This window comes from Platalea leucorodia (genome assembly GCF_965183815.1).
Source record: "Platalea leucorodia genome assembly, chromosome: 4".
Taxonomy (NCBI): domain Eukaryota; kingdom Metazoa; phylum Chordata; class Aves; order Pelecaniformes; family Threskiornithidae; genus Platalea; species Platalea leucorodia.
This window is the reverse complement of record NC_138826.1, coordinates 119662614-119732609: the sequence shown is the minus strand read 5'-3', so window position 1 is coordinate 119732609 and position 69996 is coordinate 119662614. Positions and strand designations below refer to the sequence as shown.

The following is a 69996-nucleotide window of genomic DNA, read 5'->3' as shown; positions in this document are numbered from 1 at the left end:
TGGGTCAAGTTACTATAGGAGGGTTTCCTCCTGCCATTAAGGGATCTGCTGCCAGTCTCAGGCTTTGGGACCAGCTCAGATCCTGCCCGCCAAGGCTGAAGCTGTTCACTCAGGACTCAGTATGTCACAACCTGTCCTGCTGCAACCCACACCTTTCACAGTATGAGGGTGCCTGGGCAGTAAAACCCAGGATGGGAGACGGCACGTTCCTTTCTGGTGGGGTTGGAAGGGATTCTGCTCACTCCCACAGGGAGACGGGGGCTTTTTGAGGTAGAAACACAATGAACAAGCCCTCTGCTTTCCTTTTATGAGTTGTACCGTGGCCTTCTGCTGATCACCCTGCGCCTTCACTTTCTGTACTTAAAATTAAGCTCACGGGCTCTACCTGTATACATGTCAAATAATTCTTTTAAACGAGCAGAAATGTCCTGGAGTAGTGGGATTTTCTGGTTGTGTTGCCATCAATTGTATAAATCTCTGATTGCAAGGGATTTGAAGAACGCCAAAACAAGAATAAGACAGTTGAGAGCTCAAATTCTATTTAAATCCTCTAAAAACTTCAGTTTAGCAGAGTAAAATGAGATGGCAAAGCCTTTGGATATCTACAGATTTTGGCAAAGTATAATACACCAAGGTGGGAAGAGATGTATTTAGAGTAGGTCTAAAGAGCTTAAGTTTTTATTTATAATAGCTTCAAGTGCACTAAACTGCATATTTGTGGCAAACTGCTACAAAGACAACAAGCAAAGGAAAATGCAGGCTTGTTCAAGAACTATTCCCAAACAGCAAAGATCTATGGATTATGGAATAATCCCCACAAGGGAACATGTACATACATTTATGCCATACTGACTCTCCCATCCATTACAAGATTACAAGCGCAAGATGAAACACTTTTTAATTTGGTTCTTTGTGCCCTACATTCAGATTTTTGAAAAACGCTCTCTCAGACTTTTTTTTCCAGGATTCTGCCTTATTCAGTAACGTGTAATGGACAGGGTTATCCACAGGGACCCTGCCTCCTTCCTTCACTGCTAAGATGAAAGGCTTTCCAGGAAAGCCAAGATGGATTTGTGGCCAAGGAGCTGCCTGTGGAAGTTGCAGCTGGTGCCAAATACCTCTGTATGAGATTATAAGGTGATGTGATTTCTGGCTGCTGCTGATCAGTGTTAGCAGCTGGTGCTTAGACTGCGACTTCTGCTGGCCAGTGGTCTCCTTGCCCTGCCTGGACCAGGATTATGGCACTCCCATACTGCTGATGGCACTGCAGGAAAAGCCCTTTCCTAACCCTGACAGCATAACAACGTGCTTTAAATAAACTCACCTGAAAACACACCAAAAAAAAGCCAAACCCATGATTTTTGCTAAACTTCAGTTTTCTGATAGAACCGCATTGGGAAGCAGTCACACGTCGTGTTTTGTCAGGAGACCTCACGTACCAGCAACCGTCAGCAGACTGGGAATGCATCATTGGAAACCCCCCTCCAACTCCCAGCCTAAATCTTAGCAGAGCTCGGATGCAGCTCATGCAACATGGCCAGAGAGATTTAAAGCTGCCTCACATCAATATATCTTGTGCTTGTAAATTACAAACTCTACCGGTGTCAGGCACACTTAAAATCAATGGAAAACCTAATCTCCGCTCTGGTTGGGTATTGATTTAACTACATTGACTTAAATTCAAATATAGTAAATCAATAGAGCTCCCTAGCATTGACATAAAAACGCAGGTTAAAGGTACTTCCATCAGTGTAGGAAAAATAATTTTAGCAGGATTAATTTTTTTTTTGCCTGGGTTTCCCTCTGGACATGGTTGGACAGTCACAAGCAGGCATGTTAGTTCCTTAAGAGGCAACAGCATCGCTGAAAGGAAGAAACCTCCAGAACAGGCTGGAAAACCAGAAGGCAGTACACACCGCTATGTCCTGCAAAGCTCAGCTGTCCCTGTTTGCATACGCCCATGTGCATAAATGGGCATGTGAATTCTGCCAGTTTTCTGCCAGGCTAAAATAAAGTAACTGAAGCCACTTGCACCAGCAGCCTGAGGTTAAATTAAACCTCGTGGGACCTGGAGAGGACCGGATTCTGTGCCAGCTTGTAGTGGAAATTTCTTACTGGGTCTGAGGCAAAGAATATTAATAAGAAAATCAGAAGAGCGGATGCATACAAATGGTAGCAATGCATAGTAAGAGGCAGATTGTTTCCTAGCAACACAGGCTTCAGGCTGGTTAGTTTTGGTTAGCATTTTCTGACTAATAGCTGCAATTTTTATCTGTACTGCTGCTCACTTCCTACCTGTGCTGAAAGATAGAGAAAAAGCAATAGAGAATCTAAGATAGGATCCATCTGCGCTAGACAATATGTCTGAAAGTGAGATCTCTGCGTGTGAGGGACTCGCCAGTGCCCCGAAAAACGATGGGCTGAAAGTGCCTCTAGGGATGCCCATTTCTGCCATGTGTGAACTAGCTCAGACCTGGACCTTGTGCTTCAGGTAGCTAAGTCAGGGCACACAAGTTTCACCTCCACTATGTTTTGGCACTTCCCACCTTCCCTATCTCCATCCCACAGTACCATGTGCTCCAGGAAGACCCCATGGCTAATTCTGCTCTCAGTATTGTCAGTGAGAGACCCTTGACTTTACTGGTAATAGGGCAGAGCCCTTTTATTTATTTATGGATTTCTGCTGTGGCTTTATATATACCATGCCCTTTGAGAATAATGTAGGAAAACAGCTTCTGTCTGCGTGTGTCCCCCCGTGTGTGTCCGTGTCTGTCCCGGTGCATGTGTACGTACAGGTCTTGACATATTGGGACCTCTGCTCACCTATTGCAAGGTAAATAATTACTGATTGTATGTCTGCTAGAATCCTTTTCTGAAGGTGTCTGAAGAATGCCTTGCACTGCTAAGGTGCTACAAAAGCAATTCCTAATAAACCCCCCAACCATCCCTTCAGACAGTATCTGTCACCAATATGGGCTTGAAATTGGTGTCAGCCCAAGGTGTGATCTGAGGTTTCCGCACGTACACTTCGGGACCAGCTCCTTCATCAGGCTCACAGGTTCTGCTTTCTCCATACAGACCCTGCTCATTCCTCCCCCGCCTGCCAGTACTTCCAGTGCGCAGCCTCTCTCTTCCTCCTGGAGAGCTCCACAGATTTTAAGTCCAGTTTCCTTTCTGCAAGAGGAAAGAATGTGAGAGATGCTTTAGAGAGCATGTAAGTTTTCACGTTGTCCTTAACTCCTCTGTGCTGCCAGAGAGGAAAAAAATCACCCAGTTTGTGCAAATGCTGCAGAGCGATTGCTGTAACACGGGGCGGTGGAGTCAGGGAGAGCAGCTGCTGCACCCCAAATGACATGGGCTTGCAGTCCTGTGCCCTCCAGTGATCTGTCTGCAGCTCCAATTATTTTAAGCCAAGGACCATGGCTTTGCCAGTCCGTGACATCTCTAGAGGTGGTGGCACCAGCTCCTCTGTCTCACTTCCTTCCCCGTAGTTCGGGATCTCCACAGCCTTCCCCTCCCCAAGAGAAAGGCTGTAGAATAAATCTTACTAGACGCCAGAGAAATCACACAGGAGAATGAATCACAAGAAGTTCCCAGCCATGAGAAAAGCTTAAGCCAATCCTTGCACTTTACTAGGACAAAAGCAGCAGATCCACAAGACACGAAGCCACTGGAAATTGAGGCTTCATTCAGTCCATGGGACTGGCTGTTTATGTGCTACATTCAGTTTTTATCTGCCATGAAAAACTGTCTGGGTAAGAGGAGGGCAAGCAGGTTTTTGACGTACAAAGAAAGCGAGGCCTGATTAACTGAAGAGGGAGAAGAGATTTCATTTATTCGAGTTATTTAAAACTCTGTGGTCTTTGTTAACAGCTGCTCAACTTGAACAAGCAACCTCTCTCTGGAGGAGTCGGCACTGCTCCTCCTTCACAGCAGAGCTGGGCAAGCGCCCATCCGCATGCATGAGTCATCCGGACAGGCCTCCAACAAAGACTGCTCTGGCTAGGATGAAAGCGTAAGCTCCAAACTCTTTACTTTTCCTGGCCTAAGCCATAAGTAGATGAGAAGAGGGAGGCAGGGAGTACAGAACCATTTATTTCGCTTTCTGCTTAGGTTTAGAAAGGCTGAAGAGCAGAGTCTGCAGGCAGGGACACAGAGGGATAAACGAAGGCGACTAGACAATGAGACCCCAAAGCAATTTCCTTTAAAACCTCAACCTACCTTATCTGAGCTCACCAAGATGAATATCTGCATCTTAAACTTTTCACAGATCTTTGGCCAGGGCACGTGGGCACCCACCGTGCAAACGACTTCAGCAACGATTTTTGGGGGTATGTTACCGGTGGCTCCACAGTAACAGCACTGAAAAACACAGGACAGGGAGCTAATGCCCAGACAAAAGAGAGGGGATGCTGCAAAGGGGGGAATGCTTTCACACCCCCAGAAGTCCTTGGGAGTAGAAGGCACCCAGGTCAGGGGTGTTGACTGCCGCAAGCCACTTGCTAAGATCATGGCACTCCCTCTTCCACGGCAAAGTGGAGGGCACAGCAGTGCCAGACCTGTTCGTAAAGGATGTTGATAATGTGCAAATAATGGATTTTCACAGTGATACTGAATGATGTTACTACTATTTGGCAACATCTTGTTTGATTTTGTACCTATAATAAATCCTGAAGGTAAGCCTTGGATTGTGTCCGTCTGTCACATAAGTAAACATAATGAATGTGCAATTAAATGAATTAACGAGTAAGGTGATACACCAGTGAAGCACTCCTCTTCATGGCAGAATGCATCCCATTGAAAGCAGCGGGGTTTCCTACTAGCTTTTACAGCGTCGAGAAGGTAAACGGACCACCCGTGGTTTTGAATCAAGGATGAGAGCCTTCCACCTCTGCCCATCTAATCTGTCCCACCAGGACCCACGGTGGATAAGCACTCCTCAGCACAGGAGGAGGAGGCTGATTCGCTGAAACCTCTGCACATCTTCTGGCCAGGCTGATTCGCTGTTTCTCTGCACCCCAGGGAATTCCTGTTGGTTTGGCTCATTTCTTCACTTTTCACTTTTATTATGACTGCAAGTTCTTTGAGCAGATCTTGTCTTTTTGCTCTGTGGTTGAAGAGCACTCAGAGAAATAACCTCTGGGCATGTGAACAGGCCAGGAAAATCCCCAAATGATAACCTGGGAAAATCCAGAGCTGAAAATGCAGCGTATGCCTTTCTTCAAAGGGTAGGCCCATGGAAGAGATTGGTGCTGCAGATGTGTCTGCTGAAGTCGGCCTGAAACTGCTTCTTGGTGGAGCGGGACTTGTCCCTTGTGAGCTACCAGAAAGCAGCGCGTCTTCTGCAGCAGCTCTTCTGCAAAGACCTCAGGGATTCCCCTCCCGCTTCCGAAGAAGTGCGGAGTCCCTGCAGCACCACTGATTAACATCAGAGCGTGGAGAGATTTTACAACACAAACCGCCTGACTGCACAAAGCTCCTGTGGTAGGATCAGTCGATGTAACGTGTCTCAGCTGCCTGGACCCCAGGTCTGCCCTGAACGAGAAGTCTTTGTCTCCATAAATACAGGTAGTTTTCCACAAAAGTGACGGCTGCTCGTTCAGAGGCAGCTATCTGGACCCAGGTCATTAAAATAAGAACATCGCACAGTAAAAAATATTGGGTGCCTGAAACACCTCTGAAGCCCTGAAGTTGTCACTAAGGGAGACCGGTGCGGCTGTCTGTTCGTCGGCACCCAGCCTCCCTCCTCTGCACCCCTGGCCTTTCCCAGTTTCGGTCTGGAAAGGTGGAAGGGGATTTCAGTGTATCTATTCAGTCATCAGCTGATGAGCTGCCAAGGATTATGTTAATTTTCCCCCGTTGTAATAGGCCGTTTAGGGCCCCAGCCAATGACCAGGGAAGCTGCTGGAAAGAGTCCCACTGATTTCAATGGCTGTCCAACAACGTGCAGCCATACACGCCGAAAATTAAACACAGATCCTCCAAATTCGTTTCACGCAGGCCACAGGACTGTCCTCTGTTCCTCATAATTATCATTATTATTGTCATTACTGGATTTGAATTAATGCCCGTGAGTGCAGATGGACAGAGATTTCTATCGAACAGAAATTCTGTCATTTAACTAGGACTTTCTCAGAACTTAAAACAAAGGAGAACGGTTCCAGATGCTGCTCTTTTCCTTTTGCATCCCCACAGCTGCTGACCAGCTATGGTGTCCACAGCAAAATCTGACTTTCTTTTAAGTGAGTTGTAAAGTCTGTCCGAAAATTCTTTACATACTGCAACAAGAAAATAAAAACCTTAAGCTGAACAGCAGAAACTGGTAAAGCTGCCAAAGGAATGTTAACAAGTTAGCTAAAGACAGGGATCATTAACACTTAAAAAAAAAAAAAGACTGCTCTATAGTTTAAAAAAAGAACTCTAATTTCATCTTTTAGCTTTATAGATAACAGTGGGTTTGCGGGAAAGGAAATCTTTCTGTCAGCTCTGCATGGATCCCATTAACACTTTTTTAATAAAAGGAGCTCAGAATCTATCACTACTTTGATCTCAGTTCAATAAAGCTAATCTTAGCTTTGGTTTTAACATGGACATTTAATTGTGTTTAATCACCTTCTGCAAAAATCAATTTAGTTGACATGATACTGACCAGGACTGGTCAGCAGAGATAAGGAAGAGCTATGTTCTAGCTACTCCATCCTATTACACTCACCTCTAAGCAGGCAACTAATTAATGTGGTTATCCTCGTAACACCCTTGGGAGGAAGGGAAAATGCTACTTTTTTTTTTTTTTTTTTTCAGATGAAGAACTGGAGAAACAGTAAAATTAAATGACTTCCTCAAGGTCACATAGTAAATCTCTGACAGGGCACAGAATGAACTTCTTGTTTCACGCCGGCACCCTCACCCCTAAATCAGTTCTTTGCCTAAAATTAAGACATCTGTCACTAACTAACCTGATGCTGATCGTGACCTATTTTGGTAGTCGGCTCTTCTTAAACTGCTAGTTTAAACTCTGCTCCATTTTGTCCTGCCAGTGCTCAATGAACACAAGGTCTTCCACCCAGAGCACAAAAGTGAATTTCAGGCATATTTTACTGTGGAGCTTGCTTGGAAAGCTCTGGGATTGCCTCATGGCACCCTTTGTAATTCATGTCATAACTTAGGTCTGCATTATTAACCACAACATTTTATATTTACAGAGCATCTTCCAGCCAAGGATCTCAGCGCACTTCCCATCTATTATTAAAACCTTTCAACATTCCTGCAAAGTGAATTTGACATCATTTAGGAGATGGAAAAACTGGGACATGGAGAGGAAAAAGGCCAAAAATTTAAAAATAAGTTATTTGAAGATTTTTCTATTATTTTCCTTGGGGAAAAAAAAATCATTGTTATGTATGTTTAAAAGTTCTCGGACTTGATAAAACTAATAAAGTTGTTCAGCCAACCATGACCATCATATATGTGCCTAGAGATGATAGTGCCTAATACTGTCTACAGCAATTCTTAAAACAGCAATGAGAATATTCTGTATTTCTTGTTTTAATAACACCGACTGTACGTGCAATTATCTGTGGCACATGCTTATTCTTTCTCTAAAGAAAATCATACATATTTGATTTTCATAATAGCCAACAAAGCCTAGTCAAAGGTGACTTGTGCTAGTCCTCAGTTCTAGCTATGAAGCACATTTGCTGTGTTTAATTAGCTTTCAGTGCCTCCTTACTCCCGTCAAGAATAATCTGCAGTTGGCTGAATGGTGGCAGAGAAGAACGGTACCGGAGTAACCTGGAAAAGGTTCGTATCTTCAGGACAACGTTGCTTTCAGACAAACTGCGTCAGCTGGAGTCATCGGATGATTCCCTCGGGATACTTCAGCGTGGGTCGGCGGCTCATCCGGTGAACACTGAGCAATGCCCCAGGTACAGGCTGGAGGTTTGGTTGTTTCAGGTTGTAAGAAAAACAGATTTTTTCTGCTTTGTGACTCAAGTTTGTGGTGTGGAGTGCAATAAAGGATGGTTTATTTTGCAGGCACTCAAAGCTTTTTCGAGAAAAGAGAGAAAGAAAACTAACATTTTTGACTTACGAGCAAAAACAAATAGATGTTTAATATGCTTTATGTCATCTAAAATATAAAATAATCTTGGGATATTCTCTAATAAGCACTCTGGTGTAAGTAGAAAAAAAATAAATCTGGCTTCAACTTTACTGCAAACCTACTGAGCTGCCAAACAGACAAAACGTTGCAGATGAGTTGTAGCATTGCAATTACACGCTGCATTTATGCCACCTACAGGCATTAATACCAGCTTTTCAACAGGTTTGCCTGCCAAACTTTCTCTGTAGCTCTTTTTTGGACTGCTGTGAGAAGACTCCATAGCAGCCAGCCCTGACCTTCGACCCATAAAAACATTCTGCTAAGCTTATTAAAAATTAACACAAGTATTTAATTAATCTGATCCACCAATTGAACTTTCCTCTTCCCTATCACTTAGGTACTGTGACTATGAAGCAATGAGGATACTGGAATCGACTTTAGCAAGTGCCTTTTGAAATGACTGGCAAGTGTTACAGCAAACCCAGAAATAGCCTACAGCCTCCACCGAAACCCAGCAACTTTGGGGGCGATATACAGACAGACCTCCCCACAGCATGTATTCCTGTGCCCAAAACAAGCAACGCAATGAATAATGATTTTATTACACCATAATAATGAATAACGATGGTAAAAAAATCTCATGGATGCTTTTATGAAGGCAAGCAATGGGGTCAGAAGTTTTCCATCAGTAGGACGGCGGCACTCCAGCAGGAACGTACAGTCTCGCCCCGCTGTCTTGGGGAAGAGGCTGTTTTCCAAGCCGGGGGGCAGTGCCACCTGGAGGACCACTGTCCAGGGCCCCCGCAGCAGGGCTCTCCCGCAGCTCTCTGGAGAATCGACTCCACTGGCTCTGTTCACATCCCCAGGCCGGAGACGATCACAGGCCATGGTCTTGCAGCTGCCATCTCTAGCCTCCTTGGAGCTTAATTTCCTGAGAATTAAGTCAGAACACACACAAGATAATTAAAAGAAGTTCTCTCATCCTTCTTTCCTCACCCCAAGGGACATTTTAGAGTATATACTATTTACCAGCCGCAAAACAGTCTGTTGTTCAATAGAGACACTTGCTTCCACTTTAAATAACTCAGCAGATGTTACTGCCTTTTTGCCGCAATCTCTGTCATTTTCCTGCAGTCGGCCTGCTGCGGACAGTGCCAGGGGGATCCCTTTTTTGCATTCAAGCCTCTCAGGCTGCCTGTGAGCTCTCGGTACAGAAGCAGCTTGGGCAAGCTCACGTCGTACTGTGCTAACAGCTGGTCTGACGGTGGCTGGTCTGATTTTTGGATGGCTGAGAGATGTGCCACAGGCTGGGAGAAAAGGGGCAGCTCTGATGCTGTGAAGGTTTGTGCCACTGTGTTGTCAGCTGGGAAATAATACTAACTCAGCAGAGTACCTGGCTCAGTCAGAGGTGAGTTTGTTGCAGGTGGAGCATGGTGGGCTTGTTTGTTTGATGTAGGTACCTGGAGACGTGCAGGACTCCAGTCAGACTGGGGCTGGATTTTTCTCCTCTTTCTGACTCAGAGGTGTGAAAGATTAAATGCTCTTGCATCCTGAAACCAGACTGCTGTTCGGACCAGTGTTCGCCTCCTCAACGCCACCTTTACTGAACAACAAGCATATTAAGGCTTTCACTTACAGAACTGCTGTAACAGGCAGGGCAGCCTCTTCCGCTCTTCTTTAGAAGTGGGTTGTTCATCCCATCTCTCAGCTCACTCAAGCTCATTGCAACCTCAGAGCTTCTCATTAGCTGAGGACACCACCTGAAGAAATAGGAAGGGCACACAGAGACGAGGGCTTTTCACTTCTCAACAAACACTACTGGCCACCACAACCCCCTGCCGAGGCATTTCTTGCCTGCTTCTGCGCAGGTTTGCTTGCACCTGGAAAGAGCATTAACTGCTTTAGTTAAGATAAGCAGAACTTCTCTGTGTCCATCCTGATACATCCATGGCATAACAACAACGGGAAAATGGCCGTGGATGTGCTTAGTTGCATAGGAGATGTTAGCAGTGTGGCCACAAGCACTTTCTGAGGCACAGATCACACATACTGGTCTATTGTCATAAATGGTGCAACCCATATTAGGATGTGGGGGAAAGCACAGGAAAATTATTCTCGGATGGTTTTTGTACTAGGGGCTTCTGTTCTCCTTTACCCTCCGATCTTCAGTGTCTCTTCTCAGACTCCCTCCATCTTTACCTTTGGCAAAAGCAGCACTTCTATCATTACTTTTTTCTACAATACCTTTCTCCAGTCCCCACAGGTCTCTCCTGCTCACCTCTACCCTTCTTCTCTTCTCATTCCTCCGTTTACAAGAGGAGGCAGAAAGGAGCTACAATTTGGACACACTTCAAAAGTATTGTTTTCAGATGTGCAAGTTTCACCTTTATCAACACTGTGATCCTCTCCCGAGCATGGACTGCCAGCAATCTGAGCTCCAGCCTTTGGTCAGACTTCAGCAAGCTCGGTTGCTGAAAGGAAGATAGTCCAGTGACTTAGGAAGCCTAGGATCAGTTTTGGGACACAAAACGCCTTTGTGAGTCCGGATAACTCCTTTCATCTCTATATGATCTTGATTCATTCCTTTAACCCTTCAGCATATCTTATATAAAGCAAGGATAAGGACAATCTTTACTTCTGAATGATGCAGCGAGATGGTACTGCATGGCATTTAGACTCCCTACAGAAATGAGAGGCAAATGAGCACCCAAACCTACAGAAGCCATCCCTACAGTGAGAGGCCACATACACGAGGTGACCTGCTCCCCGTTAAGGCACACAGAGGACTTTGCTGCGCCCATTACAAGGCCACGTGAAATCTGAGGAGCCTTCAGCACGACAACGGTGACGTTGAAGGCACGAGGAAATGAATTCTGTGTGAATGATGCTTATTTCCACCAGGACTGATTAGAAATCGCTTCCTTTGTTTTTTTCCCTGTGGTAACGCCAAGATGGATTTCTCCAATAGAAGTGCAATGCAGTGATGAGCTCTGCTTTCAGGCATTGGTTATGCCTGGTTAGATTATGCAAAATCAGCGCTTCAGCATGACTGCTTCGATCGTAACTGCAGCACTCGGATAAAAAACTTTTTACACCGTCTCCACGTGCTTCATTGCCTGCAATTAAACGACGAGAGAAGCCAGTGACACAAAACACACGCCCCAGCACAGGCACGCAGTAGCTTCGTTCGCGTTTCCCCACGTCAATCTCTATTTTCTCAAAGGCTGAGGCCTCCGGGGTCAAACAGCCCGAGCGGGGCAGGCCCGCCGCTCCGCCCGCCCAGCTCCCCTCAGCGCCCGCGTACCGCCGCTCCGCCCGCGCCTCGCGCGCGGACTCTGCCCCGTTGCCATGCGCGATGACGCCCCCTCTCGATTTTTCTCATTGGCTGCTCCGCCGATGACGGCGTTTACCAGTGCGCCTCTCCGTGATTGGTTTGCGAGAGAGCTCTGCGCGGGTTTTGATTGGCGGAAGGGAGAAGAGGGGAGGCGGATTGGTTGGGAGCGGGGGGGAGGGGCGGGGCGCGGTGCATTGTGGGGCGGCGGGCGCGCGTGGCGCGCGGGGAGGTGATGGCGGCCATCGGCGTTCACCTGGGCGCTACCTGCGCCTGCGCCGCCGTCTATAAGGTGCGGGGCTGAGGGGCCGCTCCGCCCGCCCGCCCTGTCCGGGGCGGCCCGGCGGCGTCGTGGCCGCTCGGGAGTCCTTGCCGGGAGGAGGGGGTGGGCCGCGGTTACCCCCGTTCCGCCCCGGCGCTGCGGGGTGCCGCAGGGAGTGGAGCCCTGAGGGGGTGCAGCCCTGAGGGGGTGCGCTGAGGGGCGGCTCACGGGTGGTGCCTCTGTCCGCAGGATGGCCGCGCCGACGTGGTCGCCAACGACGCCGGGGACAGGGTCACGCCTGCGGTGGTCGCTTTCTCGGAAAGCGAGGAGGTGAGGCTTCCCTGCTGCGGCGGTGGTTTGGAGAGGAGGGGAGCTCCGCCCGTCGCTCACTGCTCTTTCTCTTTATTTTTCATTCAGGTTGTTGGCTTAGCTGCAAAGCAAAGCAGAATAAGAAATATTTCAAACACTGTAGTGAAAGTAAAGCAGATCCTTGGGCGAAGGTAAGAGAACAAGTGTGAAAGGGAAGGTGAGAAGTTCAGTTTCCCTCGTTAAAGCTGGTCTGCGAAACGTAGTCTCAGCACTGATATTGAAGATGTTTTAATCTAGTGTGATAGTAGTTAAATTAACCTGGCATTGACAGGAGAGTATGTCAGATCTTAAAAATTCATTATATTATGGACTTCTTACTCTACATTTCATTCCAGGAGGAAAGAGGTGTGTAGTATTTTGTATCTGAATTTGTATGTGGAATCAAATTGTAAAATTTATTAACAAGTTGCATGTATGCTTTTGATATATACTTAAGGTTCTTAACTAAAACATCTTATTGTTACCTGGATGTTTTCCTGTGGCTAAAATCCACTGTGGTTTTAGTTGCACGAAACTTTGTATTGTCTTTCATTGCAGTTGTGAAACACATTGACGTAATGCCTGTTGCAGTTCTTTAGGTAGTGGAGCTGTGATGATTTGTGCTGGCAGTTACAGTGATCCTAAAACTAAACTTGCTGCTTTAGGTCTAACATCAGAGATGTGACAAAACTTTTCAGTGGTAACCTAGCTGTGCGTTACAGCTCTTTCATTGGAAGGAGGTCACAAGATGATGTCAGTGATGATGTATTTCTCAGCACTTTTCAGAGGCATGACTCTACATAGTTAGTAGAGGATTAAGGATAGTCAGCTTATTGCTGCCAAGTTATTTCACTCAGTGCAACAAAACTGCCACTATAAGTCTTTTTATAATGATTATTGGGGTTAGCAGGTTAAAACAATGCGTTGGTTTTTGGTTTTCCTTTTGACTAACTCGTAGGTATTTTTTCTATCATTAGTTTGGGGGAAGGGGATTGAAAGATACCAGCAGTCAGAACTGTTGGTTTTTCTTCTCCTGTATAAATGTATCCGTAGAGTGGAAACAGAAATTTTGGTTGAAGTATAGCTTCATATGCTGTAGAGATGTTATAAGGAATATCAGCAAGATGAATCTGTGCAACTATCCTTGAGCATGTGATTTATTTTGTTGTTATGATTTTGTCTGGACAGCTCTGGTGACCCACAGGCAGAGAAATATATTGCAGAAAGCAAATGTTCAGTGAGTATGATCTAGGTTTTTTTGTTGTTCTCAGAATAACTTGTATCATTTCATACTGTTCTTGTTGGCATTGTTTGTGCCACGCCATGTTTGTGTTCTGTAGTGATCAGCTCTCATTATATGAGGTCCATTTGCTGCTGTATAGAATGTTTCTCTTTTTATAAAGTCAAGAACTTCACCGTGTTCTGAGATCTGCCATCGTAATACAGTCCAACAGAAAAATTATATATATCTCTTGGCCATTCTCAAAAGGGATGATTCTTAATATATTTGGGTAATAGCCTTGTGGTGCTTCTTAGCTCTGGTAGAAGATGCTCAGGTTACAGTATCTTGTGACAAAAATGCTTAACCACTTGATTTAATCTCAGTATTTAATTTAAATAATACCGTGCTTGTTACTAGAAAGCTTTTTGCAAAACAAGAGAAAAATTATCCTGGAAAATACATTCCTAAAGAAGGAATGAGTTTTTCGCTGGTTTTTGACTGTTCGTATTGACAGGCTTATGTAGATAGCTGTTAGTTTTTTCTTAGAGAATGTAGGCAGACAAGTACTTTTGTTCTAAGCATTGCTTTTCTACTGAGGAAAACTTTAAAACTTTTTAATAGAAGAAGAAAGTCTGGAGTCTTTAAGTCCATATGAATGCACTGTCATGTCTGTTAGATAACACAAGGGGTTTTTGTGATCTTTGATAAGCGTCTTGGAAGCATTTATTCTCTTGTAACTAATGCCGAAAGTACTTACACAGTCCAATGGTTTTTACTTGAAGAGAAACTACATTAAACATTACTTTTTCTTAATAACCAAATTATGTATCTAACAAAGGTATGTTGGTTTTGCTTACAGATAATTGAGAAGAATGGAAAGCTTCAATATGAAATAGATAATAAATTTATTAATCCAGAAGATGTGGCAAAACTAATTTTCAGTAAAATGAAAGGTATATAATAAGTAAAAACATAACATATTTTATTTCTTTAAGCTGTCCACGTGTTTTTAAGATGTGGTGTATTGGGTTTTTTTTGCTTTTAATCAACATGTTCTGCCTGTGTTTATGAACAGAAACTGCTCAGTCTGCATTGGGTTCAGATGTAAATGACGTTGTTATCACTGTACCATTTGATTTTGGAGAGAATCAGAAAAATGCCCTTGGGTAAGAGGATTAAGATTTTTCTGTTATTTAACATGCCTAAAGCAGACCGGCTGGCAGATCAGCAATGGGAATTCTGCTGGACTTCAGCTTGCGATTATCAGTCAGGACATTGGGATGCTATTTGAATTGGGAAAATGTGAAAGTCAGAGATAAAAATCCTGACTTCAGAAACTTTTCATGGAATTCACTGTTGTAACCAAAATGAAATTCTGAATCGACTGAAGTGAGAGGGGAATTTTGGTGTCATCAAGGATAGAATGTCATTTCAGATGTGTTATTTCTAGCGGATCTTCAGTGTCCGCTTTGAAATGCAAACAGTTTCTCAGCCCTCTTCTATAATTTCCCATCCCTTCATACAGCAATACTCAACCGAACCAAATGGCACTACATGACTTTACTGAGGGCTGTTTTATCAGAGAGCAGATACGGAATGCACACCAGTATTCTCCTTGGAAGTGTAGCTGTAAAAGTTCTTCCATATGAAAACATAAATAGGATTAAAGCTGTGTGTAACTGGCAGCATCTATTTGTATTTTCTGGTATGTAGAAGCCCTCATGTTGAACTGTCATGGAATACTTAAAGCACGCTTAAAGTTGGTCATAAAACATTAGTGAGCTGGGTATTTGCAGTATGTATAATGGAACATTGTATTGCTTTGGCCTACAAGTTTCAAAATAACTTCAAAGTGGACAAAATGACTTGTAGGGCAGTCCCAGGGTTACTGAAGTTTCAAAACGTGTAAAGAAAATATTAGAAGTGAGGTGCGGTAACTTCATTTAGAAATAAAAGCAATTTTCCTAGCATGATATCTGTTGAAATAATGTACCAAGAACTTTTAATACCATACCTGAAGGTAAATTAGCAAGTTTGATTGAGGGTGGGGTTTTTCATCTTGTAGTTGAGGGGGGTTTTGCTGTTTTTTGTGGCGTATGTAGACTGATACATCAGTGTCGTCTTTGACAATAAGCACACAGCAAATCCAACTAACTGAAGAACACAGTAGCAACTAAACTTCTTGATGCCTTTCTTTTCCAGTCACTTTGCTTTGTTATTACCATGCTGTAACTAAGTTCTGAGTTGGTGACATATGTAGTTCAGATCAAAGCTTAATAGTGTGTGTGACTACAGTGAAATCATTAAAGTAAAATGAAATGCTGTTATGCCTTATCACAGGGAAGCAGCTGCAGCTGCTGGATTTAATGTTATGAGATTAATTCATGAACCGTCTGCAGCTCTCCTGGCTTATGGAATTGGCCAGGATTCACCCACTGGGAAAAGGTAAAATCCTAATATTTTACTTCTTAAATTTAAGCTGCTGTACTTAAATCCTGAGAAATCTTAAATGAGGGAACACTGTGTTGCCTTAGCAGTCAATACAAAATTAATGATTTGAGGCTTGTTCTTTTTTCTCTCAATAAAGCCAATAACAATTTAGAAGTTGTAAATCCATAGTGTTTTGAATCCCTTTGTTCTGGTTTTTATTTTTTTAGAATTGTCTTTAAAGAGTTGTCTCCAGATTCTGCCTTGCTCTTTAATGAGCTGATTGGCTTGAAGAAAAATGCATCCCTTTGTAAACGGATTTTGGCACAGCTGGTTTTTAATTGTGGGAGATGGGGTCATTTTACATATGGTAGAAGAACTAAAGTCAAGTTCCTGGGTTCAGTAGGTGCATTGGGTTTCGCATATGACTATTCAAATAATTCATAAGATTCTCAAAATAGCAAAGACTGCTGTCAGTGCAAACAGATGTCTTGCCTTTTTTCTTCTTGGTGGATAGTTTTTTACCCTTCTCATATAATCCTTGCCTATGATCTTGAATGTAATGTTCAATTCTCGGTTGTGTTGTAGAAAAACCATTGGCTGCTCTCACTGTCAAATAGACTAATTTTCTTCTTTAGGGAAGACTGTCAAGTAGTCAGTGGTACTAAGATGCATTACATACAAACACCCCAAATCAAATTCTCTTGACAAAACTGATTAAAACCCTGCAATACATTATATGATGGTCATATTTTAGAAAATGTGTCAAAGTAAACAGAATTCTGGATGACTTATTAATACTACTTTTTTTTTTAACCATGGCAGCAATGTGTTGGTTTATAAACTTGGTGGAACATCACTTTCTATCACAGTCATAGAAGTAAACAGTGGAATATATCGTGTGCTTGCTACAAACACAGACGATAGCATTGGTGGAGTTTGCTTCACAGAAGCTCTAGCACAACACTTAGCTTCTGAATTTCAGAGGTAGGTTTTGAATTCCAAGCATGTTGCTGTTAGGACAGGAACTTCATTATTTGATGCTTGCTTTCAAAAAAAAAAAAAAATTCATATTAGATTGTCAGATCTAGCAGACTGTCTGCGAGTGAAACGGCTCAAAGATATGAAATGAACAATCAGTTGTTGGGGGCCAAGGAGGAAGACTGAAAAATACTTGGTTTTGGGTAGATGTTACCTGAAGTCGGTGTTGAACTGTAAGGGCTCAGCTATGAACTGTTCTCTGTTTTGAGTGATGTACGTGCCTACAGGCTGTTTGCATCCTTTCAGTCCCAAGCTTTTGGGGTGGCAGGGAATTCACCCGTGTGGGTTTTGTTTGTTTTTCTTGTTGGTGCAGAGGACTGTGGCGGGGCTTGGGTCATCAGACTGAAGGCTGTGTGGCACCTCATCCTGTGATGAACAAAAATGAACAAATGCATTACCATTGGCTCTAGAGATCTTCAGGTGGTCAGTTGCGTACTGTCACAGGAGGAGATGTTTTGGATGAAACATACTATTCTGTTGACATGTCTAGTGTTCAGTGTTCTATTTCTTCTTAATCTGTCATTAAAATTAGTCAACTTGCAGGCCTTTTCTTTCTGTTCCTTGCAGTCACTTACAGGATTTGTTCAGCTGAGAAACTGTTCAGAAAGACTTAAATCTGTATGATAAACCCTGAGTTCAGGGTGCCTCTACAGTGTTCTTCAGCTGAAACTGAAATACACGCTTTTATTCTTTGCAATCTTTCAATAGTGGCACTGTAGATAATACTAAAATGTCTACAGAAAGGAAGTTCAACAGCTTTAACCTGTTCTTACTTTCAGAAAGTTAGTGTTTTCACTCAAATGTCTGCCTTTCTAAACTATTAACTCTTGTTTTTTTAAATGTAGGTCTTGTAAACATGATATCAGAGGAAATCCCAGAGCCATGATGAAGTTAATGAACAGCGCTGATGTTGCAAAGCATTCGTTATCAACCCTGGGAAGTGCAAACTGTTTTGTAGATTCACTGTATGATGGATTGGATTTTGATTGTAATGTGTCCAGGTAAAACAAGTCTTGAAGCTACTGCTTTTATATAAAACTATGCTTGAACTATTTCTAGGTGGTATTTAGGATGTTCAGTAAGCTTTGATTTTTTTTTTTTTGGTGTCATTGATTTTAGAAATGGAAGACAGAAGTCCAACGTGCTTCCTTCCAGCTTTGTTTCATATTGACAGTTCTGTTATGATGCGATCTGTAGTAGATAGGGTAGTAACACTAACAATAACATTCTAACCTAATGGTTAGAAAATAAAGTGCAAGAAGGGACAGGCAGACCCCATCGTTGCAGTCTGCTTGTTGACCAAAAGGGAATAGATACTGTAATTACTCAAGGTGGGAGAGGGTTTCCCCCTATTACTGTTTTTGTTGTTGGTTTTTCCTTAAAGAAGAGACTTTTGGACTCTTCCATGTAAATGAGCTCCAGAATGATAGGCGTTAGTGGAAGTCTTGATGTTGCCTCTGTTTGACAGCTGGAGTAGAAAGATGTTTTCTGTCGTCTTGTTCATACCGCTGTGTCCTACTCTAAGTCTTTCCTCTCTTGGGATGATCTCTTACCGAGATGTTCAGCTAATTCTGCTTGCTCTTCCAGTCAGCAGCAGCTTTAGCGAAGTGAAATAGACTTTTCAATTCCAGAACTACGCATCCACTGCTGCAGCAGTTGGATCTGGTAAAATAAAGCACAGTATGTTTGCAAGTGCGAGAAGCAATGCTGTGTAACTTGTTTGGCTCGGTTTTGGATAAGGATGCTAGTCCTGTGGGCTAGTGTTGCAGAATTTGGCTTGCTGTGTTCGTACAGAGTAAAACTTCCTCTTCAGGTTTGAAGAGCCCGAAGCAAGCACAAGTTTGTCTTTCAATTTGCTTGAGTACCTACTCCCTGCGTGCAAATCAGGGCACAGCTTGATTTGCCTCTGAAAATTGAAGAGGCACATTTGAGTCTCTGTCTCCATTTTAAAGAGGATAAAGCAGTTCCAGGATTTTTGCTTCTTTTTCTTACATATAAGTCAAGACAACAATACTATTTTTTGTCAAGACAATACTGTTTTTTCTTCTAGAGTACACTGAAGAAGAATGAATGTGCATTCCATGTAGGTGTTAATGATGGAATCAATAGCACAGATATTTTCACAACAACAACAAAAAAAATCACTTCTTTGAGATTAATAATTGGGAAATAAGATTTCTTTTTTTTTTTAAATCCCTTAGTGCCAGTGATAGCTAGAGAACGAAAGTATGTTCTAAAAATGGCTGTTCTTCCATTTCAGGTATTTGTCTCTAATGGATGAGATGACACTTCTTAATTTCTTTTTCTTCTAGGGCCAGATTTGAACTTATCTGTTCTTCACTTTTTACTAAATGTGTAGAAGCAATTAAAAAGCTCTTGCAGCAAGTTGGATTTACAGCAGATGATATTAATAAGGTAATAATAGAAATAATTTGTCTGTAATATGCTTTATAACTCCACAAGGAGAATATTTCTAGGGCCTGTTTTCCTTGCAGACTGAGATTACTTCATGATGTGTTTAAGCATTTTTGGCTCAGATCCAACACAGTATGTAGACTCAAGGCCTTTAGAACTCCTATCTTTGCTTTGATTTCAGTTACCTGAAGTTAAGTATAAGGTAGAGTCAGTGATGTGTTTTCCCTGTTGCATATTGAGTAAATGGTAGAGGATTTGTCTCCGTTGGTGTGTTCGTGTAACTCCTGGTAGAGCCGAGGAGTACCTTCTTCAAGTTTAGTACATAGACTTGCCTCTGCCTTCACTGAGCTTGGGATGGGGTTTGCTGACACTTCTGAAAACGCCTGAGGTTCGGCTTTTTTTGTCTTGCGACTTGAACAAATCACTTAATGTCTGCTTGGTGCCTGTGTTCTTCCTCGTTAGCTTAAAAAACTTAAAGAACACATGAAATGCCAAACCATAGTGTTTTAATGCCAAACGTGGTGAGTAAAGTAGGAAACATTACTAGTTTCATTCAGATGTCTTTTTTTTGCTTTGATAGAAGAGAGTAACTTCATCTCAACCCCTGCGCACTTGTGTGTGGCAAATTGTGCTGCATTTATTGCTGGTGGCATTGGCACATAACTTGGGCAGCAAAAGTTAGCTGGTGCTTTTAATGATGCTATTTCAGACTCTCCGTTAGTGTTTGCTGTGTCACATCTGAGTTTCGCTGGTAGGATAGCGAAGTGTCCTAGGCCATTGTTCGCTTTCTAGTGGCCCAGAATTGGGCCCATTTTTTAAGTGGCCCAATGTGCTGTCCGCTCAGGCCTTAATGTTTTTTTTTTTTTGGCGGGGCGGCGGGCACTTTAAATGTAAAAATAAATGAACCTAGTTTACAACTCAAGTTATGTTTTACATGAAGAAAAGTGGGAATTAGCTTTGTTTCCAAATCTAGTTGATCTCAACAAAGTTACTGTAATAAGAGTTTTAAGGGGTTTTTTTTTTCCTTGCACAAGATCAGTAAGTGGCGGGTGATTGTCAATGACATCCCTCAGGATTTGATACTGGGGCTACTACTGTTTAATATCTTTATTAATAACACGGATGATGGGGCAGCATGTGCTCTTAGCAAGTTTGCAGACGGCACCAAAACGAGGGGAGCAATCAATACCACTGTAGGGCAAGGCTGCTATTCAGAGGGGTTGAAAAAGGCGAGAGGAATGGATATAATAGAATATTTCAGTTGGAAGGGACCTACAGTGATCATCTAATCCAATGCAGTAGATCATGAAGATCAACAAAGGCAAACGTAGAGTCTGGGGTGGAATAATCCTGTGCAGCAGGACAGGCCAGCGGTTGCTAGAAAGCAGCTTTGCAGGAAAAGAGGTGGGGGCTCTGCTAGGCAGTAAGCGTAGTAGCAGTCAGCAGCGTGCCTCCGCCGCAAAGGCGGCCAGCCGCCTGCTGGGCTGTACTAGCCAGGGTGTAGCCAGGGTGTAGGAAAGCGTTTGTTTCCCTCTTTGGCACTTGGACGGAGCGTCCGGATACAACCTCATTGTTTGAGGCTTCGGAGGAGATGAAAGGCACTGACCTACCGCAGGCAGGCTGGGTTTGCTCGCCTGTACGGAGAGAAGGCTCAGGGGAGGCTTCGTGCTGCCCGCAGTTACCCGACAGGAGGGCGTGCAGGAGACAACACCTGACTTGCTCCTTCCTGTGGGTGCACAATGGAAGGGTGAGTGGCAAGCAGCACAAGTTACAACGTGGGGAAATTGTAGATACCGAGAAAAGAATTTGTAGTGTGAGGATGATCAAACACTGAAACAAGGGCCACGGAGTCTGTGGAATCCATAGCCATGGAGCGAAGGTCCTGAGCAGCCTCTTGGAACTGGACCTGTTCTGGGCAGGGGCTTGGACTAGGTGGCTTCTGGAGGTCCCTTCCAACCTGACCTTATTTTATGATTAATTCCTCAATTTTTAAAATGTTACATCATCTAGCTGGTGCTTACTGTAAGAAACTTTTTCAAGTTACCATTTCAAACTAGTAAGCTATTTCCTTGAATTTCAAATACAGCAGTAACAGAAGTCGAGCAGGGATGGCACCAATTTTTATTTCAACGACTACAGAGGATAAAATATCCCAGGGCAGTGTGCATTTCTGTACGGCAGGTTGTGACCTCTCCGTTTCATCTGTCAGGATAAAGATTTGAAATCATTAGGGCATGTTTTCCAGGTAGTTCTGTGTGGTGGGTCTGCTCGAATCCCGAAGCTACAGCAGCTGATCAAAGACATTTTCCCAACTGTGGAATTACTGAACTCGATTCCTCCAGATGAAGTTATTCCCATTGGTGCAGCCATAGAGGCAGGAATTCTGCTAGGGAAAGAGAATCCTTTGTTAGAAGAAGAAGCACTCTTTATTGAGTGTTCTGCCAAAGATATTCTTCTTAAGGTAAGGCTAAAATTATTTACCTTAGAAAATTTTACTGCTGCAATGAATATACAGCACTCCTTATGCATGATTGATGTTAGAGAAACAGTATTGTGTTATTATTAGTTCTACAGGTTGGCTATAGATCGGCAGTAAGTAGTAACTTAGGTTTATTGACAAAAAAAAAGACAGGAAAACTGCTTAATTTTAAGGGGAGATGGATGGTGTCTTTGCTGTGTTGTAATAGCTGGACTTTTTCATGTCTTTGTAGGAATTTTTTTTTTTTTTACTTACTGTGGTGGTAAATGTGGCAAAGAGAATAAATCCTGGATTTCTTTTCTCATGGAGCACTGTTGTAACACTTCCAGCTCACTAAAGTACTTAGAGAAAGGCATGAACTTTTTTTTTTTCTTTTTAAAGGGAGTAGACGAGTCAGGGGCTGACAAATTCACAGTGCTGTTTCCATCAGGGACACCATTACCAGCTCGAAGGCAGCACACCCTGCATGCTCCTGGAAACACGTCTTCTGTGTGCCTTGAACTGTACGAGTCATTGGGGAAAAGTCCCATGAATGAAGAAGGTAAATTTGCACAGGTGAGTACATAAGTATTCATAGGCACTTCTAGTATCAACCACTAGGAAATCAAGTGGATCTGGGGAAAAAAAAAAAAATTAAAACCCAGAACCAATCCCATTCCCTACCAAAACTTCTTGTTACAAAATTAGAATGACATGCATCTCTTTAGAAACAGCCTTTAAGGGTTCATCTGTAAATGTGTTATCAAGTATTGAAGCACTTCTTTAAGAAATGGAAGTTTCCCTTTTGAATTTCTAAATGGCTGGCTGGGTTTGACGTTTGCACTCCTGTGGTAAGCTCACCTGGGATGAGAGATCATAACCCGTCCCTCCAGTAGTACGCAGCTCTCCAACACTTCAGAAATAAAACTGCTGGAGGTCATGATGTAGCTAGTGCAGGTATTGTTGATTACTTTTTGATCTTCCTAGATCAGACAGGATCTTGGTATTAAATACCACATTCGATTTTTCATAGTGGTAAGAGGATTTAATCACATCATCACCCGATATAAAGATATTACTCGGGAGTCAGCCTATGGGGAGAACCCAGCTTGCTTGAAACAGCAATGTGCTTACCCTGGCTTCAGTGCACTTAAAGCATCAGGGAGGGGGCAGATGTGGCTGAAATGGATGGAATACTGGAGAAAATTGTTACTCCACCTTGGTCCTGCCCAAAGATCTTTGCGGCGGATCAGTTCTGTAATTATTAGGTAACATCTTTTCCCTGTCCCCTTAAAGGAACATGCTCAGCTCTTACTGTAGTCTGTGGGAGTTGTAGGTACTCCAGCTGTCTTAGTGGTAGACCCTGAAACAAAACCACTGAAACAGTAGTGTAAATAGCTAAAAATACGTGGATTTGCACTACAGATGAATGAGGTCCACTAGGGTGTGCTTTGGTGTTGAATTGTTAGTATGAGGTGCTAAACAGAATGAATTGCACAGCTTAGCTATTGTGTCACTTCCGTTAAACTGCTGTGCAAGTATTTAGATAACTTTATAATTTATCATCTTTTTTTTTAAATAGATTGTACTCCAGGATTTAGATAAAAAGGAGGATGGCCTACACGATATACTAACTGTACTCACTATGAAAAGGTACGCAAAATATTTATTGTTCTGCTGTTTAACTTGCTATGTCACACTTCTGACAAGCAGTCTTTTCTCCTATTGCAGAATGTTTAATTGTGTGTTGAGGAATTTCAGCATTTCATTGCTTACAGGGCTGTATCCTAGCAGCGGTAAATTCTGTAGGAATGTTGTTTTTATGCAGTACATTCTGTGCTTTCATTGTTTGATTCCTAAAGAAATAAAACTTAACACAGTTGCATAGTTGGTTTTTAGCAACTTTTGAACTGTTGATCAGTTTAACCATGCTTGAGAGCAATCAGGATCTCAAATTTCCCGTGGAGGGGCTTGGGGAGTTCTGTTGAACACCCACACTCGTAGGAAAAACTCAAGTAGAATCAGTCTGTCTTGGTTGCTAAGGAGTCCATGAAGGACTTCACATATGCAGCATTTGTGGTGGAAACCTGTGGCGGTGACCTTTCAGAGACAGGGTTGTTAAGCATGAGAAACAATGCCACAGGAAATCAGGCTTCATAAATCTACTTTTTACAGAATTACCTGTTTATTATGGGAAAACATGAAGTATCTTATGGTGGGGTGGGGAATGGGAATGATATGATATTGAAGAAATTTCTCTTTCTTGGGTCTTAATAGGAGTGCTTGGGCTCATTTGAAACAGTCTAAATAGTTTATAAAGATACCAGAAGGTGGAATTCTAAGTAGTCAAAGTATGTTTGTCTTCTGAGGACTGTCCTGAAGTTCATATTGCTTTTCTAAATAATATGAAAGTTGTCTAAACATTGCTGAAAAATTAAATCCCTACTCGCTCTTTGAGTTCACAATACTTGGTTTTCTTATATTAACGGTCAGGTGTACTAATGCTCTATTAATAGGCTTCACCTAAAATACCTCATTAGTCATACAGAGATTTGCACTTAGCATTGATAAGAAAAACATCTTAGGGGTTATATATGCAACTGTGTAGTGCCGAAAACCTGCTTTATTATAAAGAGGTTTTTAGTAATATTTAGATGAAAAAGCTTAGGGAGAGTTCACTAGAACACATCTCTTTCTATCTAAATATTATGTGTGACAGTTGTATGTCTAGATGAAGTAGGATTCAACATTGTATCTGATTCTTGGATATTGAAAATTAAGATTTTCCTCCTAGGAGGAGATCCTTGGTATTTAAAGACTGCCACTTTTTAATAAAAAGTCAAGTTGATGTGCTTATCTGTTGGTTGCTGTTACCCAAGCTCTCAGGATGAATGTTTTGAATAATATTACTGCATATGCTATTTACAAACCTGTACTAAATAAACTTAGTTACAGCATTTAAACATGTTCCTGAATCTGTTCCACCATATATAGAGAGGATACATGCTTTAATGGAGAGCAAGAAGTGCATATCTTAATACTCAATAAACTAAACTTCATTTCATACATCGGTTTCTTCTGTGTTGAAGCATGTTCTTCCCTGGATATTTTGATGCTAATCTTCCTTTCGTCTGCATGAGGACTATTGTTTATCCTCTCTGGAACACGCAGTAGCATACTAAGTGTTGTGTTGAGATAGTCCTAAACACACCTTTCTTTTACCTAGGGATGGGTCCCTGCATGTCACCTGCACAGATCAAGATACCGGGAAGTGCGAAATCATCACTGTCGAAGTGGCGTCATAGTCTCTTTTGAAAGGCAGTGTTTTTCTAAGTTGATTTTTGCCTCTTGTTGGCCTTTCTGCCAAAGTGGTGAGTCTCTGAGATGTCTTTAATGATTCTTAGAGGACTGTAATAAAGCGAAGTAAAACATTAATTTGCCACCAAGTCTGTTTGGAGTGGAAAGCGTGGTGGAAAATGTTAATCAAGACTTGCTGACAGCAGAGCATTGAATTATCAGCACCTGATGTAAAAAATGCAAAGGGCAAATCCTCATGTCTGTGGTTCAGCAGCAAGTGTATTACATAGTCTAAAGATTTTTTTTTTTTTCCGTGGACTAATCGGGTTGTGTACCCATTCAACCAGTGTATCTGTGGCTTCAACAGCATAGCAGTGAACCAGCAAGAGCCACAGTGGTGAAAATCCACTCTCTCATAACTGTACCAAATTGTACTGAAATCCTGCATGGTCTCAATGTTGCCCAAAACTGTGGAGGTGATGCCCACTTGGGCTGGCCTCTTGAGCAGGATATTTTTTTTTTTCTGGTGTTACTTTAAGATGGTTTTGTGGTGTTACCTGAAAAATATGTGTAAGGGTTATATGTGCTTATTTATGTGTTATTAATAAAATACGTTTTTTATGCAGATCCTGGCATCCTTCGTTCTGTGCAGCACTGTTCTAATCTGTATGTCGTCATATATTTGTTTGGATATAAGCTGGCAGCTTTTTTCATTTTAGGTAGGGGAGTAATAAGAAGGAGGCAGAGTAGGCAAGCGTAGTTATGGGATTTAATGTGCAGCTAAGGGGCAGCAGTTCAGCCCTGAGGGCCAGATGTTATCTTGTAAAACATTGAGTGACACAGCAGAGCCTCAAAATCGGAGAAAGAAACTAGAGCAAGGGATGCCCTTCTGGATTTGAGGAGACCTGTGTTCAGGTACCTGTTTTTCTACAGGCTTCCCACCTTGTCTAGTGTTTGCAGAACGTGTATTTTGATACTATTCCTACCTCACAGAAGCAATAGATACTGCGTAGCATAGATATAAATCTTAGTACATTCCAAACAAATGTCTGTATTGTGTGGCTTACCAGCCTGCGCCTGGGGTTTGAACTTGGGAGGCTTCCTTGAGTGGATGAAGTGCTGGCAAAGTTTTGTCTCCCTTATCGCTGGGTCTTTGATCTCTGGAAAGTAAGTAAATTGTTCACCAGTTCCTGTGTGAAAACTTGTAAAAAGGGGTCTTGGAAAACCCGAAGTCTGGTTCTGTCAAGGCAGTGGAGTACAAATACTTGTATAAATACAAGTAAAGAGATGTTTAAGCACTAACCCGTGGCCAGACATCTTTAAGGGATGTCGTCTTGTAATAGTACCAAAGTGTGTGTGTGGGGGGGGGGGGGGGGCGTTATGGGGCTTGGGGGGAACTTTAAAGCTATATTAATAGGAAACACCTCTTCTGAGAAGGGCGCGTGGTTGAGAGCGTAACTTCTTTTTAAAAAGTGTCCGCAACCTTTCCTTGTGGTTCTTCTGGCTCCGCAGCTGGTGCCTCGCACTGCCCCCGCCCCAGGCGCTGCCCACCTTCGCCAGCGCTATAAACGAAGGGAGGGAAATCGCTTTAAATTTGGCCCCGCTCCTTCCCCGCCCCCCTCCCCGCCCTTTCCCTCAGGGGCCGCCGCCGCCGCGGCCCCCTTGCCGCCGAAGCCCCTCTCTCGCGCCGGGCGGGAGGGGCGGGGCCTCGCGCGCGCGCCATGGCCGCGCGCTCCCCTCCGCCCACTTCCGGCAGGGAGCGGGGCCGGGGGGGGGGGGCGGGGGGGGGAGCGCAGCCGCGTGGGCCTCGACCCGCGGCTGGCGCCTGCGGCCGCGCTCGCGGCCCGCTCCAAGATGGAGGGCTGGCGAGGAGGTGAGGGAGCGGCGGCGGCGACTCGGGCCGCGGCAGGGGCCGGGGCCGCCCGGAGCGCCTCGCTCGGGCTTTCCCTCCCTTCTCCTTGCGCCGGGTGGGCCGAGAGGGAGGGCGCGGGGAGGAGGCCTCCCGTCCGCTCCCGGCGGTGGGGCAGCCGCTGCCGGCCCCCCCCGCCCAGCTCCGCTCGGACCGCTGCCGCCCCCCGCCCCGCTCCGCCTCAGCCACCCGGCCGCAGCGGGGCCCGGCGGCGCGGAGGGGAGGGCTGGGGACCCTGCCCGCTGCCTTGGGGGTGCTCTGCCGGCTGCCCGGGGGAGGGCGGGGAGGCGCCTGAGGTAAATATGGAGGCGGGGGGTAGGGAGAGGCGCCGAGGGGCCCCGGGCGGCCGCGGGAGAGGAGCCCGCCGCCCCCTCCCCGCCTTCCCAAACTTGTGGCGCTGCGCCCCGGAGGTGGGCTCCTCCCGGGGCGGCCCCTCCCCGGCCGGGGCCGGCGGGACCCTGCGGGCTGCCGGCGGGCGCTGAGGCAGGAGAGCCCCGGCCGGCGCCGAGGGGCGGGAGGCGCGGCCCCGGCCGCATCGCGACTCGCGGTTCCTCCTCTCAGCTTGGTCCCAGCCCGGCGGTGTCGCCCGGGCCGCGGCAGGGAGCCGGGGCTCTCGCCCTGCCGCTCTGCGGAGTGTCGCGTCCCTTTAAATCCGGCTGGCTGACAAGGCACCCGCGATCCTTCTGGAAGAGCGCTGTGGATCTTTCTTTCCTCGTCCAGTCACCATGGTTGCATCGCAAGTGCTCCATTCCACTTGACTAACTACAGATATTTGGCGGTCTTATTAAAGAACGGAGGTTTCCTCGTCGCCGTGGTTCAGTTATGGGATGCTGTAATTGTAGGAAAATTATTTGGTTCTTAGTGCAGCTTTCACCTGTGGAAGTCTCCGCCCTCCAAAATATTTGTTGTTGTTCATGAACGTACGTACTGTACAGAATACAGGTGCAGGGAGGGAGTCATTGACGTGTTTCACTTTACCCGTTAGAGAAGGGTTGAGTTTGACTCTGTGAGACCCTGTAGCTGCACAAGAGACTCGTGGAATGCTATCGCAAATGATAATGTGGGGAGTCTGGGATAAGGCGTAATGGTTTCGATTTAGCCGAGACATTAAATAGGATTCTTTACCAATTTTCTTATTGTAGCTTGGTATGTGCCATGTCTAGCTTCACTTGAGACCCTCCAAGAATTATGTAGGAAGGAAAATCTCAGATGTAAATCCATTGGAATCACCAACAGGAATCTAAAGAGTTATGAGGTGGAATATTTGTGTGACTACAAGGTAGAAGAGGTAAGAGAAACACAGACCGATTTGATCACTCTTTCAGCTGAAATTTGGAAGCGAGCCAAAGGTAGTTTTGCTCGTGATATAAAGTAGTAGGCTGTGAGGACAGAGCTCTTGCTGACGTCAAATGAAACATCTTTTAAACTTTGAACTGTAAACAGAAAGCGGTATAACTGCTGCTTTCAGTATGTTGAAGGAAGGCCTTTTTCTGAAATTACAGAGATGTTAGAACATGCAATGTTCCGCCTTTGCGTATCTAGAAGTTAAGCAAAATGCTGATGCTTCTAGGTTGTAGCTTGGCATGTATTATGATGCTTCTCCTTTATTTGCAGGTAACAGTCTATATTTCTTGACTATTGTAGTCTGTTTGATGAAGAGTTAGGGCCATGTGCTGCAACTGGATTCCTACGGCTTGATCGTGCCAGTGAAATTCAGTCTCAGGATCTGGCCTTGTTACAGTTATTTGGCCCTTTTAAAATAAGTAAAAAATGTATGCTTCTTGATTTTAAATACAATATTGCATGTTTTGAATGGATTACTCCTTCGGGAGGATCGTTGATAAGACAAATAGTGTTTTTTAGAGTTTTTTTCCAGTAAGTTTAGAATTATTTTTTTTTTGTTTTGTATGTGATACAACGACGTTCTGCTTGTACATACGAGTCATGCAACTAGTTAGTATAACTTACCTAACGGCCTTAACAAACTAGCCTCCTCCAGGTATAACGTTAGCGATCAGCGTTCATCCCAGCTGTTTATTTCTTTGCGCCTAGAGATGATATGTAAAGTATCCAAAGTTGTGCTAAACATTAATATGCAAACAGAAAACTTGATTTTTCTCTTTCTCCCCAATTCTAATTGTTACGGGGACATGAAGACCTTCTGCACTGTATGCCGTGTCTTAACTCCAGAGCTCTTTTGTGTTTGTCTGTGTACTCTGTGATGCTGGATTTCAGCAAAGTGGAATGTGGCTAAATCTGTATCTGTTTCTGTATTTCAAGGGCACAGAATACTATCTTGTGAAATGGAAAGGATGGCCAGAATCTTCAAATACTTGGGAACCTCAGAAAAATCTGAAATGCCCATTGCTTCTTCAAAACTTTCTTAGTGACAAGAATGAATACTTGTCTCGGGTGAGAGAAGGCAAAGCACTGAAAGTGAGAAACCATGTTAAAGCTTTGAAACCTGCGGTTGCAGATTACATTGTAAAGAAGGCTAAGCAAAGAATAGCTCTGCAGAGGTGGAAAGAAGAACTCAACAGGAAAAAGAATCATAAAGCAATGATTCTGGTAGAAAACACTGTGGATCTTGAAGGCCCTCCTTTAGACTTCTACTACATTAATGAGTATAAACCTGCTCCGGGAATAAATGTAATAAATGGAATAACGACTGGCTGTGAATGCGCTGACTGCCCTGCTGAGAAGTGCTGTCCAAAGGAGGCTGGATTTATTTTGGCTTACAATAAACGAAAGAAGTTGAAAATCCAGCCCGGCTTGCCCATCTACGAATGCAATTCGTTTTGTAGGTGTGGGCCTGACTGCCCTAATAGGATAGTACAGAAAGGTACACCGTATTCTCTTTGCATCTTCAGAACTAACAATGGCCGTGGCTGGGGAGTAAAAACCCTCCAGAAAATTAAAACCAACAGTTTTGTGATGGAGTATGTTGGAGAGGTAGGTATTTATCTCATATAGATGAATTATTTACAATAAAGGAAATGTTGGAGAAAATCCTGATGAGCTTTCTCTCAAGTTTTAACATTTCTTGACTTCTGCTGTATGATAGATAAGTCTACTTTCGAGTAGAGGAATATGATAAAGAGATGTTCTAGATGGCAGAAAAAATACATTGTCTGGAATGACCTCTATTCCAGAGCAATTGTAAGAGGTTGAATGTAAAGAGAATACTTACCCTGCGTGTCGCTAAACGATTATTTCACATATGTGCCCTAGTAGTATTTCTAAAGGCAAGTCCTTCTTTTCTTTCATGGCAGTCACATACTTCATTCTTGCCTGATTATCTTTATTATTGTAGTTTTTCCTATTCCCCAGGCAAAGTTGTTACCAAACTCCCCACCCAGTCTGCTATCCCCTTTTCTGTTTTGTCTGAACTTTTAAGGTAGTATTTCAAAACATATTTATTACTTTTGATTAACATAAAGGGTAAGACTTACAGCGTGGACACTGTCTGTTTACTTGATCTCATACTATTTCAAACAGAACTTTCATGTTATAAAATACAGACCTTGAGTTACTCGAGATTTTGTATTGCCCTGTGTTTATCTGGTTCAGCCTCTGCTCTGCTTCAGGCCTCTTCACATCAGTAGCTCCTGGCAGCCTCTCTGATCCAGTCTGTTGTATTTCTGCCACAAATCTGCCTTGCTGCTAAGTTGACTCAAAATAATTCCTTCTGTCCCTTTGTACAAATGTTTATGGTCTTTAGTGTATTTCATCCATCCTTCCCGCCCCAAATCTTTTAACTTCTCATGTTGGTGCCTTTCTTGTAAACATACAAGAGATCAGGCGTTCAAAATCAAAATATCTTTGTTGAGGGGTTAAGGCGCTAAGATGATTATGTAATTTTGTTGCTTAAAGGAAAGAGTGTGTATTTACCCTTTTGCCTGAATCTACTTATTCCCTACTGCTGAGTAAGTTCTCAAATCGGATGTCAGAACGATTTTAGAGGGTTGTTTTTTTGTCCAGTTCCACCACATTTCATATCTGTCTTGCTGCCAAATTGTGATTGCTGAGCTGGCACAACAGAATACATTCAACATAACAGGCTGTAGGTGAAGTTGTTTAAGCTGTTGCTTCTGTCAGAAGCGACTGTAGTTCTTCTCTTCCTTTGGGGAGTTTAAGGATTTCTACCTTGTGCTGACACATGCTAGCCTAATTGCAGAGATTCATCTCTGTGAAGGGTGTATATGTCTAAGTTGTCATGAACAGGATCTTTATTGCAGTCAAAAACAGCAGGAAGAGATGCTTCGAGGGAGGGAGGAGATCAGTACTGGCTGTAAATTCAACTGGGTTGTAAAGACTGATACCTGTTGATCTTTGTGCAAAGGGAGAAAGTTGAAACTTAAATTTTACATGAAGTAAACAAGGCGTTCTGTGTCTAATGAAAAAATTGTGTGTATAGAAACTTCAAGTAGAAACAGTTGATTGTATCTGTTATCATCCATACTCTTAATAGCAGGTGCTGATACTTTTTTCCATGAGACAAGGTAGTGCTGTGCATCAGCTGTAGACAAATGTCATCCAGAGAAGCCTCAGTCACTAACTAATTAGTTTAGCTGTATGTAGGTAATTCTTTATTCATTAGAGATGGAATGCTATTTCAACATCAAAAAGTGAATGTGGTATTTCTACTAAGTGTTTTTTTTCTAACTTGGTTGTGATTTTTGTTTTAATTTAGTAATAGTTAATAATATGATGCAGGTTTCTTTTTTCTCTTTTTTTTTTAGGTGATTACAAGTGAGGAAGCAGAGAGACGAGGCCAGCTCTATGACAACCAGGGAAATACATACTTGTTTGATTTGGACTATGACTCAGACGAGTTTACAGTAGATGCAGCTCGATATGGAAATGTGTCCCACTTTGTGAATCACAGCGTAAGACCTTGTTTTGTGTACTAAGAATTTGGAGAATTATCCTAATTGTGCCAGAAATATCTTTTCCTACTGTAAATATTTTCTTACCATATTCACAGTTTTTCTGGAGCAGTTTGTTTCATGCCAGCACAGTCCAGTCAGTTAGATGACGTAATACGTCATCCTTCAGACATTGGTAGAGGAAAAAATGGAAAGTTCCTGAGCTTTCTTTGGTATTTCTCCCCTATATATACCTTTTTCCCTCCTTGTGTCAAATCTAAACTTGCCAGAGAACTCAAAAGTAAATTTTAAACACGGCGTTTTTGTAGTGTTTTATTTCCTGTTCAGCTAAAGTACCTAAAGCAAGAAGGCCGACCTGCATCTGGAAAGGAATTAGGTGTCATTCCTGAACTAAAAATTACTGCTTCTTACTGATGTAATGTTTGTGAGGTATGCAGTCAGTGTTTACAAATACAGTAAATTCATGTCTTCAGATTTGTGGGCTGATGGTGTTTGTATTTCATGCGGACTTGCCAGGGAGAGGGATGAAGAAGAGTTTTAGATACAGCTAATTGCTCTTCACTTTCGAAAATGGGAGTGAAGTATTCTCACTCTTCAGAGTAAATTTAAATGTCTAACTTCACTTCTGATTCTTTAACGTGGGTTATATTTTACTGATAAAGAGCAAAAAAGCACGCAGAGTTTAACGAACTGTTGAAGTCACTACTGACTTCTGACACTTAATCCAGAAAAAACAATAAAAGTGGTTTCTAGTTCCTGCTCAGTGTCCTTGACCCTCCCCCTGCCACCCAGCCCATAGCAGATAATTCAGAAGCCAAGCAGGTTAGCAATTGAAAATAGAAATTTATTCGTAGTATGGAAATATTTCTGGCCTGGAAGCAGTGCTTAAACCTACATACAGAATAGTGAGAGTGTGTGGCTTGAAACATTAGGTTGTTTTTTCTTTTCTTTCAACTTTAATTCTTTTTGTGGGTTTTGTAGGCAAATACTAACCTCCCAAGGTAGCTTCAGTTGCTTTGTTTGTCATCTTTTTTGTTGTCATTTTTTGAAGGAACCATGGGGTTTTTTAATGGGCTGTTGCATGTAGTGTAGTCTATGTAGTGTGTAATGGTTGCTGCCTTGAAAGGACTCCACTGTAAGCTATGAGTGTTCTCCCTTAACGCTATTTCAAGAATGTGATTTGTTAAGTTATCTTCTGAAATCAATTCCAGACTTCTGTCACTGAGAGAAGAACCAGTTCTTCCTTTCCTGTGACCTTGGTTTACTTAAACGCTTCAGTGAAACTTCTTGTGCAGTTTTCTTAACAGAAACTACGTTAATTTTTGCCTTACAGTGTGATCCAAATCTTCAAGTCTTCAATGTGTTTATTGATAACCTCGACTTGCGTCTTCCTCGAATAGCGCTGTTTTCTACACGAACCATCAAGGCTGGAGAAGAGCTAACCTTTGACTATCAGATGAAAGGTCTGCAGGTTTTAACGCTGTTCTCGCAGGAGGTTTGGGGCACTGGCGGGTTCTGCTGCAGCCTGACTGATGTTAGCATTTCGGGTCAGGCGCTGCATCTCCCTAACACAGCTTGGTGGATCGTAGAACAGACGGCGCTCATCGGCGTGTAGCGCAGGCAGAGCGCACCCAGAAGCTCTTGTGAGCACCTCTAGTACGTTACTTCCGTCAGCGCTCCTAGCTCACAGCAAGGGGTTGTGGTTGAATGTCTGACGAGGCAAATTATTTTGAAGATTTGTCCCAGGAATGCTCAAAGGAACGGTCAGGCTACCATTAAAAAAAGCTTTCCTTTATTCAAAGGCATTTACATGGCATTTCATGTAAACTGCTTTCTAAGTAATCTGCTAGTGATAGTTTACGCAGACAGTTGTAACAGCTGAGTGGTCTAAGGCACCGTAGGTTTGTCTCTGGATTCTGGTGTCTGTAGGCCTCAGTTGTGGATGGAGGTCCTATGGGACAGATGTTTAGGACAGAAGAAGGACAGTCCAAAGTTTACTGTTGTTTTGCTGGGCTGGATACATTGATCATTATGCAGAGACTTCAGGAAACAAAATTCTTGGTGAAATACTATTGGTTTTTTGATAATTAAGAAAGAAATTTTTTACAGTGAGAACCATCATTCACTGGAACAACCTCTCCAGGAACGTGGTGGAGTCCCAGTCACTGCAGGTTTTCAAGATGCGATGCACAGGGTGCTAGATAATCTCATCTAGGCTCCCTTTCCCATGAAAGGTTGTACCAGATGATCCCTGGAGGTCCCTTCCAACTTGGGCTGTTTCATGATTCTTCGATAATTGATCTTCCATTCAGTGTTCGAGGCCAGGTTGGACGGGGCTCTGAGCAACCTGATCTAGTGGAAGGTGTCCCTGCCCACGGCAGGGGGTTGGACCAGGTGGTCTTTAAAGGTTCCTTCCAACCCAGGCCATTCTATGACTTCATTTTTTTCCAGTACAATAAAAAATTTTTGAGGTTCGCTGGCAGGGGTGTTGTGTGTGCCACACTTTGCGTGCAAACCGTTTATCCCCGACAGCGATGTGGTGTTGGCCCCGCTATTTCGTTTTCAGAGAAGCATCTCTGTGCTCCAGAGCTGTACCTCATTCTTGTAGAAGCTCTCGTTAAGCGCTGAAAAATTGATCTTATTTAAATCCTTAAAACTCGTGTTTCTTGTGGTGTCTGCAACACTTAACGTTCAAGGCCACCCGGTATGGATACAGACGTGAGGGTACAAAGCTCGAGTTTGTTGAGCTTTGGATTCTGATACGTATGCTAGGTCTTGTGGAAGTAGTTGTAACATGTGTGTCAGGGGAATTTGAGTATAGCTTCACAATTCTTTTAAGAACTGGGGTGGTAGAAGGCTTTTTGAAGCCGTTTGAATACCTAGCACAGTTTCAGTCTGTCTTTTAAAACTTCCTTATTTGTGTTTATCTGTGTCACAGGTTCAATAGATCTGACTTCAGACTCTGCTGATGGTCTTAGCCCATCCAGAAAGAGGATCAGAACTGTCTGTAAATGCGGAGCTGTGTGTTGCAGAGGTTATCTCAACTGAGTTCGGGTATCCAAAGTCACAATTACTTTGTTCTCTTTTAAATGTGTTTTAAGAAGACTCTTCTTTCACACATATTCAAGTATTCTTGCGTCTAATGTAAATAAGTACAGTGGAACCAAGGCATTACGTTTGTAATTGAAATGGCATTGGCCAAAGAAAGAGATGTAGTGTTTCAGGCAAAGACAAAACTGATAACGGGGATTAAAAATTGGTTTTTCTAGCACTGTTATTTAGGAAGCAGTAAAATGTATGCTAAGAAAACTCTTTAAAATGTACCTTGATTTGAGTATTGGAGTGTGAGCTTACAGCCATAGGCCTTTTAGGAACTGATTTCTGTGGGATGAAGTGATGTTACGTATGCTCTATACCTTGAAAAGTCTGGAGGCATTAGATTTGAATCCTGAATCCTAGCTGACGGTTCTTTTGCTTTTTTGTTGTATAAAGAAAAACTTCAAGAGATTAGCAATAACATTTATGGCACCGGGGTGAGGGATTAAGGACAGCCATCAGACTGTGTCTACACGAAGGTTCACAGGAATGCAAACTGTAAAATGCCCATTGAACTCCACGCAAGTAAAGCGATTGGTTTTAGCAGATTCCAGATGTAAGATCAAGGTCTTGAACGTTTTTAGCTGATGTTATTTAGAAGTTTTACAAATAGATTTTTTTTTTTTTCCAATTGTTATGTTCTGATTTTTTTGTTAGGATGCTACAGGAGGTCTGGAGTTCTACAGAGAATTTGTAAATACCGGATTAGCGGTAGTAACAGACGCTGTTTGTTTTCATTGCAGAAATTTGGCAGTCATTGCTGAAACAAATTATTGGCTATAGTTTGGAAATATCAAAAGAACAGGGAGAGCAGCCCATTGTCTAACAAAGCTGATGCATTACGGAGATATGCTCAGTTATCTGTTAGGTGCAAAAATACCCTGAGCATTGATTTGTATTCACAACTGTTTTTGATTAAGTTTTTACATACTGTGACTTTTTTTATCTAGTGACAGACTTTTAAGATATTAGACCTGTTTTTTCTTGTTGCAAAAATGTTAACTTCAGTGAAGTTAGACTAGGGGTGAGTTTACCCATTTGCTGTAGACATTTGTAAGATGTTCTTGAATGTAAAGGCTGAGAAATGTACTGTTCTTCAGCTGCTTGAGTCTTTTTTTTTTTTTTTTTTTTCCTGATCATCTTAAAGTTGTCTCGATCTATTCGTGATGTATGCTAAGTTTTACTTGGCTTCAAAAACACTGAAGAGCAGTCGAGGTAGGTTACCAGTGGAGTTACAGCCAAGGTCCGTGCTCCAGGGATGATCTAAGTGCTTTATTCTCATGGATTAAAAGCTTGTAAAACTTGCATATTGCTTACAAATCATGTAAATGTTGATAGGGTCAGGCAGAATAACGTTGCTCCATAAATGGATGCTTCAGAAATGGATGCTAGCTATGTATCATAGGTCAGCTGGTTACCTTTATAAGGTGCACAGCTCTTGGCTCAGGTGAATGAAGTCGAGTACCCAGCATATAACCGTTTACTTAATTTGTTAGAAAATGCCTTAAATTTCACATTACTTACTAGCACTCCAAAAAGAGTGTTTCAAAGGATAACACAGGTTGGTTGTTCATTAAGAAGCACAGTTGCATTTGCACTGCGGATCCGGCTCTTGGGCAGAAAGTGAAATTTTAGATGCTACTAGCCAAAATCAGTTTCACGGCTGGGGCGACGAGTTTGGGCCATTGAAAGTGCTGTGTAAGTTTTGTAATCTGCAATACAAAGAGATACACGTTGAAATAGATACTTTATATTGTTTAAGGAATAGGAGAAAGTTTTGCTTAGATTTAAAAGTCTTTGACATTACCAGGCTCACCTGTATCCACCCACTTGGATAAATGCCGAATCTAGTCAATTTTTATCATGCCACATCTCTAATGACTTTTTTTTTTAATATATAAAGTTGAAGTGGAATGTGGAGCTTTAATGTTAGCAAACTCTAGATGATCTCACATCATTTGGAGTCATTAGTGCTTTCTCTTGCATGTAGCCCGATTCAGCGATGCATTCCACGTGGATGGAATCTGCAGCCTCCAGCTCCTTAATCCGCTGCAGTCTGCAGCCTTCCCTGTCGGTACAGGATGGCGAGAGCGGCTGCGGCAAGAAACGGATTCCTTACCAAATCGGTGTCTCTGGCCTCTCCTGTACAAGATGACGCAGGGCTGGTTCGACACTCTTTTTGACTATCTATGTCCACGCTCAGTTCGATTTAAAAATGGCAAGTAAATGCATTTTAAAAGATAGAAGTCTTAGAAGTTGTCCTTGAGTTCGGTGTCTGCCTTTTTCCCAAGGCAGTATACGTTAGCACCAGCATTGGAATAACACTGCTGTTCTTTCAGGATACGTGTGTTACCTCTTGTGCGATAAATAAAGGACCGTTAATTTATGTTCTGGGAGGTAACAGTATTTTGTATTTATTTGAAGTAAACCCATGTATCCAGTTTCCAATTTAGAGCCTTGAACAGTATTTTATATTTCCGCATTCACAGCGCATTTGGATCGCAGTCAGTGAATTAGCTTAATGGGATGCTCTGTCACTTTTAAAACTCCTTTTGCTGTTTTTACGAGTTTGGGGGGAAACTACCGAATTGGAAAAGGACAAAAAGCTATTTTCAATTTCTTAAGGAGCCTAAACCAGCCTAGCTTCTGCCTTTGTTTTACTTTGTGGTCTGCTAGCGTCATCATGGCCACCAGCTCAGTTGTGTGTATGCACTTCTTAGAGGCTGGTAACCTGTGATCTATCCTCTAGCTGTTCTCTTTTGTTGGATTTTTTTTTTTTTTTTTGGTAGCAAAACTGAAGCTGCAAGATCACCTGTAAGAAAAGCTATTGTCTAGTTATTTAATCTCAAAGTTAAGTCAATCTTTTGGTTATTTCTAATGTATGTTTTAGGACTGTGTACATTAGAATATGCAGTTTGTAAGCTCAGGAACATTTTCTTTTCATAATGTGTGATCTCTAGTATTGCTATCTTCCTATAGTTTTTGATAAAATAAATTAAATTTAGTTTTTCTCTTGTTGTTGTCATTCTTAACAACAAAAAAAAAATCTTAGCCTGTCAAAATTAGCTGTAGCAGTAGAATTTGCTTTAAACTGCAACCTCTTCATTCCTGTCCGCGTTTTCTAGTGCTGTAAGGACTGTAGTAGGGCGATCATGAGGAAGTCATGTGTTTCCTCTTCAGTTTATGGCTGATAAGAACTGGTATAAATTTACACTGTCTAAAGCAGACTGGGTTCCTGTATATGTAAGCACACTGTGAACGCAGCCCTGGCCTTACACCTATAGGACAGTTAAGGAAACAAGCCAACAGAAGAAATTCTGCTCTGTATGACTTTATTCACAGAGGTAGTTACAACAGCAGTTTCACTTACTCAAGCTTGCTAAAAATAACCCAGTTGATAGACCACGTTTGGAAATTATGTTAACAAATCCCAGGACCGGAGTGGGCAAGGTGACAGTGGAGGAGTACATGGACTTGAACAGCCTTAAAACCATACGCTGCTGATGATAGCAATTTTTCTTCTCTCGCCGCTGTTCCCAGTAGCAGAACGCTGGCTGGTTTAACGTTCATGCTAAAGATGGCAGAAAGACTGAAGACAGACTTGGAGAGCAGAGCTGTCGTACTCAAGGTCTGTTTAATTCTTTGGGACTTAAGACCACGTGGACGGGAAACCTCACGGATTTTTAGATGACCTCTGCTGTTCAGGCATTGTTGTAGGCACTGCAGTTTAACAAAAACCTGAATTACCTTTCCATTTTAGAAGCTAAGCATTTTGGCAAAGAGTTATGCTGGCACATGTGCACGGAGAATGGATTGTCTCGATTTAAAAAAATCTAAAAAGATCTGAACTCAGTGAAGTCAACAGAATGTTGCAGAGGAGATGAAATTTGGTAATACGGGGGCCTTGAGTAACGTAACCGCCTGTCCCGGGTAACAGGGTAGCTTCTGTTGCTGTGACTTAGCCCCCAGAGCAGGCTACTGCCGGTGGCTTTGGAACCACGTGCCACGGGATTTTATTTGTAAGTGGTTCCGAAAAACAGTTCGGAACAAACCAAACCACGGAGGAGCTGATGACAAGTTGTTTGCAATGAGTTAGATGATTTAAACCATAGACAGTGGTGCACAGTACCTCATTCAGGAGTCAAATTCACGTGACAACGTTTGCTCAGTGTAAAGAGAGACTGCTTGAAAAGAACAATTTGATTTTTTTTTTTTAAAAAAATTGTCAGTAATTCTCTAGTCTGTTCTGCAGTTGTTTTTAAAAATAACTGCAGTGAAATCTCTGAATCTGAATTCTCTCAGTGCCAGGAGGCACACAAGGTGCGAACATGGTTCTTCCACTTCGATCGGTCTGCGGCTGCGTGCTCTGGAGTCCCAAGGGCCACAGCGCAGTCTTCTGTTGGTTTTTTCCTCGAGACATGACCGATCCAGTTCCATCTCCTCCTCCTCACTTCATTACTGATTTTCTCCATCTCCGAGTTGATGCTCGTCGTTTCTGCAACTTTTTATTTATTTTTTTTTCTGGGAGGAGGTGGTTGGCCTCCTGCCCAACCCCCATGACTTGGAGGGCCACTGCAGTGAAAACTCAGGATTAAAGTCCAAGTGCAACTGTTGCATTGTTTGCATGGTCGTTCCTGAAAGATGGCGTGTTCCTCCCCACAGTTAAAAATGTGGTATTTTATTAAAACCTGAGATCGCGTATATATCAAAGGCAAACTCTTAGAGCTCATGATCAAGAGAAACACTAAATTTCATTTAGTGTTCTACCCTTAGTTTTGTCTGGTCCCTTTTTTGTCCACTTACTTACAGTCCTGGAGAACTGAACCTCGGGAGGCAGAAGGCTTTTACAGTCCCTCCCAGGAATACTTTCTTGTCAGTGTTTCATGGAAGGACCAATAAAGTTACACAGGCTGCAAATTTTTTAGTTCTGACAGTAAGATATTTCTGAAAAAAAAAGGCATAAATTAGCATAGCTGCAGATCGTAATCAGCACTAAAGAGAAAAGTAATTTGGGGTTTAATAAACAAATTTCTGTATTTCCTTTCGTGATGTCACGTGATACCTGTCTTCAGGAGACTTTTTTCTCATTGAGTATGCTTTCACCTGCTGCTAGCTTCTTATATAAACAGTACAGTTTATCTGGGCGAGGCACTTCAGCATCCGGAGTCAAGGGAATTTCGAAGTCAGAGGAGCTCTGGGAGTCCCTCCTCAGTTCTCGCTCCGGAGTCCTGGCGTCGTCCCTTATTTCCACCGGCACATCTTGACCGCGAGCGGTGCCAGCTTCTGCATCTGTCTCGCAGTCTTTGCTTTTCAACTCGCAGGCAACACCGTAGGCACAAGATCTGGTTTGACCCACCGGCTTCCCCCTGCTGCTGTCAGGTTGGCTGTCCTTGGCAGCCTCCTGCAACGCAGACACAACTGGTCTGCTCCCGCCTTTGCCCAAGCAGCCTGAGTCCAGGGCGTTTCTCTCTTGGGAGGTGATGAGTACCGTGTCCGATTGGCTGTCCCAGCCCTGGCTCCCCTGCTCCGATATGTGCGTCGACTGAGAAGAGTTCTGGGAGGAGATGTGCGTTGAGTCGCTTACTCCATCCGAATCACTGAAGAGTGACTGGGATCCGCCAGCATCTGCTGAAGATGGGAAGGTGTCCTCGTTTTCAGAGCCTTCTTCTAGTTTGTTACACTGAAAAAACGCGTCCCAGCGAAGGACGTCGGCATCAGGCTCCTGTGCGTCACTAGTTACTCCACTGAAATTTGATGTGGAAGTGGCATCTGGCTCATGGGAAAGAACTTGAACTGTGTTTATTTCAGATTCTTCTTCTTCGTCATCTTCATCATCGTCATCATCATTTGATTCCTCACAGTCCACAAAGTCTACCTTGGGGGAGGCGTAAGTCGTGGTCGCTTTGTAACTTTCTGTGCTCTCATTAATGTTTCCGTCAGGATTTGCAGATTGCCCCGTGCCGGGGGGCTTGCCCTCCTCTCTCTGCTGTTTTGGAATCTTAGGCCTTGCAGAAGCTAATTCTGAGTCAAAGAGATCATCTTCATCTGTCAAGAAAAGAACAGAAAAGAAAACACTAAGGAAGGTTCAGATCTCTGATGAAGTTCTGTTGAGAGCAAAGTTTTAATAAAAATCCATTTAGCGTGAAGAGAGGAAGAAGTTCTTTAACCCAGAGGGAGACGCAGCAGGACATCACTGCCAGCGTTTGCCTTGCCTTGCCCAGCCTTACAAGGAAAGCTGCGCATTGCCGTCCTCCATGTAAGCTGCAGCAGATCGGGTGTAGCCCTGGTAGACGCGTTTATTCAGACCTCTGACGTGTTCTGCCAGGACTACGTCACCCTTGCCGACTTGGCACTTCAGAAATAGCCAAAGAGAATGCAGCAGGCCCAAAGCTGTCTTCTCGTTCCCAGGTGGCTTTCCAGAGGCTGTGTACAGCATCCGTTTACCATCATAAATTAAAAAACCTACTCGGTGCCAAAAAGTCAGCAGCGTGAGGTAATGACGAGGAGCAGTTCCACTGATCTACCGCTCTGTCCTCCGCAACATAGAAGGTGTTACAAGAAGTTCCCTTAGAAACAGCTTTACTAGGGATGGTCTAGGACCGTGGAACTCTTCCAGAAACTTAAAGGGCTGTTAAACATTAAGGACATTTTAATACCACAAACAAGTACGCTTTTACACAACTAGAGCTCTCTCACCCTCCTAAAACCTAAGTTCACTTAATTTGTATTTCTCCTTTCTAACCGTTGCTTTGAACGCAGACAGACTGTGGTGAGCACCGCGACTTTTGGCACCTCCGCGTGGTCTCAGACTTTCATTTACGGCACAGTAGCGCCGGCAGAACCTTTACCTGTATCAGACAAGTCTCTCTTGTGCACTCTCTTCAGCGTTCCTAAGGGCTTGTACCTGGGTTCCATGTTTCTCCTGTACGACCTGCACAATGGCTTTAATCTGAGGTGAATGAGAAAAACGATTAATATTTTAACTCAGCAGATACTTTCAGGAGCTTTTAACTTGATCTACGTACACTGCTTCACGCCTCTCACAGGCACTGCAGCAAACGTCTTACAGCAAAGGCAGCAACAGCTAGGGAAAAGTTCTTAATTCACCGGTCGAAATCTGTCATTTCTATATGTTTACCTTAAAACACGTACACCATTTGGAAACTATCTTTTAGTCCCTTGCTTAGAGAAGACAAGATGACAGGGTTCAAAATCTGACTGCAGTTTTATTCACTAACTGTAAAATATTTCCTTTATTAAGGAGGAAAAGAAAAAGGAATGAAGAAACGAGTCCTCGTGGTGTTCAGCCTGAGTGACACCACTACTCCTTGCTCCCTAAGAGCGCTTTGTAAGCTGCCAACATCTGTAACAGCACAAGAGCACAGGCCTCTGTGATGCTGTACAGAGGCTAGGAGTTCAAGTCCCCAGAGAAATCCTCTTTAAAAGAAACTTCTTGGAAGTAGCAATGACAAATAGAAATAGGTCACAGAGTAAAGCAAGATGAACGTGTATTCAAATTCCACCCAAAGAGAGTTTAACAGCAGAAAGGCCTCTATACATAGATACACGTAGTGTGTGGAATACAAACTCTCAGACGTGGCACAACATGCAAGTGTTCAGAAAGCTGAAGTTTGCAGGACTGAATATTAAAAAAAAAAAGTCTGAATTATCAGCCAAGTAAAGCAAAAGGCAGTGGCCTGCTCGAGAGGCTGGGATTCAGAGGGGAGTTGTCCCTCCAAGACCAGAGACCAGATCACCTCCGTTCAGCAGCCACTTGTCACTTACATTTCCATAACTTTGTCTTCTGTCCCACCCACTGGCAGTACGTTGGGATACACATTCACAGGACGGATATAGCTTAGGAAATCCTTAATCTAAATTGAAGAAAAGAAGCAGCTGATTAACAAGTTACATCACCAGTTAATAATTTCACTGCAGCACTGATCAAAGCACAGGCACAATGAGTATTACCAGCTGTCTCATGTAAATACCAGTATGACCCAGGAGCCAAACTCTTATCAAAGTGGATAGCTCCCTAACAACAAAACAGATCGAAGGGATGCTGAGAACTCGGCCCCACCTAACCACCTCACACCAGTTACCAACTACTATGCAGACCATCGCTACCTCTGAAAGAAAAGGCTAGACAAACCTCTTCCTAGGGAATGTGGTCGAGCGCTTCACTGTTATTAACTGCTGTAGATCTTTTCAGACCTGCATTTTTCTTACCTTAGAATCATAGGATGGTTTGGGATGGAAGGGACCTTTAAAGGTCATCTGGTCCAACCCCCCTGCCATGGGCAGGGACATCTACAACCAGATCAGGTTGCTCACAGCCCCATCCAACCTGGCCTTGAGTGTTTCCAGGGATGGGGCATCTACCACCTCTCTGGGCAACCCCTTCCAGTGTTCCACCACCCTCATTGTAAAAAATGTCTTCCGTATATCCAGTCTGAATCTACCCTCTTTTAGTTTAAAACCATTGCCCCTTGTCCTGTTGCAGAAGGCCCTGCTAAAAAGTTTAATTTAATTCTTACTGGACTTCAAGTCCCTAGTTGTGCAGATCAGAGTATTCCTTTCCTCAAAGACTTTTCCTGAAGTCTCCCTTCAGTCCACTATAAAAGCCCATAGGACAAAACCCATCACTTTTTCAAAGCCTTACTCTGTTGTCTTCTAGATGCTCTCCAGACAGTAAATTTTTTGAAGAATTGTATCCAGTTTGGGGCACTCCACTCCAGCTGAGGCTTTATCAGTGCTGAGCACTGCAAACGCTCACAGGTTTGCAGATTACACTCCTACCTATACAAACCAGTAGGACCCATCTATTTTTGCGCGTGGAGATATGAGTCTGTTACAATGCACTACCGCCCATGTTCTGCCAGCAAAGCTGCCATGTTGTATGTGCTACGCTAGTACCTCCGTTTAAAATTCTGCATGGTAGAGCAAATTAAAACTTAACCAGGATCTTAAAAACAGGACTGCCTTCCTAGGGCTCTGAGTCATCTCCATTTTGTATGTGCAAGGCTTTGTGACAGGTTAATTGTTAGCACTGATCCAGTTTCAGTTCAGTTTCTTAGGAGAGAGAAGTATTTTAAGAACTGGATCGAGTCATACTAAATGAAAGCGTGTGATTCTGAGAGGATGCTGCCATGACCAACTTCCTTTTAGTCTTCTGACACAGAAAGAGGAGTAACAGTGACAGCTACAACATGCGAGAATTCTGTTTAAATGTGTGCGCAGGGAAAAGGCAGCAAACCCACCCAAAACTGAGTCACAGCAGATAAACAATGTATTGAAAACCAAAATTCCAAGCTTTAAGCATCACATAGTTACACAGTAATCTAAAATCGAAAGGCAGTCAAAACAATTGTAGCAGTGACAAATACTTCGAGAAGAGAGAACAAAAAAAATGGGCTTGTAATCCTGCCCTACCTTCTGCAGCTGTATTGAAACAGACTTCTCTATCTTCAGCATCCAGAACTTCCTATGCCCTTATGTCTTATTACTGAAAAGATTTAATTTTATTGTGACAAGTCATGTCATCCACTCCAAAATAATTAAAACTCCTTTATTTTTTTTAATCAGTGTATACTCAGTACCACAAGTATACAAACCTCACTGTATGAAGAGTGGAAAGAGAAACAAGCTCTGTATGTACTCTCCCCTGTCCTAAAAAAAAAAGAAGAGGCACAAAAATTAGGTAACTGCTCTTCATCGTCAGTCAACAGGCAAGCATAACCTACTCTTAAAAAGTCCATTTTGAGATTCAGTTATACAAGCGTCAGGCAAGATACGCACCTGAAACACCAGGGTTCTGCACGGCCCAAATGCTCACCTCACTATTACACTGGTTTTCTTGATCCTTTCTCCAAACCACATAGTGGAGGGTTTGATGCTGATGATGCGCAAGGGAGTTCCATTTTGGCAAGTCATCCCACAGGGCAGTCGGTTCCCTCGAAAGCAGTCATCATCCTGTCAAATGCAATATAAAATTAAGTGTAATCCTGACCTTTCTTCCCCCAGAAATTGAGCAACACAGTACCTAGCCAGACCAAGTTTTCATCTCACTTCCAGCTCCTTTGAAAAACACTCTTTGCTGTTGCATCTTGCTTCCGTAGTGCAGCTGACAGAGTAAATCAATCACAGAGACCAACGCCCCAACGTGCCCTCTCCAGTCCTACCTGCACTCCGCCACGCTGGAGCCCTCAGCCTGGCGGACATCCTGGAAAGGCAAGGCCATACACCGCAGGCACACAGCGCGTGGCGGCAGCAGACCCCATGCGAGCTGCTTTTGAGGTATTTACATGGATAATACCTGACGGATGTAATCTGCTGCTTGTCTTACTTCATTTAAAATACAATTTTCAAGTTTCAAATACAGTTAAACTATTTCTAGTGTCAGCTAATATATTTTTTTCCTTTTTTTATCTCCTTAAAAAAAAAAAACCTTCAACCCACTAGCTAAAGTTCTCACTCTCCTTTGCATTAAGCCACCATTTGGCCCAAGTCTTCGTTAGCACAAGAGGACTAAAACATTAGCACCTATAACCAGCCTTTCACAGCAAAGTTAGCAGAAGCTTTGCAAAATGATACACACCCGAGGATGTCGACAGGCATGAATCTGAGTGTGTCGATCTGTAGTAACATGGTAGAGGATTTCTGGCATGTTTCTGAACATATCAAGTTTGTTCACGTGCACCTAGAGAAAGGCAGAGTTTACTCTTCATTAGCTCAAGGCGTTTGCCAAACCGAGGATCTGTTCTAAAGCAACAGAAATGTTACCTTGATTCCAAGTTCCTCACTGAGGTTTATGAATAAATATTCATATCCGTAAGCAGCTTTGCAATTCAGCCACACAACATGATAGCGAGTCAGTGAGGTCCAGCTTCGCACTAACTCTAAGATCCCATTTAAACACTCCTCCTGAAAAGTTTAGAAAATGTTGTAAACCGTCTTTGAAGATACTTCCAAAGAGCTGTGATTTGGTAATGCAAAATGGCAAAGGGGTGGTTAATTAATTAGCAGCCGTAAGGACCTTTCCTCTCACAGCTTATTTAGACTTACCCGGCTTGGTATATGATAAAATTTGGGGTCACAAAAAGTGGTGTCCAAATACACACTCTGGATGTCTTTTACTCTGAAAGAGAAATGTGATATCAGAGCGAGCAGCGCGTCACAGTACTGAGATATACCACTTCCTCTCTCTTCAGCAGGAGGCAATTCTTCCTCTTCATTACAAACGGCAAGTCAAAAGGGGCCTGTAACTGCAGTATTGCCTGACTGCAAATATATTTAATCCAGAATAAAAAATGAGGAAAAAGAGTACATTATTCCTGAATTGTCCATGCCTGTGTGATCTTTTATTCTTTCTGAATCCCATGAATAGCTGAAGCCTCACCTGGTCCCTGAATGCAAAAGCTCCATTCTGGCTGCTTCTCCTTTTGCAAGCCTGAAATCCCCTGTGTACAGCACAGTGCCGTTTGCACCTTCAAACAAAAACCTACAAACAGAAACACTCCGGTCAAACTCAACGGTATAAAGCATTAAATGCCAGGTGTCGATTTGTTACTTTGCTTAGAGCAGTCTACGTGACTAATGTAGGATGTACTAGAAATACTGGGCTCAATTTGGTCCTGGAGTAATTTCAGATAAACGTAATAATTCAGACTCAATATGTCTGGAAAATAACCTGTGCCTAGGCTGGTCAGAGTTGAAGACAAAAGCCTCACAGATTCTGTGAGGGTAGCCCAGCTGTCTGTTGCAGCCAAAGGAATCTATTCGGCATCTGCACCAGGAAGCTGGGCACCTTCCTTTTAATGTCATACTTCAGAAATGGAGGATTTATTTTTAATCACAGGTTTGTATGTCATTTTTAAGTACAGCTGAAATCAAGAGAGTTGTTATTCATAGGCATGGGGAAAAGTAATCTGCCCCACCAAGGTAACAACTTCTGTCCGGACAGATAGAATCATAGAATCGTTAAGGTTGGAAAAGACCCTTAAGATCCCAGATAGTACAGTGGTTTTCCAACCTCGGTGGGCCCTGCCACAACAGTATTATCTCCAAGCAAGAATTTTAAATTCACTAGCTTTTTCTAGTTAGAAAAAACCCAGTACTTAGTGAGAACTCTATAGCACAAACACCTCAGCAGAGACATTTAGAGTACTGAAAGGACATACATGACCGATCCCGGACAGTGACCAGCTGGTAGAAGTGTCACCTCTAGATCTTCTTTCTGGAAGAGATGGTTAGCATTTTTTTCACACTGTACTAAGTACTACCAGTACTTTCATTGACACAGGGAAAGCAACGCATTACTCCCCACAGCCTCTTGCAGCATTTAGCATTGCTCTTGAACAAAGAGAAAGTCTCTTCCCATTCCAACAAGCCCTGAAGAGCAATGACCATCCTGCCATGCCAGAAGAGATGACTGGTGCTCATGAAAGCCACTCAGCCAGGAGACAGTCCTACTTCTTTGGTTCCTGGTGAACAAGCATCATGGAAACATCTTGGAATACACTTTGCCTGGAGGTGCCTTTCTGGGCCTGTACCTGAGCTTTAAGTCCTGCACTTAAAACTTATTTTAATAAGCCAGGAAATATGAGGTGAAAAAATCAAGGAGAAAAAGGTAAGTTGGAGAGCACTGATACAGTGGAAAAACATTACCAAAAAAATGCCATGACAATAAGAACAAAGTGGGGAAGAAGAATTCATGTGGCTACACACCTTGGAGAGCGGAAGGGGAACATACATTTTAAAAATAGCTTGTCCGCTTTGGATGTTACAGGTAAGATCCATTTCCCATGCTCATTTAAACAGTATTACTGCCCACTACAAATATATGAATCTTTTTTTTTGTGACTCACCTCACCAGATGTTTCATCCACTAAAGAAATCTGAGTTGGAGTTTCAACTTCCAATGCAACCTGTAACAAAATGAATAAATGCATTACAGGATTTATTGAACGTTTTTTTTTCATGCTTATGGCTAAGTATTCATTACGTAGACATCTTTTTAGCACCAACTGCAGCTAATGCTAAGCCTGTAAAATTAAGCCTGTTCTCCTATAATAAGTAATGAATTTCCATTTCCAGTGGGGAAAAAAAAAAAGTTTTCCAAAAGTTGTCTAAAAATGAAATGGAGATGATACCCCAATCAAAGTGTGCGTGCCTAAAAAAGTTAGAACATGTTGGACTTCTCACAGCAACAGCTCAGGTTTCTCTAGCTCGATCATATGCCTTATTTTTGGATGACTGCAAAGCCCAAGACATCCCAGTCCCAGAGCACACCAGTGGATCTTGCTCGGACAGGTCTCTGTGCTGCAGCACAACTTGTCCTCACTGTTCCCTATGACCAGAAGCAGAGCCCACAAATCACATGCAGCAGGTATTTCTGTGTTTGTGTAATCTATAGACTGCAATTAATCCCTTATTTTGCCATACCCTCTACTAAAACAGAATCCTGCAACATCCTGTGGCTGCCTGCAAGGCTAGCGCTGCTATGCATGCTCCTCTCCCATCCTCCTGGGTTTTTTTTCCTTTGTTTCAGACAATATTTGTGTATAATTCTCCTGCCCAAAAAAAGCCAAAGTGAAAGGAAAGTCTCCTGTCATTACTCTCCTTAGGTATAACCTCCAGCTTCGCAGCCGAGCGGTCTCCTGAGCGCATTGGGTTTCACTGCACTAGATGGATTCACAAGACACCGCATCGCAAATTTCTGGGCAGCTCCACGAGATCCATTCAGCTGGTACTCACACAAAGATGGTAACATTTGGCTTCTCCCCAGAAACAACACCACCAATCAAACACTGAGCTTGCTCCAAAAAACAGATACATATGTCAAAAAATGTTTTATACCAAGAATTCAAGCCACTAGCAAGAGCTGATTTTTACAACATCAATACTAATTTTATTCTCGACAATTTCTGAAGCTGAATAAACTCAAGAGGCTGATCAAAATTCTGCATGCTCAATATTTCCCAGTAATTCTCAAATTTCCTCCTGCAGTGAAACAATTGTCAAGGTTTAGATCTAAACTGCCTGAAAAATTCTTCACTGACAGCGACAGCTTAGCTTCATAAGCATAAATTATAATATCTCCAGCAGACTTCTCCCCTCATCTTTGATAGTTTAAATGTTAAAGCCAGCAGCAGATTTAAAGAGCCTCTCATGCCGTACGTACAAATAAAGGTCAGACTGGAAATCATAAAAACGTTTGTCTGGAAGCTGACATCGTGATTGCTTCTTTCAGTCTGGTGAATATCAAATCAGCTGTTAATTCATTTCCCAGTCATGCTACAAGCAGAAAGCTTATTTATTGTAAGACAAAGCTTGTGAACAAGACATCCAACAGCTACTACCTGATTTAGGGCCTGTGCAGCTCATGCCATTACCAGCAGTCACTCCTGGGAGTAGCAGCTGCAAACATATACATATTTTTTTAATTGTGTTGATTTGTGTTAATTGTGCTTCATCTTAGACTGTACCACGGGTACCTCTGGCATCTCTTCCCAGATTAAGATTTTCTCCAACAGGGATGTCAGGACCAGCACCACCTACTTTCCTTTTACTGCTCACACAAACTCCTAATAGCTTATAGATATCTCCCCGCAAGAGACTTCTTCTTCTAGGTTAAACTCAAGGGATACTGGAAGCAAATGGACATGAGCTTAAAAACAAAAATAAAAGAAAATCAACCGACACCAACAAAAAAGCCACCACAAACCCACCCCATTTTATTTTTGCTAGTCCAAGAAGATTATAGGCTTAGAAAAACGCTCACCTATGCACACTGTGCTCCTTCACACATCAAACATGCCTAAGGGATGTTCAGAGTCTTTTTTACAGAGCCCTGAATCATGTTCTTGCTCCAAATCATTAAATCTTTCCATTTCTCGAGGCTTCATATAAAGCTAGTTATCTTCTCCCTCAGCTTCACAATTAAACTAGGACCTTGAACAGAAAAGTCCCCTACTTCTGTTTTTTCTCTTACACAAACTTACATACCCACTCGTATGAGTTTCTTTGTATATGGAGCTTAAGACCCACGCTCACAACCTATTTAAGGAAACTCTGAACTGTAACTCCCCTAAGGAAACCAGTTTCAGCTTGCCTGAAGTCCTTCTTGACCACTTGACCAGAAAACTCTCCTGTCCTTGCTTGGGGGACACAGCAAAATCCTTACACTATGTGATGATGTATGTACGTACAGTGAGATGTGAAAAGAAACACGTTCAATTTCAAAGCCCGCATCTGCAAAGGGAAGGAAATGAACAACTACAAGTCATACCTACACATGACCACTGATCACTTGAATTTTGGCTCCATATAGTGGAAATCAAGTAAACTAATTAAGTTCTTCAGTGATTTTACATCACTAAAATGTTTTCATGTTAGATAGTCCACTTTCCAAACAGCAAAAGGAAAATAATATAACTAACAGATTACACATACTCCAAGTAATACGCAACTTTAAATGAAGCAAAAGGGAAATGAAGTAAGGACAGGAGCAAAGAGACATGAGCAAGGCAAGGAAATGAAGGAGCGATACAAATGATCAGTGTACAGATGGAGGACATTTACAGCTGACATTGAGAGAAAAGGATAAATTTTGTGGAGGGAAAAATAAGATTAAACAGTAAACAACAATAAACCAATCCCACATAGCAAGCAGCAAGGAAAGGCAAACTGATGCAGGTGCTTAAGCCCTGAAACAGTGTATCAACACCAATACCAATATTTAGACATTTCTGAGGAGGGGAAGCTTCCTCTTCCCTCCTATCACTGCTTGGAAAGTGTTAATTTAAAAATAAACAAAAACTCACAATGTGATTCTCCCAAAACTTGTATTTCCAGCTAGTCAACAGCAATTCCTTAGTTACTGGTGAGCAGTATAGCTTAACTTTCAAGCTGTGAGGAGACAAAAAAACGCAGATGAGTGTTTTTTAAAGTAGAGGCAGAGAACAATCTAACGACGCATCAGCACCTGGCACCTACTACATCAAAACATGCGCTCAGACCCCTCTCTCATCTGAAGAGACCTGCAGAACTGTAAGCCCGCAGGAGCAGTTTTGCCCCAGCCTGAAGTGGGATCAAGGTGTAATTACTCCACCTTGTTGAGCAAGCTTTTCTTCAACGCAGCAGACCCAAAGACTTACCTATGTGTGCCCATGCCTGTGTGTTTCTGTGCAGACACAAATAAAGCGTGTGGTACACAGTTACATGTATCTTTGCTTGTTTCTATACCCACCAAGGTCTGTTTCAGGCGTGCATGCTTTCCCTGGAACAGGCATTTGGGACAGTTAGTATTCAGCAGAACGCAGAATACTTCCTCTAAAGCTCTAGCTTTTGCACGGTGCACAAGGAGACCTGACACGCAAAGAGAGATACTCTGCTCACATTTGAGGAGATGCAACATCTACTCTAATAAATTAAACAGTGCCTAGGAACTGGCCCACAACCTCTCTGGGCCCATTCCCACGTCTGACAGTTCTCCTGGTGAAAAAGAAAAGGTGTCCCTTGCCCTTTTGTTATCCACCTCCAAGTAGAGTCTGGCTCCATCTTCTCTACCCCTACCTGCAAACAGTGATACACAGTTGACTCCTACTCTTAAGGCTGAAGCTATCCAGCTCTCAGCCTCTCCTCACACATCATGTGCTCCAGCCCCAGACCAGCTGGGAAGTCCAGCTCCAAAGCACTGATGATGTTTTTTGTGCAGGGGAGCCCAGGGCCGGACTCAGTACTCCAGACAGTCTCACCAGTGCTGATGAAAGGGGCAAAACCATCTCCCTCAAACCGCTGGCTACCTGCTTGCTCACACACCTCTGAGCGCAGCTGGCCTCCTTCACAGCACAGGCACAGCAATGACTCCACACACCGACACGCTCCCAGGGAATAACAGCAGCAAGGATCCCCATGAAGTTCATAAACCTCATGAAGTTCAACAAGGCCAAGTGCACCTGGATCGAGGCAACCCCCAGTATCAATACAGGCTGGAGGGATTGAGAGAAGCCCTGCGGAGAAGGACTGGGGGTACTGGTGGATGAAAAGCTGGACATGAGCCGGCAATGTGCTCTCGCAGCCCAGAAAGCCAACCGTGCCCCGGGCTGCATCCCCCGCAGCGGGGCCAGCAGGGCGAGGGAGGGATTCTGCCCCTCTGCTCTGCTCTGGGGAGACCCCACCTGGAGCCCTGCGTCCAGCTCGGGGGTCCTCAGCACGGGAAGGACAGGGAGCTGTTGGAGCGGGGCCAGAGGAGGCCACAGAAATGATCGGAGGGATGGAGCACCTCTGCTGTGAGGAAAGGCTGGGAGAGCGGGGGTTGTTCAGCCTGGGGAAGAGAAGGCTGCGGGGAGACCTCATTGCGGCCTTTCAGTACTGAAAGGGGGCCTACAAGAAAGATGGAGAGAGACTTTTTAGCAGGGGCTGTTGCAATAGAACAAGGGGGAATGGTTTTAAACTAAAAGAGGGTTGATTGAGACTGGATAGAAGGAAGATATTTTTCACGATGAGGGTGGTGAAACACTGGAAGGGGTTGCCCAGAGAGGTGGTAGATGCCCCATCCTTGGACACATTCAAGGCCAGGCTGGATGGGGCTGTGAGCAACCTGGTCTGGTTGTAGATGTCCCTGCCCATGGCAGGGGGTTGGACCAGATGATCTTTGACGGTCCCTTCCAGCCCAAACCCTTCTGATTCCGTGACCCTACCATCCCTGGCAGTCTCCTTACCCTCTTTTGCTCACGCCTTGCTTTGAACCAGCCGCCTCCTCCTCAGGGCTCCTGGCCCCGCACGCTGCCGCGGAGGCCGGGCCGGCCCGGGGCGGCCCCCAGCCGGGCAGGGCCCCCCCCCCCCAAGCAGCCCCGCCGCAGCCCGTACCTGCCCTCCAGCCTCCTCTTCAGGGCGGGCGCCCGCAGCCCCTTCATGTGATCTGGGGAGAGAGGGGACGGCGGTCACGGGAGGGGGGGACAGGGGACAGGGGACGGGGACGTGACGGGCGGTTGCCATGGGGACGGGCGGTTGCCATGGGGACGGGCGGGGCTCACCCTTGTGGCAGTGCGAGAGGAAGTAGGCGCGCGCGCGCAGGTTGTGGCGGTCGAAGCGGTCGATGGACACGGCGGGGTACTCGCGCACGCGGCCCCCGAACCGGCTCATGGCGGCGAACGGCGGCGCCGCTTCCGCCACGCTCCCCCACCCCTCCTCCTCCCCGGCCCTCAGCCAATCGTGAGGCGGCCCCGCCTCCTGCCGGCCAATCAGACGCGGGGGGGGAAGAGGCGGGAACGGCGCCTTAAAGCGGCACCGGAGGGCGGTTGCCTGGCAACGCCGGTCGGCGGCGACCGTTGGGGCTGTGAGGAGCGCTGTGAGGAACGGTCGCCATCGCGCTGCAGCTCTGCGCCGCCCGCCTTGGGAGAGGCACCCCTTGGCGGCCCTCGCACCGAGGTGGGTCGTCTGAGGGCTGGGCGGCCGGGTTGCGGCTATGGCGGTGCGGGCAGGGTGGGGTTACAGCGGTGACTCAGGCCGAGGCCCAGACGTCTGCCTGAACACCGTGGCAAATACAAGAAGCTCTCATGTAAAGTCTGTTGGAGTCATTGGAAATCTCTTACTGACTCTTCTAGGACCCCAAATAGTGAGTGTCGACTCGTGTTAAGTGGTCTAAGAAGCGTGGCCATGTGGCCCAGAACCTCTCCTGCCCAGGGACCTAGGGCCTCTGCCCGGGCTGAGGGATGCAGCTGCTGCTTTCCCGTTTGCAGGCTCAACCAGTAGCCAAGCTGAGCATGTATCGCAGACAGGGCTGGTCACGCAGGCTGCCGCAGATGAGGTGTTACCTCCAACAGCACCTACATACGGGACTCATGTAAAACATAAACACAGACAAGTCCCTTTCTTCTTCTTTGGCTGGTAGTGACAAAAGTTCACTAGGGCAGGCACACATGCACCACTCCCTAGGATCACAAGCACACGCACATTTGCGGATCCCTTGAGTACCAGTATGGCCCCTCTGCCTGCCCAGCACACCTGCATGGATCCACTACTTGCTCGCAAGTCCAGCTGGTCCTCACCAGCAAGCATGCGTTCACAGACTCGTCCCTCATGTAGTCCATGTTCACAAGTCCCCTTAAGCATACCAGCATGGACCCCTTGCCTACTTGATACCCTGGCCTGGACCTGAGGTCCCTCTACTCGCCAGCTAGTCTCGTAGCTGATGCCACAGGCCAGGGGTGCCCACACCCCTGGTCTGACTCCAGTAGCTGGCACCAAATCCACTCACGCTGGTCCTCGCAGTAGCTGACACTCCGGGCACAAAGCCTGTAGGACCCTCCCCAGATCCAGGGAGCTACAACCCCTCCAACTACTGATGCTGGGACCCCCACTCGCTCCAGCAGCTGACACCACAGGCTGCAGGGCACCCATATTCCCGGTCTGGCTCCAGGAGCTGGCACCAGTTTTCTCTTACACACACAGGTCTCACCAGTAGCTGGCACTTGGTCCTTGCAGCACGTGTACACACAGGTTAGAAAGTGAGATTACACAGAGAGATAGTTAAGATTTAATAAGTAGATATAAGAAGGTAGGACAGACTCTGATCAGGCACAGGGCTCAGCCAAGCAAGCATACTGACTAGCCCTGTTTCACAGACGACTGTCCTCTTTTATACTCCTTTCTGTCTATTCCTGTCTTTGTTCCTCCCCGCTCCCCTTCCCCTGCATCCCCTACATCCCTCACAGGTCTGTACAGCTCTACCGACTCCCGCACCCCTCCCAGTCCGGGCTCCCCCTGGTTTACAGTCTATCAGTTGCAAAGTCCAGGTCGATCTTCCTGGAAGTGGTGCCTGTAGTTTCTTAATAGTCCATCAATTAGTGTGAGTGCGAGGTTTGTTTCTTGTCATGGTCTCTAGGTTTGTTTTGTCAGGTCCGTGTCTGTATATTTTGTTTCTGGTTTTCCCTTTTTCCCTTAGTTTCCCAACTGACAAGGTCCCAGAGCAGATAGATCAGATAACCTTGCTGAAATAAGCATTCTCACACTCCCACATGCCCTCATTAATTAGTGTGACTGACCAGGTTTGGTTCTCATCACCGCTTCCCTTATCACTTGCTGGTCAGGTTTGTGTGCCCATATGCTCTTGTTTTATGGCTTCCTCCCTTTCCTATTATCCTTTGTGGCACTGAAAAAGGTCCTTGACCAGATACCCTTAAAGGAGCAGACACTCTCCTTCCACATGCCTTTACAACTTGTATAAGCATTAAGGAAGCCCAGACTAGTTAGGATTCCACAGAAATTGTCCTGTGATTGACACTAAAAACTGTTTTCCCAAAGCCAAAACAGAGATATGTGAAATCTCACTATTTCCCCTAAACTAAGAGTAGGCAAACATTGTCGTCTTAGCAAAGTCCACTTCACTGTTCAACAGTTCCCTTTAAATAACAAGTGTCAGTGCTATGCTGAATATTTTCTTACCATTCTTACCATTTCATTTGCCTATATCTGTCTGCTGTCTTTTGTCTTTTCCCTGAATTGTTGGCTGTCTGAGTACAGCTCATCTCGGTGCACTTGTACAATGAAGCCAGGTCTATGCCTGGAACTCAGAGGCACTACAATAGACAGAGTATGATTTTTAAAGGGCTTAAATAACAGCCTAAAAATATCAGGATGGTGCTTTTATTATGTGAAGTCACCAAGCTGGCTCTTTAAATATGTGACCTTTATATATATTTCTTGAGCAGGAACGCCTGTGGACAGGCCATCTGAATTAATGGTGACTCAGGAAGTGCCATGCATCTCTAGATGTATTGAAGAAGCACATTCATTAGATGAATTCAGTACATCCTATAAAGAAGTACTTAACACTAGTAGCATGTAAGTTATCGTAAGACACTTAAATTCATTATAGTTTAGCATTTATTAAGATCTAATGTTATTGCTAATAATATTGGCTGTCTAAAGTCCCAGATTGACAACAGTTCTCATCAAACATAGATGAACATACAGTGTATGAAAAATCTGGTAATGGCTACAAAAGGGCCCTTTGCAGCAAAGGAGAAAAAAATTATGTTGAGATAGGTATCTCAAAGACTACACTAAAGATTTATAATAAGGATATATGCTTAGCATGTTAATTTGTATGTGACACCTCATAACTGGTTGGGAAAATCACCTTTTTTTTTTTTAGCAAATGGCTGCCTTCAATTACAAAACGCTGCAGAGCCTGGTAAAAGAATGTTTGGAGTGCTGAACTGTGCCAGAAGAGAGCCCTTGTGCAAATTTTTATTGATCTTTAATAAACTATATGCAGTAAGAGATGAAAGGCCCTTTCTTTGTGTGCTAATGGCTCTCATACAGTTAGACGACAGAAATGCAGACTTCTGCTATTTCCACATTATGATAACAATAATTCTTGATATCATTTTCCCAAAGATTTGTATGCTGTGGTGCGATATTATTTTTTTTACTCCTTTTCTGCCTTTCTAACAGACTTAAGGCCATTTGTGCATTTGATAAGACATCAGCATTCAACTTTTCAAGCTCTGGGTTGATATAGGAACTTGCTAAGTAAGGAAATTTTACTCTGTGCGCAGGATTTGGAGGCAGCATACTACCCACAGGGAGTGAGACTGTGTTCATCCTCTCACTACAAAAATCCAGCAGCTTTTTCTCCTTCTTTGAAGATACCTTCCTAATTATGAAGCTGAAGCTTCGTGACATTACAAAACTAGGAAAGGACTCGTTTCTGATCGTATCTGCTAGGCATGATAGTGTTCTGTGTGTTTTGCTTGCAGAAGCAGCATAAAGTTCTATTTTAGTAACAGAATAAGATATACTCAAGAAAGCAAATGCAGTGAAATTCAGATAAAAGGTAGAAGTCAAATGATTCATTTTTTTTTTGAAATATAGTTAAAATCCATCCCTGCTGAGTTTCTACCAACTCCACAAGTTTTTTTTTTTATTGCTTATTTTATACTTCTTTTTTTCCAGTTGAGTTTCATCTTCTCCCAGTTCTGCTCCGCTCAGGTTTAGCAGTTGATTAACCTATTTACTGTATCTCAGCAGATTGAACAAATGGGTTTTGTGTGAGGAGGAAGTCAGTGGCAGTCAGCGCAGATTTTGATGCGGCAAGGGCAGAATAGGATGGATTTTGGTAGGTTGTCTGCCTTGCCTCCTTGTCCAATTTATTTCTTAAGACCTCTTCTTTGTCATCTCCACTGGGGCCATGTGACTGGCAGTGCATTTCTCCTTTCCCCTCCTCTCCCACCCTGAGTGTTTGCTGTTCTTCAGTAGCAGCCCAGCTCTTCATTTTGTGGTTCCCAGTTTGGTATCCCTTCAGTAGGAAGAAAGAAAAACATGAAAAACTGCCTGCTCCAAAGCGATAGCAACTGCAAGGACGTGAAATTAAAAAAATGACTGTATTTAATATTTTTTTCATGCATCAATATGCACAAATACATTTCAGGTAGGTTAAATCGAGACAAAGAGGTGTATATAGAAGTATGGATGAGTTGGGTTTGTTTGAGACCAAGTAGCGCATTTAATTTGATTCCAACTGCTGATAACATTTTTCTTTTAACCTCAGACTTTGAGGGGAGGATATTATTGTACTGTTTGTAATTCCTTTATTTTTAAATTTTGTTCTATCCATTTCTATATGTCCCTAACAAAATTGCTTGCTTCTGTCTTTTCTACTTATTTTTTAAAAATCTAATTTCAGGAAAAAGTCTGAAGTTTCTGGAGTCATGGCTAAAGCTGACATCAAACCAAAATCTATATATCATGCCAAGAAATGGTCAGATGATGTAGAGAACTTATACAGATTTCAGCAAGCTGGATACAGAGATGAGGTTGAATATAAACAAGTAAAACAAGTTGATATGGTAAGATTTAGAACTCTGCAAGGGTTATTACTTTAAACTTCTGTCTCATGTTAAACAGATTAAATAAAAATGGAGGTGCCGCTTATTTCCTTTCATTTAGGCTAGTTTCTGATACAGTTTTTTCTCCCAGGTCTGACTGGAATTCTTGGGCTATTATTAACTGTGCAGAATAACTTATTTCACAGAAGTGAAACAGGAAGACTGTCCAGCCTGTGTTCTTGTTCCCCCTCTCTTATGCATTTAGAAGCATTATAGATTTCTTTGAATAGATGTAGCTGCTATCTAAAAGAATAATTTGGTTCTGAAGAAAGGAATTTATCAAAGTTAGTTCTCTGTGAAGTCTCCCCATTACTCTGCCAACAGACCTGGCAGGAAACTCATTCATCGTCCAGAGAACCAGTCCTCTGTCATTGCTACCGACTTCAGTTTTACGGCTGAATTGCATGGTAGCATAATCAGACTTCGTGCGCGCTCAAAACTTGGCTTCTGTTGAAACTGTCCACAATAGAAATATCTGATGCCAACTGTGGTAAAGGCAGTTGTGACACAGGCATTTATCAGCCGAGAACATTGAGGGCTTGGTCCTCTGCTCGCTATCGTTGATGGCAGCGCTCCCTAGCACATCAAATGAGCTAATGAATAATGGCCAGAAACTCAGCGGCTACTTGAGATTCAAAATAGCAACCAAGCGGTTAATACAGCAAACAACATATTACCTTTATTAGAGCTCTGTAATTTGTCTTCCAAAGCACCATATATAGTATGAAAAATCCACTTTTAAAAGATTTTAACCTCCTGTGCACGTAAGTGCAGAATGTTCATAAGAAAGCCACCCATCCAGTTAACTCAAAATATAGCAAAACGTTAGTAAGATAAACGTTAATAAGATGCAGTTTATTCTTTTGTCGCAGGCTCAGATAACACTGTAAAGGCTGTGGTGTAAATTCCTCTAACTGTGCAAAAGCAAATCCTGTAATTGGTGTGGTAGGATCAGTCTGTTTCAGATTTATAGCAGGGCACGACCAACTGAAACCTGATAAAAGTTAACGAACGCCGCTTACTCGATGTAAAATGAACGTGCATTCTGTTCAAATTTGCCAGGATCTGGCAGTGGTTCTCTTTCAATTTGCCCATTTTGAAAGGTCTTGTTTACTCCATATTATGTTTCTGTAATGCAGTTGTTATTAATGATGCAGTTATAATATAGGTGGAATGAATATTAAGGCTCTTATGTTTAAACAGAGAATGCAAATAACTCAGCTGAACATCTAAAGTAATAAGGTAAGTAAGTGATGAAACTACCACTTCTGGCACTCTCCAATTAGAGAATGCTGTAGTTTGACGTCCTGTTGTCAACCCTGCCTGGACGAGAAATAAGATTCTTATTACCTGATTTTTAAGGTTCAATTTGATCACAAGTAGTCACAGGTGTTCAAGCTGCAGATAGCTACTAAAGCCATAAAGCTGTTGAACGTACAAGTGCTCAAGCCTTTTGTTTAAAGCTTCACGTTGTGGAACACTGAAGAGCACCAGGATGGTGCTGGTTTCCTGCAGGACTGATCCCGCTGTGTTTGAGAGTATGATACATGTAGCTCACTTTATTTTTATGAAATTGCTAATGAAAAGAACGGTGTACACATTTTTCATGGTCAGAAGGATCCTGAAGAAAGTGTGTGTCAGTCTTACAGAAGTGGAATCTTTTAGCCTCTCAGAGTACTGAACAGAATTAATGTTTTTTTTTCCTTAACAATGTATTTTAAAAGCTTTGACTAGTCCACTTTTTAAATGACTCTAGTCTTTCAAATATTCTTGGATCCTTATCTCTAGACTTTTCTGATCACAGAATTCTTTATAGTAGACCAGGAAACTTGTTTCTGACATCTTGCTCTTAATCTTTTTTTAAACGCTCTGCAAATTAGTAGCAAAATAGTGTTCAGATGCAAATGAGGTTTTCCCATGGAAGGATACCCTATATTCTTTCCAGTCTAATGCATAAACATCATTCAATGTGAGCACGTTCAGGTGAATGTATATCCTTTTTATTCTATTCATAGGTAGAGTGTTGGCCCGAAACTGGATTTGTTAAGAAACTTCAGAGGAGGGATAATACATTCTATTATTACGATAAACAAAGAGAATGCGAAGACAAAGAAGTCCACAAAGTGAAAGTTTATGTGTATTAGTTTTGATATTCTAATTTGTTTGTATATGTTATAAGTCTGTTTGTTTGTTAGAATCTGTAAGTAAATGAGATTTGTGTAATCTGACTTACCTTAAGCATCTATGTCATTCTTGGATAGAAGGGGGAATATAGGAAACGTGGAGAAGCCTGGAACTATAGACATAGGAATTTCAGTTTTTTCCTGCTATAACCGAAAATCTTATTATCCCTCATTTTCCTAGTTACAAATATTTTGACATCAAAAAGATAAAAAGCTGGCAAATGGGCATCATATATTTGTTTTACCTGTGTGCAAAGTCCATTAGAAGCAGAGGCATTAATCTTTATTCAAAACAATATAATCTGGTTGACGCTGGCTAATGTCAGCCACAGTCTCGTGGTTTAGCTAAAGGTTATGAGACTACAGAGGGCCAAAGGAAGGCCAAAAGGCTAAAGTTCCCTTGGAGAACAGCAAGAATAACAAGCGGAGAATTCATTGAAGGACGCCGAACAATCATGCAGCAAGGACCAGTGCTAAGCTGCAGATTTAAAAACTAGTTATTGTGATAGAAACAGCCACAACAAAAATGTCTTTCTGAGCAATAGGTAAGGTATCCCCAAAGTATTTCTGCCAGGTGCGAGTGTCGATTGCTGAGGAGGAAGTATTAGTTGTCTTGGTAACATATGCCTTGTTGTGGAGGGGGGAAAAAAGGCTGTGGATTTACATATGGTGGGATCAGGGAGTCCAAAACTGCAGGGAGAACATGAAATCTATACCGTGTAATATTTAAGGTTAGGTAACTTACGCAGATATGTGGGATTTCTGGGCAGAATTCATCTCCTCTGACGTCAAATGTCACCTTGTCAACATCTACACCTGACCTTGTCATTTGGGCACCCTTTGTTCTGAACGGAGGGAAGCTGGCTCTTCTGGGCACAGTTAATTTCTTCTAAGTGTAGATACATAACATGTGCTTTGTGCAGGTTGCTGTGACATCAGCTCTGCAGAAGCTCTCCAGACGCGTGCTGCTCTGAGACACACGGTAAACGCGAGGGACCACACTTACCTTCACTCATTAGGGAATTTAAGTAAAATACTCTTAAGATGCCAAAACTCTAGATAATGGACCAGTAGAACAGGTTCCTGTTATGTAAACCAGTAGGTGTGTTCATGGTAGTTACAGAAAAAATGTTATTAATCTGTCCTGTCTTTAGACTGTAAACCAAGGGGTGTTAAACTAAGTTTTAGGCATGGATTAGCAGCGTACATTTGACCATCTGTCTTATGGATATTCTTCTTCCTTCGTTTGAACCTAAGATGGTGGCCAGCTCAAGATGTGAAATAGAGGGCTTACAGCTCCACGCCAAAATAAGTAGTATCGATGCAGTATTCAGAAGATCTCATTGATCTCACCTGACACCAGGTGACGATGCTCTAGTCACCTTGTGTAGACTACTTGGAAATTTTTAGCTTAAATTCGTGTGAGCTCTGTTAGAGAAATGCTGAAAGGTGCTCAGATGCAACTGTGCAGCTTTTTTATTCCAGGAAGGTTTTAACGGCATATAAATAAAGAGTTACTGCAATGACAGAAATAAAGCGTTGCTACAGTGAACTTCACTTCAGATTTCCATTACGATTTATTTTTTATTTGGATTGCTCTGGATGTACTTTTTACGAGAGGACTTTTTGCATACTTTGCAATCAAACAGCGGGAACAGAACAATTAGCAGGATAATCCATCTATTTTGTCACTTTAAGATAGCGGATCTCACTTTGTTAACGTCATAGATTCCTAAAAAAGAAATTTTCCAGTGGACATAAAAAGAGTCTTTAAAAAATTCACAAAAATAGATGCGTTGTATGGCCGACTCAGATTTCTTGGCAGAAATTATTGCTATTAGCACACACAGAATAAGTGAGACGGTTTGGTACAGCCATATATATAAAAAAGACATAGTTGGGTATTCAAGAACAGGAATTAAAACGGCAGGTAACAGTTTAGAGCTTAACTTTTTTTTTAAAGAAAGACTTTTAAAAATTAAAACAAATGTAAAAGGTTATTCTGGGCCTCCCTCATTTTACCTGACTACACCTCAGTGTTTTTGCAATACTGCTGGATGCTCGCTCTCTTGTATTACATTTTGAAACGATGAGTGTGCGTTTCATACAGCCCGTGGAGATTTCATTTCGAACAAGTAGCGAGGGAATTCATGTTCCACTTCGGAAGCGCTGAGTTGGTCTGAGTTGGCAGATTGTTCTCGCTTTGAGACAATTACCTAGATTTTATTAGTTACATTTTGCAGCATTGTCAGCGTGCTAAAAGGTTGAATCTCACTGTAATATCTGAAAGATTAATGGATGAAAAGGAAAGAAAAGCTTTGTAATTGGTGCTGGAGACCAGCTGACGGAGACGTAAGGGCCTCTGTCAGCCCTGGTGCTGGATTTAGGCGTTCACTCACTTCACTAGCGAAGCAGCAGGTTTTGTATCGGCAGTGACAGTTTCAGTCGTAGTTGTCCTTTGACATTCGGGTCGTTTCCATATTTCACTCCAGTTCATGCTACACTTAAGGTTACTTAAAACCACTCTCTTTTTTTGAAGACCTTAGCTGTGTAACGGCCTTAGCTGCGAAGCCAAGGGGGTTCCTCTCTTTGAAAAGAAACAGGTAGAGGGCTTCTTGCCTGAGTTCATCTGTGATCACAAAATAACAATCTAGTATAAAGACATTTGCTTGAGTTAATTCTTAAAATCACAGAATGCTTTGGGATGGAAGGGACCTTTAAAGGTCATCTGGTCCATCCCCCCTGCCATGGGCAGGGACATCTACAACCAGATCAGGGTGCTCACAGCCCCATCCAGCCTGGCCTTGAGTGTTTCCAAGGATGGGGCATCTACCACCTCTCTGGGCAACCCCTTCCAGTGTTTCACCACCCTCATCGTGAAAAATTTCTTCCTTATATCTAAGTCTGAATCTGCCCTCTTTTAGTTTAAAACCATCACCCCTTGTCCTATCGCAACAGCCCCTGCTAAAAAGTCTCTCTCCATCTTTCTTGTAGGCCCCCTTTAAGTACTGAAAGGCCGCAATGAGGTCTCCCCGCAGCCTTCTCTTCCCCAGGCTGAACAACCCCCGCTCTCCCAGCCTTTCCTCACAGCAGAGGTGCTCCATCCCTCCGATCATTTCTGTGGCCTCCTCTGGCCCCGCTCCAACAGGTCCATGTCCTTCCCGTGCTGAGGACCCCCGAGCTGGACGCAGGGCTCCAGGTGGGGTCTCCCCAGAGCAGAGCAGAGGGGCAGAATCCCCTCCCTCGCCCTGCTGGCCCCGCTGCGGGGGATGCAGCCCGGGGCACGGTTGGCTTTCTGGGCTGCGAGGATGCAATTTCCAGATTAAGTCCGTTTATTTGTCCACCACCCCCCCGAGTCCTTTTCCACGGGGCTGCTCTCAAGGCGCCCGTCCCCCCGCCCGCGCTGATGCTGGGTTGCCCTGACCCCGCTGCCGGAGCCCGCGCTCGGCCCTGTCGAGCCGCAGGCGGCTCACGCGCACCTCAAGGCGCCTCCGGCAGCGCCGTTGGTATTCGGCCGGGCTTGTGGAGCGCGAAGCTGGTACGCGAGTACGGGCAAGTTCTCCTCTGCTGCCGTTGTGCTGGGTGCATCTCCTTCAGCCAAAAAAGCTGCCAAAAGAATTTAATGTGTCAGTTTTTTCTCTTATTTGATAAATCTGTGACTGAAATGTCTTGTCTGTCACCTCAGTTTTAAGCACGCTGAGAACTGTTTGCTTACTTGTGTCTTAATTTAAGGTCGCTAAGTTGTGAAAAAGTATCGGAAGTAAGCAATCCGGGGAAGCTGCGCTTCATTTTAGGGGTGGCACAACAGTTCATATCAAGATAAATAACTTATTTCTGAACGCCGTTACAAAAACTTTTTTTACTGAACTTTAGTAACTTTAAAGAGAGAGAGACAAAATCACATCTCTCCATTTTATCGCTTAGAGATGAAAATACGTGCTATTCTGCTGATGTCAGTCTTAATAAAAAGTAATTCTGTGAAAAGACTTTCCAAGGTAGTTTTCTTATCTGTTGGTATTCCTCTTATCAGGGAATACTGCAATGCTTTCAGCGGCCATTTGCAGCAGCTCAGCGAAGGGATGATGGCGAGGCTCCCTGTTAGCAAGTGCTACCAGCGGCCCAAGCCTGATGTCCTTAAACTAATTCTAATTCACTCCATGGCTTTGTGCAAGCCAAGAATAAATGCTTTCTCTGCCTGTTGAAGCTCATAAAAGGAGGTAAAACAAACTTTTCCAAGACCTACTTTTCAGGCTTTGTGTTTGACAGCTACAAGTGAAATGGCACGGGTGCAACCTCTCCGAATTCTTCCCGTTACGCTGGGGAAATAAAGGCTGCATTTGTGCGTTCTGGGCTGGTTTTCTATGTTTTCAGCCTTTCCTTGAATTCATTATGGAGCAGTATTGTCTGAAAGTGATACTACGGTTATTTGATTGCTTTACAGTCGCAGCAGCTCAAAGCACCACACAAAAACATAAGTGTTTTAATTTTCACTTTGGTACCCGAGTGGACAGTTGTCTTTCCAGCTCTGAAGACACTTGAACCTCAACTTTATGGTTTCCAAACATGGTTCCCTGGTTTCAAGGGGTTGAAAATGATTGACCAGCTTCAAACTGTTTCAAGACAACTTTGTAAGTGAACAGCTGTTGATGCCGCTGTTCCTCACGTTGTCCGATACAAGCGAAGTCTGCCTGAAAGCAGCTGGAATGGAGTTGCCCTCTGGTCTTTGCAGGTTCTCTCCCGTTACCCTCGCCCCACTGGATTTATATTTATTTGTAGGAGCTGCATTCTTAGTAGCCTACCTGTGCTGAGCACCTGCTGGCAAGTTGTAATTACTTAATAAAACACATTTTCTTTCTTGTTGCAGTTGAGGCTTTGCATTTACTTCAAGCCTGAAGCTCAGCACGCTCGCAAACAGCATTTGGGAGGGTGGCTGGTGGCTGGCACACTGACAGGCAGTGAGATGACGCAGAAGAGGTAATTAAGAATGGGCTTTAATAAGAGAGGCCAGACCGCAGGGCTCAGGGGCAGGGCTGCGTCAGGTGAACGTCCTGCCCGACAGCCTGCTCACGCACGCCTGGCCCCTCCACCCTTCCTCCTCACCATCTTCCCATACTTGTTCCACCCCGATCCTTCCCTTTCTGTGCCTGTGGACCTTCCCCATAACATCCCATAGTAGGTTTTGTGCAGTCCCCCAGACCCCCTCAAATATCCCGTAATATTCATGCTAACCACGTTTCCTCCTTCCTATCAGTTACAAAATCGAGGCGGACCCTCTCCAAGGCTGGAGTGGTTCTTTTAATGGCCCGTCAGTCAGCCCCTGCCAGGCTCTGGCTTCTGTTATTCTCTCTCTCATCACCTGCTCATTAATGTTTGTGTGTCTGTCTGTCTAATTTAGCATTTTCCTCGTTATTTATTATTTCTATGGTACAGAATAGCCCTTAACCAAATAACTTACTGAAGCAGATGCTGTCATATTTCCCATGTCCTCACACCAGCCTCCCCACGGCAGGCGGCTTGGCTGCCATGTGAAGGATGACGGTGTGTGGAGGCACCTGCTCAGCAGCACCTGGGTCAGGGCAACCCCCGGTACCAATGCAGGCTGGGGGAGGAAGGGATTGAGAGCAGCCCCATGGAGAAGGACTTGGGGGTACTGATAGACAAAAAGCTGGACATGAGCCGGCAATGTGCTCTCGCAGCCCAGAAAGCCAACCGTACCCCGGGCTGCATCCCCCGCAGCGGGGCCAGCAGGGCGAGGGAGGGGATTCTGCCCCTCTGCTCTGCTCTGGGGAGACCCCACCTGGAGCCCTGCGTCCAGCTCGGGGGTCCCCAGCACGGGAAGGACAGGGAGCTGTTGGAGCGGGGCCAGAGGAGGCCACAGAAATGATTGAAGGGATGGAGCACCTCTGCTGTGAGGAAAGGCTGGGAGAGCTGGGGTTGTTCAGCCTGGGGAAGAGAAGGCTGCGGGGAGACCTCATTGCGGCCTTTCAGTACTGAAAGGGGGCCTACAAGAAAGATGGGGACAGACTTTTTAGCAAGGCCTGCTGCGACAGGACAAGGGGGAATGGTTTTAAACTAAAAGAGGGTAGATTGAGACTAAACACAAAGAAAAAATTTTTCACGATGAGGGTGGTGAAACACTGGAAGGGGTTGCCCAGAGAGGTGGTAGATGCCCCATCCCTGGAAACACTCAAGGCCAGGCTGGATGGGGCTGTGAGCACCCTGATCTGGTTGTAGATGTCCCTGCCCATGGCAGGGGGATGGACTAGGTGACCATTAAAGGTCCCTTCCATCCCAAAGCACTCTGTGATTCTGTGACCTCTGTCCTGCCACTGCAGATCTCCAGGCAGGTGGCAGCTCTAAGGAGGCGGAGAAAACGGGAAGGGAATGCCTAAAAACAGGAGGAGGAGGATGGGGCAGGGAGGGAAAAAGGACACGTGAGTTCAGAGAAGGACGAGCGTGTGTAGGGAGTCAATCACGCAGATGCATCAGCATTTTGCCAGCGATCTTGTACCAACAGAAACCTCCTCCCTTGCTGGCAGTAGCTCAGTTCTTGTTGGCTGGGGAAGCAGGACGCGGTCCCAGATCTCGCTGCAGATGTTCGTCCTGCCTTGGCAGGAGTGCCCGAATGCCTCAGCCAAGGGGAAGGTGTCCTGCTTGGGTGGATAAGCTGCTGGCAGCTGCTTGGTTTTGCAAGGGGGATGGAGCAAAAAGCAGGCGGACTGGAGGCGTGGCAGGTTCTTCATTTTTGCCCAGGGTGTCTGGAGGATGTCAGCTGCGCTGCCCTGGGGAACACGCTGGTGCCAAACGCACGATGTGTTTGAGGAACAGCCAGCGCTGGGATGCAAGCGGGGAAGAGCCAGCAGGTGGGCTGTGGGCGCTAGGAGATAGGTGCTAGGATGCTGTGCGTGGAGAGATGGGCTGGAGCCAGGCACGTGCAATACGGGGACCTGTTGGGCAGCGCTTCTGGAGGAAAGAGCACGGTGGCCCTGCAGATCTGCATCTTTCCATGGCTCTGCTCTGAAGCTCCAGACAGCGGAGCTCTTGCTCTGCAGCCCTGTTCTGCGGCTGCGGTGGGCAGAGCCCGCTGGCTCCTGTCCTAACCTCCCCAGCGGATCCATCTTCATCTTCTTCAGAGTGAATTTGAGTCGCAGCCCAGAGGGACCCTGCTTCTCTCCTTCAAAAAGGAGGATGTCTATGTACCAAGGGCTGAAAGATCACCGTTTTGAGGAGACGCTCATTAAAAACATGAAATATCTCTTTGATAGCCTATCACTTGCAGCTTTGGTCTCAACAAGGGAGAAAGATCACCACCCTTGCAAGTACAAACACAGAGATTTATTTAAAATGTCATTGGATTAATATTTTGTCAGACCAGAGCAATATTTCAACAGAGAAGAAAGATTTATGTATCTGAAGGATGAGTTCAGAAGAGGTGTTTAGAAGAGATTCATTGGTAGTATGTATATTGCAAGCCGATTATTAAGAATGCAAGGCAACAGAAACAGAAGAAATATAAAAGCTTAAGTGTGCTACAAACAGTAAGAAGGCATTAAAATGTCATTGGAAATCTTAGTTCAGGAATAGCTTCTCTGTTATTTACAATTTTACCATTTGCATCCATCAGACAGAAAAAAACGCACCAAATATTCATAATTCCTGCTTTACTATAGCAGAGCAAAGTAGGAGGACCCATCCACACCAGATGAAATAATGTACCATCTGTAACCGAGGAGGATGTGAAGCATCACCTGCTAAATGTAAACACCTTCGGTTGAGAAGTCCGGGGTCATGTACACTCCCAGTCTTAAGACCAGCAGCTCAGGACTCTCTAATTTACTAATTTTTAGATCTTAACAAACTTTGGAAAATGGGAGAGGTGCCAGAGGACTGATGGAGGGTCAACATGATCTGCAACGTAAAAGGAATGATACTAGACTGGGTAAACAGACTCTAATCAGGGGTAAATTAATTCAGTGGTTACACTAGGACTCTGTCAATAAAGAAAAAGGGGTTAGAAAGTGTTTTCCTCTGTGCTCAGCTGATGAGGTGCATCTTGTCCGATTTGAAGTATCAGCGACGAGCCACAGGAAAGATGAAGAAATAGGCGCTTCGGAGGTTTTGTTTCTGGAACATCTTATTTTACCGCCTGAGGACTAACACAGTTTCTAACCACTATCATCAGTCTCAGCCCAGAGTTACCTAAATAAAAGCAGTGACTGGTGCTGTGCGAGACCCCGGGACGAGAGGTTCACGCTTCTCATGTGGGATGGAGCCCTCCACCCTCAACCTCCATAAACTTTTAGTAAGATAACAGCTGCCCTGTGCAAACAGGATTTAAATGACTTGCTTTTCAATTCAGAGACTGTAGCTGCCGCAGGTTTTGAATTGCACAGCCCATGGTGAAGAAAAGCCCATGGTTGCCGGCAGTGCCAGCTGGAAATATTTCAGCGCAGGAGGCGGCAGTCTGGATTTCAGGCAGGTGCCTTAGTCATCCCGTGGCTAACCACCGTTTGATGGAGCGTGTGCCGCGGGGAGACGGAGCCTGGGGAAGGAAACCTCCTTCTCCTGGATGCGCTTGGCTGCCAGGTAGCCTTGAGGTGACTTGGGAAGATGCAGGAGTCACGCAGACCCTCGCTGCTGGTGGGATGACCTCTCCTGGCACGGCAACGCATGCTTGCTGCGGGCGAGGAAGGTCTTTCATCTCACCGCTCCGCAGGGAGCATCACAAGATTCCGTATCTCGAGGATGCGGCGGTGCCAAGGGGACCATATGCACATAACGAGGAAGGACAAGGAGGGGGAGATTCTTCTTTTCTGTTCATCCTCCTGTGGCAAGCTTAAATGACAAGATAGAAAACCTGCAAAATCAGGAGGTGGTACTGTTGTTCTGTGTCCTTCTGCGATTTATTAAAATTAGCATTTTTTTTCCTCTTGAAAATACAGTAACAATGCAGATTTCCCCGCGGTGTTACTGCCACCCTCCCCGGGCGGACAAGCGATGTCTGCTTTGCAGACCCAGCAGATGAGAGGGCTGGTTTCGCCGCTCAGCTGGCGCACGGGCTCCGAACACGGAGAGGACGAGAGGACGGGTGTCAGCGCCAGCGTCTTCCCCTGCTCGTCAGGGGGACGCGCTGAAGCAGGCCCACGGGTGCTGCCCCACTTGAAGCCTGCCACCAGCCTGAAAGCAGAGCTGGAGCTGGTAAATTGCTTACGCGCGTATCAGAAGCTCAGAAGGGAAATTTTCATGATGTATGCATACATATATATATTTTAATGAAACATTTCTCTTTTTGAAGATATTTTTTCTCTAAATTTTCTGTCAAATGCTGTGACTCTTTCAGTTGAGATTTTGGGGCATGAAGGAGCAGATGGGAAAGCTTATGTGATACATCAAATAACATAAAAGAAGGAGAATCTACAATCCTCATGAAACTCAAACTGTGTGAGAGTGGAGATTATAACGAATAATTCGGACAACGCATCCCTGACTCTGAACGTTTCAGCTTCTTCATTTGTTCAGTGTCTCACCTGATCTCCAGGAGCTAACCACAAATGTGGAAAAAGCAAAATGAAACAGTTTTGCGGTACCATTTGAAGCCTGCTGCCTCTATTTCCCAGCTGGGAGGGACGCCGGGGCTGAGGCTGGCACTGGATCTGTGAGCTCATGCCTCCCTCTGCTGACTGCCTCCCCCAGACCTCTCCTTGATTGCGAACGATAAAAGGCCGTGATGGCTTTCCCCCGTCCTGTTGGGCTCATGTTCCTCCCCACGTCCCGGGCAATGACCCCAAGGTCCAGGGCGCTGGTGGGTCCCTGCTGCTCGCCTCAGCCCCAGCCCCGCGGCGCCGGCGCTGGTCGCGCCAGCAGTGCCCTGTTCCCCCGCGGGGCATCGGCCCTCTGCCTCCCACTGCCACGGGAGGTCTCCAGCAACGCTAAAATAACGCGTGAATCCTTGTTTAAGGGAAAATCTCCAAAGGCTGTAAGGAAGGCACTCAAAGAATGTTGCTATAAGCCGAGAGAAGCGAGCAAGGAGCTTTGGCTAGATCACTAGACTACAGAGAGAGTATGCTAGAAATATTTTTCTGAATTTTGGTTTTGGTTTTTTTCACTTTGAATATGTCTGTA

The 69996-nt window shown here is 44.1% G+C and overlaps 4 protein-coding genes across 12 annotated transcripts; 3 read left to right on the top strand and 1 right to left on the bottom strand.

The window, feature by feature from the left end:
• The first annotated feature begins 11645 nt into the window (after positions 1-11645).
• On the top strand, positions 11646-25471 carry HSPA14 (heat shock protein family A (Hsp70) member 14). Of its 2 annotated transcripts, none has more exons than XR_014228104.1 (14): positions 11646-11724; positions 11944-12024; positions 12112-12194; positions 13231-13279; positions 14124-14217; positions 14340-14430; positions 15605-15709; positions 16517-16678; positions 17578-17733; positions 19045-19147; positions 21393-21608; positions 22057-22181; positions 23188-23258; positions 24832-24894. XR_014228104.1 is itself a non-coding variant. In XM_082311043.1 (14 exons), the coding sequence occupies exons 1-14, from the start codon at positions 11668-11670 to the stop codon at positions 24908-24910; spliced, it is 1521 nt and encodes a 506-aa protein (XP_082167169.1). In that variant the 5' UTR covers positions 11646-11667; the 3' UTR covers positions 24911-25471. The 2 variants fall into 2 exon arrangements, 1 of the variants encoding a protein (XP_082167169.1); XM_082311043.1 differs by having other exon boundaries at positions 22008-22181; positions 24832-25471.
• A 1226-nt stretch (positions 25472-26697) lies between these two features.
• SUV39H2 (SUV39H2 histone lysine methyltransferase) lies at positions 26698-37755 on the top strand. Of its 8 annotated transcripts, XR_014228098.1 has the most exons (8): positions 26698-26775; positions 27954-28099; positions 29092-29763; positions 31554-31700; positions 33034-33163; positions 33810-33934; positions 34639-34754; positions 36787-36798. XR_014228098.1 is itself a non-coding variant. In XM_082311002.1 (7 exons), exons 1-6 carry the CDS (start codon positions 26757-26759, stop codon positions 34746-34748), a joined length of 1224 nt encoding a protein of 407 aa, XP_082167128.1. In that variant the 5' UTR covers positions 26698-26756; the 3' UTR covers positions 34749-34754; positions 36787-37755. The 8 variants fall into 8 exon arrangements, 5 of the variants coding, with proteins under 5 accessions (XP_082167128.1, XP_082167129.1, XP_082167127.1 ...); XR_014228099.1 differs by having other exon boundaries at positions 33034-33934; XM_082311002.1 differs by lacking the exon at positions 33810-33934 and having other exon boundaries at positions 36787-37755.
• A 448-nt stretch (positions 37756-38203) lies between these two features.
• DCLRE1C (DNA cross-link repair 1C) lies at positions 38204-52943 on the bottom strand (the record flags this gene model as incomplete). Its single annotated transcript, XM_082308782.1, has 14 exons — positions 38204-40841; positions 41645-41745; positions 42582-42670; positions 44411-44465; positions 44632-44768; positions 45394-45495; positions 45579-45719; positions 45861-45933; positions 46195-46296; positions 46976-47031; positions 47663-47722; positions 50621-50705; positions 52668-52719; positions 52835-52943. The coding sequence occupies 14 exons, from the start codon at positions 52941-52943 to the stop codon at positions 39865-39867; spliced, it is 2139 nt and encodes a 712-aa protein (XP_082164908.1). The 3' UTR covers positions 38204-39864.
• A 2578-nt stretch (positions 52944-55521) lies between these two features.
• MEIG1 (meiosis/spermiogenesis associated 1) lies at positions 55522-59835 on the top strand (the record flags this gene model as incomplete). The annotated part of the gene is made up of 3 exons (XM_082309767.1): positions 55522-55643; positions 57490-57652; positions 59707-59835. The coding sequence occupies exons 1-3, from the start codon at positions 55540-55542 to the stop codon at positions 59833-59835; spliced, it is 396 nt and encodes a 131-aa protein (XP_082165893.1). The 5' UTR covers positions 55522-55539.
• Positions 59836-69996: the final 10161 nt, after the last annotated feature.

Excerpts from the sequence above, each read along its gene's own strand:
- HSPA14 (XM_082311043.1), top strand. The coding sequence starts at position 11,668 with ATGGCGGCCATCGGCGTTCACCTGGGCGCTACCTGCGCCTGCGCCGCC. Across the intron at positions 19,148-21,392 it reads CAGCAGATGATATTAATAAG|GTAGTTCTGTGTGGTGGGTC; the intron begins GTAATAATAGAA and ends CATGTTTTCCAG. Across the intron at positions 22,182-23,187 it reads AAGAAGGTAAATTTGCACAG|ATTGTACTCCAGGATTTAGA; the intron begins GTGAGTACATAA and ends TTTTTTAAATAG.
- SUV39H2 (XM_082311000.1), top strand. Across the intron at positions 28,100-29,091 it reads GTGACTACAAGGTAGAAGAG|GGCACAGAATACTATCTTGT; the intron begins GTAAGAGAAACA and ends CTGTATTTCAAG. Across the intron at positions 29,764-31,553 it reads TGATGGAGTATGTTGGAGAG|GTGATTACAAGTGAGGAAGC; the intron begins GTAGGTATTTAT and ends TTTTTTTTTTAG.